General features: G+C 36.8%; 2 protein-coding genes and 1 long non-coding RNA gene across 3 annotated transcripts; 2 read left to right on the forward strand and 1 right to left on the reverse strand.

The window, feature by feature from the left end:
* Positions 1-750: 750 nt before the first annotated feature.
* On the reverse strand, positions 751-26028 carry LOC140157554 (transmembrane protein 39A-A-like). Its single transcript, XM_072180784.1, has 8 exons — positions 25724-26028; positions 19479-19695; positions 16671-16754; positions 15081-15235; positions 7053-7350; positions 5874-6058; positions 3829-3949; positions 751-1048 (listed from the first exon to the last, which is right to left on the reverse strand). The coding sequence occupies exons 1-8, from the start codon at positions 25852-25854 to the stop codon at positions 890-892; spliced, it is 1350 nt and encodes a 449-aa protein (XP_072036885.1). The 5' UTR covers positions 25855-26028; the 3' UTR covers positions 751-889.
* A 470-nt stretch (positions 26029-26498) lies between these two features.
* LOC140157555 (protein D2-like) lies at positions 26499-44673 on the forward strand. Its single transcript, XM_072180785.1, has 4 exons — positions 26499-26580; positions 38052-38196; positions 39095-39299; positions 43618-44673. Exons 2-4 carry the CDS (start codon positions 38080-38082, stop codon positions 43839-43841), a joined length of 546 nt encoding a protein of 181 aa, XP_072036886.1. The 5' UTR covers positions 26499-26580; positions 38052-38079; the 3' UTR covers positions 43842-44673.
* Positions 44674-51025: 6352 nt separating this feature from the next.
* LOC140157556 (uncharacterized) lies at positions 51026-52417 on the forward strand. The gene is made up of 3 exons (XR_011859702.1): positions 51026-51054; positions 51252-51553; positions 51959-52417. It is a non-coding gene; the product is annotated as an uncharacterized lncRNA (long non-coding RNA).
* The last annotated feature ends 19672 nt before the right edge of the window (positions 52418-72089 follow it).

Genomic DNA, 72089 nt, shown 5'->3' on the forward strand with positions numbered 1-72089 from the left:
CCCCTAAGTACTGCTGAAGTAAACATGATGAGGAGGTATTATCACCTGGCAAAGATGAATACAATCCCAACTTATGTAATATAAAGGTGTGGACGACTACATGTAGGACTCGCAACCTGGAGTGACATCAATCAGATGAAACTGACTGGTCTGTGAAGGAGGCTAACATGACTATTTGGTTGTTACGTGAGGCAGCAGGTACAAGAGAAATGCATGACACTGTCTGGCAAGTAAGAATGTCAATGTATGTTGCCTACATGTCTTTCCTGAATTGCAAGAATATAGTGTCCATACCGATATTTGACATTTTGGATCAGAAATTCGTGAGAGATTATTTTTCTGAGTGTGTTTGCCAGAATCTAGATATCACAGACGAGAAAGAAACAGACCGCGTACAACCAGTCCCTGTGTATTGTATGATGCGAGTTCTCGCATATTCATGAGAGCCGATTGTTTGATTGTGCCGTGTCTAACAATCATGCCAGCCCTGCGTGTATACACAATAGAGCGTTGCGTGCTTTCGCGATTACGTGATAGACCTTTCTGTTTCTATCTCGTCTGTGCTAGATATTCTTGCCAATAAATTAGGTTACAAAAATAACATAGAACTCCTACCAAATTAGTTTCTCATAGAGTTTCTTTACAGCGACAATTGGCCTGAATTTTCACTACTTTGCACCAAAAAAAGAAAAGAAGACAACACATCTTGGCTTTTTAGGAAACAAACAGGGTTTTTGACCTGATGTTTATTTACTAGTTAACAAGAGAAGAAACCAGGAAGGTGCAATGTTTTTGGTCAATTTTATTACGCTCTAAATCTATCCTGATTCTTCTTCCTCTTCTTTGTGGAAATAAGCTTTGCCTAAAATAAAAGCGATCTCGTAGCAGCTTAAATAAAAGCGTAATAGTTGCAGAAGAGTAGCAGAGACAGAGAGATGACGTAGTTCCATTGTGAGTGTGCTATGAGCAGGTACAACTGCACCACGATCACACTGATTTCTAGACCTACCAGAAGATTCAGAACTCGCATCGGTTGATGAAACACAAACTGAAATACAGACAAATAGAGAAATTTTAAATGAAAATGAGATGAATTACCACCAATGACTTTGATTGGAGAAGGCAGATTGACTCATCCATGTGTGCATGATATTCATGCATTAGAAAATGATGTACTCTATCGTGCATTACAGTAAGCCAAAAAATTAAGGTACCATGCAGTTATGTTCACCTCCTGTATATCCTAAACAAAGACAGATATGTCATAATTGGAACCAGCAGCCAATAGCCGCATTTTTAGCTCGAATTTAAGACCTCATTTGTTGAAATTGTTGCACCCCCCGCACCCCCCTGCGTATGGGCCTGGTGACAAGGTCGCGGTCATGATGGAGTGCACTTAAGTATTCATCCCACTAGGCTATATTCAGTTGAAATACACACACCCCCTATGGAATACATGACCTTAATCTTCCATGCAGGGAGTCTAAATTCAGGGGTGTGAAATGGCTTTAAAAAAAAGCGGAAAATTTACCAACCAGTGGGTTTCGAAAAAAATCGGAAAATTTACCTACCAAACTACAGTACAAATTCAATGCTATTCTGCGCGTATTTCACCAGCAATAAATTGAAGATTATAAGCTTCCATTTCATGGCCTAAATGTGAGTGTCGCTCGACAAAATTGCATTTTATGGTAGCCATGATGTATCTTCTCTTAATTCCATATGATTTTTATGAAATCAAATGTGAAACTTCCGATGGATGGTTTGGATTGAAAATCGTTTACGAACAATCACGTATTTCCCCACAGGTACCACGACGACATTTTTAACTCATTCCGATGGGCGCAGTTCCCAAACAAACATATTACACAATGAGTAAGAACGAGGAATCAAAGAATATCGCGATGATGTTATATATGACCTGCGTTTCATGACCCGGGTATGGGCCGGGTTCATGACCTTTCAAGCATCGTTAATCTCATTTCCCAGTCGTTTTTATTGCGACACACATGTAATGCTATCAGAAGTACACAGACACACTTTTGATTTTTGAAAAGCGGAAATTGAAATCGGTCAGAAAAATGAAAAAAGTGGATTTCCGCTCTGCTAGCGGAGATTTCACAGGCCTGTAAATTTCAAATGGGGTTAGTTACTTGAATGGGTGACTCCATTTAAAATATACACATCCTACATGGAAGATTAGGTCATGTTTTCCGTAGGGGGTGTATGGATTTCAACTGTAATAGCCCGGCCTTAGTGCATATCACACCATATCTGTGTCCCAATCAAATTGCTTGTTAGATGGCACATACACATGGAGGTGTAATGATATCCATTCATAACCTCATATGCTACTACAACCCCATGAGAACTACCTGCCGATTGGCCAAAAAGAAATGTTAGTTATCAATTGGCCCAATCAGCAACATTGTTAGAATAATTTCACCACACAAAGAAAATTGGGGTGAATTATTTGCAAAGCTCCATTCTGATTGGTGATTAAAGTGAAAATATCATGTAATTGACAAATCAGAGACAATGTTAAATCGGCAGGTAGTGCTCAGGGCGTTTAAATATGTGGACACAAATGTAGGGTACTGGAAAAGTAAAATGACCACGTCTTGTGACATTGTAAAGAAGCACACTGTACAATAACCGTGTTGTCCGACATGGTATGCGTTCAAACAAAAAAATGTACTATTATCATTATTATTCCCTTAAAATCTATGTTAGGTTAAACTTGTGGTTTTCATATGATAATTTGTTGACATTCATATGTAAGGGGAATAATGCTTTCCATCATATGTGATGCGATCAAGCAAAATCAGTCGGAACTCGGAAATATTGACTTTGAGATATAGCCATACAACAGAAATATTTTCTTTTGCTTCCTGTTGTTTTGGAAACTCTTTAATTGCTCATATCTTTAGAACTAGTTATTCAATTTCAATGGGGTTTTCCGCAAAATCCAGCTTTGTAAAATGCTTTTTACTATCCTAGAAGAAACTGAAAATTTAATATTTCCAAGTTCGGACTGATTTTGCTTGATCGCATCACATATGTTAATATTGAGATTGTCCATACATGTACAGGTGATGATGGGATGTCTCTACCATGGGAGAGACTTCCCATCATTGAATAGGGTTCAATAAGTTTGCTTAAATGGGCCTAAAATATACTGCGCCAATAAAGTATCCTTACACTTGGAAAAATAATCACAATTTCAAAACTGAACAATATTGGGGTAAATTTGTATTTTTAATAGATGCACTATTTCATCCTGCACATTATGACACCACATTGAATCCGATGTGACTTCAAGAAGTAAAGTTACAAGTAATTGAATAGATAAAGGTCCAGTTTTAAAAGGGACAAGCTGGCCTATACAAGGCGCAAAAGATTCCAACAAGCGAAACAAAGAGACAACACAGTTTCTTAAATGAAGCATTATTTAAAGCAGTTTTTATTTCAGTTTTTGCTTCTCTGTACTTTTCACAACTTTCATTTTATTTGTCAGTTCTTTAGTTTCAGTTTTCTTTTGTTCCTTTTGTTTTTAGTCTGTGGAGTTTTGAATAGGCCAGTTTGTCACTTTTAAAACTGGACCTTCGTCTAATCAAATGCTTGTAACTTTGCTTCTTGAAGTCACATTGGATTCAATGTGGTGTCATAATGTGCAGGATTAGATAGTGCATCTATTAAAAAACAAATTTACCCCAATATTGTTCAGTTTGGAAATTGTGATTATTTTTCAAAGTGTAAGGATACTTTATTGGCACAGTATATTAATTAGTACATTTGAATAATTCAATTTGCCCCTGGTTTACTTACATGAAATCTTGCATATGATCCATCAGATGGGAGTGCTACATTCTGTTGACCCATGGCTTTGTACAGTCCTTTCTGATAACGAACTAAAACACCCTGTGGCCATACCGTTGACTCGGACCAACTGTAAAGAAACCATACACGCATGACTAGTAGCGACAGACATTAATTGATAACTAAGCATATCAAGTATGAACCTAATCTGCCTTTGCTATATATATAGCAACACATCATTACACAAGTCAGCACCAAAAGTCTGAACTAAAGTTTGACAGATTCACAGATTGACACACAGATCTTACCAATTAAAATCACACAACCTACATTAAAATTACCTTGCTTAAATCATCAGCTTACAGTCCTATATCCGATAATGCGCTCAGTAGTAATTTTCAGATATATTGTTGGACATGGATGTAGAATTTTGCACCCCTATGACAGTGTCAAAGCTAAAACATATTTGGCAAGCATTGTTATTACAACAATGTGTCAGTAGTCACAAGGTCAAGTTTGGATTTGGAAGTAAGGTTCAAGTTTCAATCTTCTATCCGATCATAATCCCAAACCCAAATTCCGTCCATATATCAGATTAAAAAGGGGTGGGCCTAAAATCGGATAATTATGGCACTTTCTAACAGCATAATGGAATCTTAATTGCTTTACAGAAAATATCAATTTGGACTCTCTATCCTCCGATATGTGTTTATTTTAAAGTACTATAGTTTTCAGCACAAATCTTCAGCGGTCTGCCAATTTGGCGCAGTTTATGGCATATGCAAGTGGGGTTCTGATTGGCTAATTGAATCACGTTATCATCACATCGGCACCTCATTCGCTGGTCAAACTGCGTAGCATTGTGTGACCTATTCCCGCGGTAATTAAATGAGACCGAGCAGATGGACACCGCTGAAGGAATTTCCTGAATAGTGTAGTTTTAAAGGGTATGAGTAAAATGAATATATTATGTACACTTCATACTTACACATGTTGAGGCGTGTTGCTGTACCCACATGAATATAAACTGAACCCAGAAAGTATCGAAACAGTTATAGATGGTCAGATATATCGGGAACTGAAATATATAGCAAAAACTTATTTGATGTATATAAAGCGCAGCTTTCTCCTGCGCATTTTGATACCTCTTTTGTTGCTCTACGATATCATTCAAGTCGGATTTTGAAAGTTGCACTTGGCTCCTATTCAAGCCAAATGCGTTGTACTGTGACCAATAAATGACCATTGCTTTTGTCCGCTAAATTCAAATGAGTATGTGTGTCGCGTGTTGCAAAGAGCCCTGACCTTAATCCATTAGAACACTTGTGGGACTCTCTTAAGCTAACAAGGCAATCAAGCCTGACACCGCCTTAGAAGTCCTTTGGCGCATCCTGCTCAGGATATGGCGAGACATTGACCAAGGAAAGATAAGACGTCTTGTTCAGAGCATGCGACGACGAATCCAGGCAGTGATAGACAGTGATGGTAGGCACACCAAGTATTGAGATGTCTCAGCAGAAAGAGTTCATGAGATAAGTCAGAGATAAGTAAAGGGTAGCAAGTATTTGAAGTTGGAAGTCGAAGGAGTAAAATAAAGTAAAATTCATGGTTAAAAGTAAACAGAGCACATCGGTGTCCTTTGTCTTGATTTTGTGTGTGTGGAGGGGTGTGGGGGTGTGTGTGTGTACACAACGAACGCATTTGGCTTGAATAGGAGCTAAGTACAACTTTCAGAATCCGACTTGAAGCCACTCAAGCGCCCATAACTCGACCAAATGATATCATAGAGCAACAAAAGAGGTATCAAAATGCGCAGGAGAAAGCTGCGCTTTATATACATTAAATAAGTTTTTGCTATATATTTCAGTTCCCGATATATCTTACCATAATCGTTTTGATACTTTCTGGGTTGAGTTTATTATGTACACTTCATACTTACACATGTTGAGGCGTGTTGCTGTACCATATGAATATATTATGTACACTTCATACTTACACATGTTGAGGCGTGTTGCTGTACCCATATGAATATATTATGTACACTTCATACTTACACATGTTGAGGCGTGTTGCTATAGCCATGTTCTACTTTCTGCCATCGTCCCAAATGCAGTGAACACCGGTGTAGAGTGTCACAGTATCGTGGAGGCAGGAAATGTGAACCAAACATTACAAAGGAACTAATCCATACAAAGCCAATCATGAGACATGCCCACCATAGGTCTAGATACATTGAAGACTGAAAAGAAATATGCGACACGATCAAGGGGAATGAATCGAATGTCGCTAACATTGATTTTGAGATATTGGCAAAGAAAGTGTTAAAATTCTTTTGTTTTCTATTGTTTTCAGCGATTGATAAAGTGATGTAACTTTGCAAAGAAAAGTCGTATCGACTTGGGGTTTTCAGTTTCTGAAAGCTCTAAATGTCTTCTTTAGAAACATATGTAAAACTCATTTTCGACCAGGTCGACATGTGACTCATTCCCCTTGATCATGTCATATGTCATGCAATCAATCAAAATTATCACTCGCAATTCGGCAAAATTGAAAAAACATACTTCTTTCACATGAAAACATATTTTGATGAAATTCTGAAGGGAAAATGTTAAAAAAGTGACTTTTTTGACCCAAATTTGACTTATCCAACTTTCATAATTGTCAAAAATCGTGACATTTTTCAAAAAGAGGCTTGGATTTAGCGTTTTTTAATGGCAAATTTCGTAGCCATATCTTAAGATACCGTTGTTAAGTTGACAATGAATTTTACATTAGGTGTGCTAAAATGACTAAATTAAAGTACTTGATATTCTCTGTTTCTTTCGTTTTAATGTACCGATGTTCAAATTGTAAATATGTAACCAAAGATCGTATTGACATTGGGTTTTTACTAATGTGGCACTTTTAATATGCTGAAAATGAAAATGTGAGAATTCCGAAATTCAATGTAATCATTGTACATGTAGTACCGTACTCCAGTGTGGTATTTGTAAAAATCATTTTATTGGGGATGGGTGTCCAAGTATTTTACTTGTATCAGAGTCAGAGTCAGAGAGGCCAAAGACAAAAAATCCAGGAGGCATAATTTTGGTCCTGTGCTACTGCGATAATTGTGCAAGTGCAAAGAATTTTCAATAAATACTCTTTAGCCAAAAATTAAGATACAATTCTGTGTTTACTGGGCCAATTTTTGATTGTACACTATTTGGGATTAGGGGGTGAAATATACTCACATGAAGAAAACATATGGGAACAAAGCCAACATAGTAAGCACACACCATGGAATTAAACAGCACATTTTTCATCCGAGAATTGAAATCGTACTTCAAGACGTCAGCTTCGCAGCGAACTTCGTGTGGGATGTGTGTACATTTGTGTCGTGTTATCCGTTGAACATCTGTGGTGATCTTTGGGGTCAGTTTTTCGTTTGCGAGTATTTCTTCTTTTGGCCATAAGGTATTGGTAATAGTTGTTATGACGGTGTTGTTTAAATCAATGGTTAGTCCATAGAGAAGGAAGTAAGAAACTGCCCTGCAATGAGAAGACAAATACATAATATTCATTTATTCATTCATTTATTTCCATAAAAATATACAACTACATCAACAAGAGCACCACTGGTGCTGTAGCTCATTTGTTATGGGTTATGGTCAGGAATACCATGCGTAGCTATGTATAGCCATGCATAGATATGTATAGCCATGCATAGCTATGTATAGCCATGCATAGTTATGTATAGCCATGCATAGCTATGTATAGTCATGCATAGTATAGCCATGCATAGTTATGTATAGCCATACATAGCTATGTATAGCCATGCATAGCTATGTATAGCCATGCATAGCTATGTATAGCCATGGATAGCTATGTATAGCCATGGATAGCTATGTATGGCCATGTATAGCCATATGTAACCATGTCATGGCCATGTATAGCCATGTATAGCTATGTATACAGGGCTGCCAACTTTGAAAAACACATTTCAGTATTCTCAAAATCACCATAGTGCTGTGATCAAGCACAAATCAGCATTTTGAAAATATACTTACGGTTCTCAAGATATTTATTTATTCAAGGCATTTCTTTATTTGTACCTTTTGCTTGTCGAGTATCCTTTGATTTTATTTTGTTTAATACAGTTTTGTTTGTATATTTAATGTCTTGGATGCACCATCGGATAGATGAGTGCCACTGATGTAAAAGCAATTTCCAAATAAAAACTTGAAACTTAAAAATTACAACACTTTCATGGTAAATGGCATGCATAGCTATGTATAGCCATGCATAGTTATGTATAGTCATGCATAGCTATGTATCATGCATAGCTATGTATAGCCATGCATAGCTATGTATAGCCATGCATAGCTATATATAGCCATGCATAGCTATGTATAGCCATGCATAGCTATGTATAGCCATGCATAGCTATGTATAGCCATGGATAGCTATGTATGGCCATGTATAGCCATGCATAGCTATGTATAGCCATATTTAACCATGTCATAGCCATGTATAGCCATGTATAACTATGTATACAGGGCTACCAACTTTGAAAAAACACATTTCAGTATTCTCAAACCTCAAAATCACCATAGTGCTGTGATCAAGCACAAATCAGCATTTTGAAAATATACTTGCGGTTCTCAAGATATTTATTTATTCAAGGCATTTATTTATTTGTACCTTTTGCTTGTCGAGTATAGCCATGCATAGCTATGTATAGTCATGCATAGCTATGTATAGCCATGCATAGCTATGTATAGCCATGCATAGCTATGTATAGCCATGGGTAGCTATGTATGGCCATGTATAGCCATGCATAGCTATATATAGCCATACCATGTCATAGCCATGTATAGCCATATATAGCTATGTATAGCCATGTATAGCCATGCATAACTATGTATACAGGGCTACCAACTTTGAAAAAACACATTTCAGTATTCTCAAACCTCAAAATCACCATAGTGCTGTGATCAAGCACAAATCAGCATTTTGAAAATATACTTGCGGTTCTCAAGATATTTATTTATTCAAGGCATTTATTTATTTGTACCTTTTGCTTGTCGAGTATCCTTTGATTTTATTTTGTTTAATACAGTTTTGTTTGTATATTAATATATTTAATGTCTTGGATGCACCATCGGATAGATGAGTGCCACTGATGTAAAATTAATTTCCAAATAAAAACTTGAAACTTAAAAACTACAACACTTTCATGGTAAATGAAATAAATAAATAAATAAAATTTTGCACACACATCTAATTTTCCTGACTTCATATTTCAAACAAGTGCTCCCTTCAATCTTCAGAACAGGGAAAGGCCACTAGCCTAGTGTTTACCCCCAGCACTTCCCTGTTCAGACTTTCTGTTTGTCTGTTTTGTAATGTCAGAGAGGGGTTGTCATGGTCCCATATACTGATATACTAGGCCAGTGCCAGTCAAAAGGACATTTCACCTTGATTAAATGTTTACATAACTAATTGGGTCAAGATGTGTGATATAAAGTGTAAATGAGTGAGATGTTTGTTCATAGACAGGGTTGCCAACCAACAATTTGGTAGCCCAATTAGTTCAGATTTGGGAGAATTTGAGACACTATTTGCTCATGGCTCGTGCACAGAAGTAAGGGCCTATAGACAGCACAAGCCCAATTGGTGCTAAAAGCAACAATGAAAAGCAGACATTGTAGCCGCACTGAAACAGTAAAGTTCAACAATCTCTTTTACAAATTAGCATACGATCAAGGAGTTTGTACAGTGTTTGTAATATGAAAAGCACCACAAACAGTCTACATAGGAGACTATTCCATGAAATTAGGTAAACTTTTTGTAAGAAAATGCTCCAAAAATGATACTTTCCGTCCGAATTTTTTAGCTAAATAAGTAACAATCATGAACCATCAGGCAAAGATCGCCGCCTAAAAATACCAGATCCATTGCTCAAACGATGTAGCAAGAGAAAGAAAAAAACATACAGAAATATGGACTATGCCTATAGTGCATTGCGTTTACGCAATGAGCTAAAAATAAAGAAACACAATATGGCGGAAAAGGCAGGAAGGCCAATAAGGCCTGAGAATTGCCTTTCCCTGACGAAAAAACAACACAAAGATTATGAAATCAACAAAAATAAATAAAAATGACTAACAGACATGACAAATTACAGTGCTCGAGAATGGCCTAATTGTACTTAGAGATAAGTTTTTGTTTAAGGTGTTTATGGAAATGTTTTATGGACTTTGAGTCTTTAATTTTTTTATCTAGAGAGTTCCAAAGTATGGGCCCGCTTCGTTCGAATGGAATGGTCGGAAAAAACTCTTTTATTTTTTGTTAACTGGAGATCATTATTTCGTCTTGTCTGGTAGTCATGGATGTCAGAACGTTTTGTAAAATACTCATTAAATGAATTGGATAACTCATGTATGGAATTCTTGTACATAAATACACCAAGTTCAAGAGAATACATATCTTCTATATTTAAAATGTTGTATTTGGCAAATAAAGGTCTGGTATGACTTCTATAATGACTATTAGAAATTGTTCTTATTGTCTAAATAAAGTTTACATGTATTCCCCCAGATTAGAATTCCATAATTGAGGTACGGCAAAATAAAAGTACAATATAAGGTATATAATATTCGATCAGGAATAAAGTGTTTTAATTTGTTCATGATACCAATATTTCTTGACAAAGTTTTGTAAACTCAGTCAATATGACATTTTCTGGTGAGGTTTTCATCTATTAAGACACCTAAAAATTTGGTATGTTTCACTCGGTCCAATAGTGTGTTGTTTAGGACGATGTTTAAATCTTGCTGCACTTTGACTGATGTCATATGAGGCGTTCCTAATAACATATAATTTGTTTTGCTTGCATTTACTGATAACTTGTTTGCTCTAAACCAATTGCTTACTTCTTTCAATTCAGCATTCACGACATTTGTTTGATTCTCAATATTTTCAATAGTGGTATCATCAGCAAATAGTATAAAATCCAGAATATTAGAGGTACTAGTGATATCATTAACATATAATATAAATAAATAGTGGACCTAATATTGATCCTTGCGGAACACCACATACAATATCTTTAAGTTGTGAGTCACACGTGTTGTAGGATACATATTGCTTTCTATTACTTAGATAATTTGTAAACCATTCCAATACCACACCACGAAATCCATAATGCTCTAATTTATGAAGAAGTATTTTGTGGTCAATTGTATCAAACGCTTTTGATAAGTCTAAGAAAATTCCAATAGTTGCTTTATTTTTGTCCACTGCTGTATTCATTTTATCCACCAATATGATAGGTGCCCAAGCTAGTGGAGCCCACAGTACACTCACAGGGAAAGTTATAGGTTTGGTATGCGAGATCCCAAGGCTCATTGTGATGGCTTTTCACTCATGTGCAATATTTTTCATGTGAGTGGGGAAATAACAAAAACTTTTTGTTTTGACGAAATTTCTGACCAGTGGCTCCCTTGACTCATTTCCAATAAGATCAATGTTATTACTATGCAGAAATAAACTATATTATTTACGTAAGTATAACCAAAACTAGCAAAATAACCCAAACTGGTAAAATATGACCTGAAGCCTCCATTCATTCATTTACTTGATTTCATTTTATTAACAAAGCTTCATGGCCCTTGGGTCAAATGATGCATTATCTTACAACTTTATAAAAACATTTAAATACAAAAGTCAAAATTAACATCGGATTTTATAAACAAGACAAAACATTTTACATACATGCACCCACCTGCGCCCCCCACACACATGTATCACTTACACACCCATCCCATCCCTGCTGGAGTGCCTAATCACAGCAGTGTATTCAAGAATTGGTCTGAGGTAACTTTTGAAAACAATAGTGAGCACAACATGAGTAAAGTCAAATTTCTTTAAAGTGTGAATCATAAAAAGATGCCTAGCTCTGGCCCGGTCCCCGCACTCTGTGCATCCGCGGGTATTCATGCTCGTCGAAAATTTTGCGAAATAAGGGGTGTTTTCAGATGAAGAAACGCGATTCGCGAAACACACAAAAAAGGGGTGTTTTTCAAACCACATGTTCGCGAAATTGTAAAAAAAGGGTATTTTCATCGAGCAGCCTACGCATTTCTGCCAGAAAAGGGTATATTAGAAATATTGTTCGCGTTTTAGCGAAAATAGGGGTATTGTCGAAGGGCAATAATTCGCGAAAAAAAAAAAAAAAGGGGTGTTTTCCTCTAAAAACTTCTCGAAATGAGATGCAAAAGGGGTGTTTTTAAAGTTCACCGACAAGCATGAATACCCGCGGATGCACGGAGTGCGGGGACCGGGAGCTCTGGTTAGCATGTCCCATAAAATAAGATCTTATTGTAACCAGACACCAAGCACTTTGGCTTGTCAACATAAGAAAGAGGCTCATCAGTGGCACTCATTTACCAAAATTGACCAAGAGGGCTAGGCATTTGGATAAAGGGATTGAAGACCGAATTAAAAAGACTAGTTTGCTTATGACGTCCTGTCAACCAGACCAAAAATGCTGTACTGCGCAGATCAGCAACCAATCACATCGCGCCTTTACCCTGACGTTAGACTAGTCTTTTTAATCGGTCTTCAATTATAGTAATAACATTTCATCTGACCCCTAGCTCTTAAATGTCATTGTAATTTGACACCCTAGCTCTTAATGTCATTGGCATTTGTACAACAGACCTACAGAAAAACAACTTAGGTTGATGTATGTTTATTCTTAACCATGATGGGATACCAATCACTCTGAGGAAGTATGTCGTCCAAAACATACGAAACTGTCAGGTCAGTGTCAAAAATTTGTTTTTGTAATAAGAAAACTCCAAATTATGTATAAAGTTCTTAAGGGTTGGGGTATGAACCTTTGGATAGTGTTTATTGTGGAACATTAGAGCACATCAGACATATCGAATTGCATTCTGAATACGAAGAATGTCCTTCTGATATCAAATAATTGTCATTTTTGAAATTGCAATGTAATACACATTTTATGGCAAATGATTAAAATTGATATTTTGATATTTAACAGTACTCGAAGTAAACTTTATAAATCTGATGATTTATACTTAAAGTGTATGTAGGTGGGATGAAAAGCCGACGATCACTTTAAAATTTTGACCTTTCGTATTGAAGATATGGGATTTTTTCCCCAAAACACCAAAAGAAATTAGGTCTTTTGGGAAAAAAATCCATATCTTCAATATGAAAAGTCAAAATTTTCAATTGATCGTCGGCTTTTCCTCCCAGCTACATACACTTTAAGAATATATCATTAGATTTATCAAGTTTACTTCGCGGACTGTTATATATCAAAAATGTGAAAAATATCAAATTTTTATAATTTGTCATAAAAATTGTATTATATCGTGAATTTCAAAAAATGAAAATTATTTGATATTAGAAAGACATTCTTCGTATTCAGAATGCAATTCGATATGTCTGATGTGCTCTCATGTCCCACAAAAAATACTGTAGAAACGCTCAAAACGCTCATTCCAGATCCCTTAATGTAACTTACAAATCCTTAGTTTATAAGCCCTAAATTTCATTGGATCCTGTCATTGCAGAACACGATATTCAAGGCATGTGTGTATATAGCATGCTGTAGAGCATAATATGTCATAACAGTACATGCAAATAAACTTGTAAACAAGTTTTGTTTTTATAATAAGGGGAGTTTTCAGAACGGTAACTCAATATTTGCTAAATAAATAAAATAGTGTTTCATTATTTAAATAATATTAATTTAATTGACTACTAATGAAAATAAACAATGAGAATCTTTATTTTTTACTATCCTCTATCATGTGATGGAGGATAAGCATGATTGTGCAATATTTGATCTTAGTGGATACAGGCATCCACTAATCTTAGTGGATACAGGTATCCACTACTCAAAATATTGCACTTGCTGGGGTTCAAATTCACAATCAATTGCAGGAACCTGTTTAGGTTCTCGCAAAGGGATTTTGCGAGAACCTTTGGTTCGTGTGACCATTGTAGTGCAGAGCAATATATTCAAAAATTGTATTCATCTATTGCCATGATAGTTAATCATGTTACATCATCACTTCTATGCTTATGGCAAATACAACCAAAGGAGAAGCTTTCATTACTACGTTAGTGAGGTCACATCTATTATTATGGGATGGGTGAGTAATATAAACATTGGAAGTACATGCATGCATGGGACATGGATTCCTGTTAGTGATCATACAATAAATTGACAGCTAAAATGAAGAAAACTTCTCAACATTTCAGAATTATATTTTTGGATTATTGAAATTATTAAATCATATTCTGTTGCAGAAAGGTAAAATATATCAAACATGCGTACTGAGACTTGGACCACGAGTCTCGCCTGCTTTCGCAACCGCCTGCTTTCGCGATTACTTTAGGTAGAAGTTAATGAACCTGCAACAACCCATGGTGACCCCGAAATGACCTTCCAAAAATTTGGCTCTAAATGTGACTGTACCCACAAACTTTCATGTCCATACGATAGCTTTTAGTAATTTGACCTCATCAGACCCCTGGATGACCTCAGATGACCCCGAAATGACATTCCAAACATTTGGCTCTAAATGTTGACTGTACCCACCAAGTTTCATGTCCATACAACAGTTTTTAGTGATTTGACCTCAGATAACCCCCGGGTGACCATGGATGACCTTCCAAAATTTTGGCTCTAAATGTTGACTGTACCCACCAATATAAAGGTATATTCTGAAAAAATATTGTACATTAAGGCTTTAACATGTTTTTCCTAGAATTAGGCCTCCTTAACCCTAACCCAACCAAGTCTCACTAAAGCTCACTATTAAAAACACTGTGTGTGCATGCATTCCACAAGATGTGATAATGCAATCAGCCTAAGTCATATATATACCCAGGGAATCGCTGCCCGGGGCAGCGTAACCTCCGTGGCTATAGGTCGGTGATCTTCAGCGTGGCATGCGAAGGGTCCGAGGTTCGAATCCCGGGGGTACCAAGTAACTTCTTTGTTCATCTTCTCTCCTTTTTAGTTTCTTCTTTCCCTTCCTATAGCAAATAAACCACGGGTTGGGTTAGGGTTAAATCACACTATGTTCATGGTGAAAGAATAAAGGCTGGTGCCTTTATACCAAACGAATTTGTCCTCGGCAGTAAAAACATTTAAATATTCATTTTGACTGCCCAGGACAGATTATTTGGGTGTAAAGGATACAGCATTACCCTTTAATTCTTTGTCAACTTACGGATAAGTGAGGAAGAGAAGATTGAGAGGTGAATTGTGTTGAAATAACATCCAGATGGACCATACAGATAACACAATCACCATGACGATGAGAGCAAATTTGAAGAGCTGGATAAGACAATAGATGACGGTCACTGATGTAGCATCACGATACACCTGCATGGAGAAGCAAATAATGATTGACATCTGCATTTTGAAAACATGGCTCTCATAACTGGAGCAGATATTAACAAATTTTTATTAATTAACCTAGTCAACCAAAAATCATGTTTTTGTTTAAAGATGGATCCACCATGACCAAAAAACTTAAGGTGTTTTGGGAAAAATGTACATCTTCAATACGAAAGATCACAATTTTCTGAAACATGCCAAAAGGAAGAAGCACATCGCAGACTTTGACCAATTCTGTTCATCGGCTGTCGGTACACATGGTCCTGGGATCGTTGTGTACCGACGACTTGTGATGATGACATGATGTACCGATATACCATCATGACTAGGGAACTATAGGCTAAAGCCAAGAATTCTCCGCGTTACGGAAATTCCGCGAAATTCGGAGGTAACGCGGAAAACGCATTTCTGAGAAAAAAATTTAAAAAATAAGCAAAAATTACCTAGAAAAAGAAAAAAAAACAATTGAAAAGAAATAAATAAAATACTAAATGAAATGGGTCTTCAAAATTCATCAAAATATAGTAAAATCCGTCATAGATTTACCGTACAACGCTCGAGTATCCCACAATCCTTTGCGCGCCTGACTAAAAAGTAAGATTCTTGTGAAATTTTATTATGTCAGAAATGTGCTATATACTACAAAGCGGAGAAAAGCGGAATTTAGCATTTGTAAAGCAGAAAATTCTTGGCTTTACTATAGGCCCCCTGGCTATGCAACTGCAGCATTCCCCCTAATTAGCGACCCTCCTTTAATAAGCGCCCATGACAAGTACGGTCTATAATTAAAAGACAGAAATAAAAAATAAGAAATAATAAAGTTCGCGTCTGATGTTCCTGTCAATCAAACTCAGTGCTATCTGTGATTGGTTAAGCACCTCCCTATAAGGGAGGTACCTCCATAATTACGCCCAGGGGTCGATTTAGAAAATAAAATCTACATTGCACATGCACAAATGAGCTTTTTTCCTAAAAACAAGCTGAAAAGTACATGCACAGCAGCAAAGTTACATGCACATCTAGAAACCCACATAAACCCCTCTAAATCAAGCCCTGATTACACTACGGTATATATAGTTTTTTCTTTGTTTTAATAAGCAGAAATTACAGACTTAATCACCTGGGCTCTAATTAGGTCCAATATGTTTTAAAACTACATTAGGCCCCCCAAAAAAAGGTTTGTCTCAAAGCTCACGAGAAATTTAAAAACAAATGCGAAATGTGATTTTTTAAAATTTTTTATTCCCGACTTTTTTTTCATGGTATTTTGAGAAAAAAGTCTGATTTTCGCCGATTTTTCTGGAAAAACTAAAAAAGGTTTTTTTAAATAAAAAAATTTCGCATTTGTTTTTTGTCAAATCGTGGGATTTTACAAACGCGCGCGCAAGCTTTGAGACAAACCTTTTTTTTTTTGCCTTACCTCTTTGACAAAACTCCAAACCAATCGGCGTGTTAGTACCAATGTTATAAACACTACCAAGTATGGATCAATCAAGTAGAAGTTCTGAAACAACACATGGGAAAGAAAACAATAAAAGATTGAATACAAATGACATTTTATAATATAATTAATTTATAGAGCTGCAATGGAAAGGTCACATTTGAAAGTTTGTCTATCAGTGAGGTAGTGTCATAAGGCCACTGGGGTGACATGTCCCCCCAATCAAAGAAAAGAATACCGTCTATCAGTGAGGAAGTGTCATAGGGCCACTGGGGTGACATGTCCCCTAATCAAAGAAAAGAATACTGTCTATCAGTGAGGTAGTGTCATGTCATAGGGCCACTGGGGTGACATGTCCCCCAATCAAAGAAAAGAATACTGTCTATCAGTGAGGTAGTGTCATAGGGCCACTGGGGTGACATGTCCCCTAATCAAAGAAAAGAATACCGTCTATCAGTGAGGTAGTGTCGAGGGCCACTGGGGTGACATGTCCCTAATCAAAGAAAAGAATACCGTCTATCAGTGAGGTAGTGTCGAGGGCCACTGGGGTGACATGTCCCTAATCAAAGAAAAGAATACTGTCTATCAGTGAGGTAGTGTCATGTCATAGGGCCACTGGGGTGACATGTCCCCCAATCAAAGAAAAGAATACTGTCTATCAGTGAGGTAGTGTCATAGGGCCACTGGGGTGACATGTCCCCTAATCAAAGAAAAGAATACTGTCTATCAGTGAGGTAGTGTCGTAGGGCCACTGGGGTGACATGTCCCCTAATCAAAGAAAAGAATACTGTCTATCAGTGAGGTAGTGTCATAGGGCCACTGGGGTGACATGTCCCCTAATCAAAGAAAAGAATACTGTCTATCAGTGAGGTAGTGTCGTAGGGCCACTGGGGTGACATGCCCCTAATCAAAGAAAAGAATACTGTCTATCAGTGAGGTAGTGTCATAGGGCCACTGGGGTGACATGTTCCCTAATCAAAGAAAAGAATACTGTCTATCAGTGAGGTAGTGTCGTAGGGCCACTGGGGTGACATGTCCCCTAATCAAAGAAAAGAATACTGTCTATCAGTGAGGTAGTGTCATGTCATAGGGCCACTGGGGTGACATGTCCCCTAATCAAAGAAAAGAATACTGTCTATCAGTGAGGTAGTGTCATGTCATAGGGCCACTGGGGTGACATGTCCCCCAATCAAAGAAAAGAATACTGTCTATCAGTGAGGTAGTGTCATAGGGCCACTGGGGTGACATGTTCCCTAATCAAAGAAAAGAATACTGTCTATCAGTGAGGTAGTGTCGAGGGCCACTGGGGTGACATGTCCCTAATCAAAGAAAAGAATACTGTCTATCAGTGAGGTAGTGTCATAGGGCCACTGGGGTGACATGTCCCCTAATCAAAGAAAAGAATACTGTCTATCAGTGAGGTAGTGTCATGTCATAGGGCCACTGGGGTGACATGTCCCCCAATCAAAGAAAAGAATACTGTCTATCAGTGAGGTAGTGTCATAGGGCCACTGGGGTGACATGTTCCCTAATCAAAGAAAAGAATACTGTCTATCAGTGAGGTAGTGTCGTAGGGCCACTGGGGTGACATGTCCCTAATCAAAGAAAAGAATACTGTCTATCAGTGAGGTAGTGTCATAGGGCCACTGGGGTGACATGTCCCCTAATCAAAGAAAAGAATACTGTCTATCAGTGAGGTAGTGTCATAGGGCCACTGGGTGACATGTCCCCCAATCAACACAAAGAATACTGTCTATCAGTGAGGTAGTGTCGTAGGGCCACTGGGGTGACATGTCCCCCAATCAAAGAAAAGAATACTGTGTATCAGTGAGGTAGTGTCATAGGGCCACTGGGGTGACATGTCCCCCAATCAAAGAAAAGAATACTGTCTATCAGTGAGGTAGTGTCATAGGGCCACTGGGGTGACATGTCCCCCAATCAAAGAAAAGAATACTGTATATCAGTGAGGTAGTGTCATAGGGCCACTGGGGTGACATGTCACCCAATCAAAGAAAAGAATACTGTCTATCAGTGAGGTAGTGTCATAGGGCCACTGGGGTGACATGTCCCCCAATCAAAGAAAAGAATACTGTCTATCAGTGAGGTAGTGTCATAGGGCCACTGGGGTGACATGTCCCCAATCAAAGAAAAGAATACTGTCTATCAGTGAGGTAGTGTCATAGGGCCACTGGGGTGACATGTCCCCTAATCAACACAAAGAATACTGTCTATCAGTGAGGTAGTGTTGTAGGGCCACTGGGGTGACATGTCCCCCAATCAAAGAAAAGAATACTGTCTATCAGTGAGGTAGTGTCATAGGGCCACTGGGGTGACATGTCCCCTAATCAAAGAAAAGAATACTGTCTATCAGTGAGGTAGTGTTGTAGGGCCACTGGGGTGACATGTCCCCCAATCAAAGAAAAGAATACTGTCTATCAGTGAGGTAGTGTCATAGGGCCACTGGGGTGACATGTCCCCCAATCAACACAAAGAATTAGCACAATTCCCTTGCATACTGCCAAAATACGGCCATTGCCCTCTCAATCAGGTTTGATTCTTGAAAATTTGGATTGGACTCTTAGAAAATTAGATTTGATTCTTGGGCATTTGACCCCAAGAGTCAAAAAGTGATTCCTGCTTGTATTCTATAGACTGACCCCGTAACTGGCTGGCACATAAAGACAACTGGGAGACATAAATGATGCAAAAAGCTATGTAAATAACTTTCCTGTGTGAAAACAAGTATACCAATGAAGTAAACTGCTTACCAATTGTACAATATCTTACCATTGCCGTATTGGATGGTGATAGTGGTAACCACCATACAGTCTTGTAGATGTTAACATACTGCAAGAATAACGCTGTTATCAGATAAAACACAACAGATGCCTCAAAAGCCAAATTGCCATCTATAGGTAGCAGTGGAATTTCAGGATGCTGCACTGGTGTTATAGTAATCAGAGTAGTTACAGGAACTCCACTAGAAACTGCCGTGGGACCATTCCTACAAAAAGACAACATTTGTAAACATTGTACAACTAATTTATTTAGATTTAATTTGCTGAAGAGCCCAGATTTCTACTGTGAATTTTGTTCATTTTGAACAATTCCTACTAACATGTTAGTGACGTTTTACCACTTTTGTTTCCTTTTATGGGTAAGAGGAATTTATGGTAACCCTTAAAAGGAAACTGGCTGATGTGATGAGTTGCCAGTCTGATGAAGTGATGAAGCCACTAGTGTACATGTAGTAGTGAAACATCACTAAAATTTGAGTAAATCACCTTTGTTTTTAGTAGGAATTGTTCAAAATGAACAAAACACGTAGACCGCCTAACGTGTCGGACGCTATTTTGTGCGGTTTGTATTGCAAGGAGATCACTGGCTTGTGCAACGTTATTTTGTGTGGTTTGCATAATTCATTGACCTACAATTTACTCATAGACTAATTTGCAGTCGTTTATAATTTTCTCCAGCCAGGGTCAACAGGATTTTTACCGTTTTGTTGTTGTTTTTTAAGGGGGTACTACACCCCTGTGGTAAATTTGTGACCATTTTGCATTTTTCTCAAAAATAATAACACACTGGTAACAAAAGTTATGTATATTATTGGGGCAAGGAATCCAATTACTACACTGAAATTTAATTGACTCAAGACAAGCGGTTCAGTATATATGATCGGATCGAGAGGTACATCCTAGCGGTACCTCATTTCTTATCCTAAATAACGAACCGCTTGTCTTGTGTCACTGAAATTCCAGTGTAGGAACTGGATTCATTGCCCCTATATTATACATAACTTTTTTTACCAGTGTGTTATAAGTTTTTGAGAAAAAGCAAAAATAGTCACAAATTTACCACAGGGGTGTAGTACCCCCTTAAAGGAATTTTTATTCTATAATGATAACGACACTAAATGCCATAATATAAAGGATACTAAATTGATTGAAAAATGATACCCCCCTCCCCCCCCCCCCCCCAATTTAACATTGCATGTAGCATATATAACGTTGTGTGAGAGCATGGTTTTTGGCATTCAGGGAGACCAAAATGTACAGAATATGGGGTCATTGGTTGAGAGAGTAGATCCGTTTGGATCTAAATTATGGGGGGGGGCATTGGGTGAGAATGACTTTTTAATGGGGTCTTTGTGCAGTGGCGTACCATGGCCGCTCCTACCCCGGGGGGCATGTTGTGTGAGAGCCTAAAGAAGCCTCGAAAATTGAATTTCAAGTTCTAAATGACTTCAAATGGCTTTGTTATTTCAAAGTCTTTGGGTGATAGATCTAAAGGAAAAATATGGGGTCTTTGGTTTACACAGCATGTACTGGTAATGGGGTCTTTTGGTGACAGTGATGGTGAAAAAGGGGGTCTTAAGGTGGTACGAAAGGCAAAATCAAGTTGCTCTGATTGAGATTAAAATAGACTTGTTGCAGAGAGATATGCAAAATAATCTTAATTCTAAAATTTGAGCCAAATCGGACAAACGGTTTTTGAGATATTGCTATTGAAAGATTCTTTGTATTCTATTGTTTTTGCCAATATATTGATGAAGTTAATGAAAAAAATTGGCAAAATGTGCTCCTTAATATTAATTTTTGCCAATATTTTGCCAATATTTTATGAATAAACCTTCATTCTACTTTTACCTTTAAGAATTTTGACCTGAAACTTTGCCAATGTGTCTCTATGACCTAAACCTTTAACATGTGATTTTCCATAAATCTAATTTGCATATTTGCATAATTAATTAGCCTTAAGTATAATGCTAATTAATTATGCAAATATGCAAATTAGATGGGCGGAAAATCACATGGTAATGTTTTAGGCCATAGAAACACATTGGCAAAGTTTCATGTCAAAATCATATAAAATAAAAGTAGTATGAAGGTTTATTCATAAGATATTGGTATAATATTGGCAAACATGAATATTCATGAGCACATTTTGCCAATTTTCTCATTAACTTCATCAATATATTGGCAAAAACATGCATATCTTGACAACCGTATGTCCGATTTCCTTCAAACAAAAACTATTTTGCTCAGTGTATTTAGCTTAACTTATTCAATCTATTCAAATGGTTCTAAATTCAGTTTCTGTTTTCCAGAAACATCGTTTGAACCCCTTAACAGCCCCACACACGCATCACCTCCACAGTGGGAGTGCCTTCCCCCCCCCCCTCGGATTTCAGCATCTCACATGAAAGCTTCATACAGGTCAACTTTTTTCAGTAAGCTGGGGGCGGGGTCTTTTTAGAGCAGAGCCAAAGGCACGTTAAAGAAGATATGGCCAAAGGCATGGGGCATAGCAAAATCTTTGGTGCCAATTAGATAATAATAACTACGCACCATCTATTTTGAGGTCATTGTGTGAAATCGGAGGGTTTTGTTTTGGGCTGAGGTATTTTTCCGAGGGAGCGGTAGAGGCCCAAAACAAAACCCGACAATTTCACACAATAACCTCAAAATAGATGGTGCAAAGTTATTAATGTCATTCATTACCGTCGTATCTAATATTTTGAACAAATCAAAATGGCATTTTATGTTATTTTATGCCATAACACGCTGTTAAATATAACCACTTTTAATCATTGTTGTAACCTACCCTACAAAAAATCAACCAGGCGAATATAACATTTGCATCGTTATATTCGCGTCGACAACAAGAGCTACCAATCACAGAAGCGCGACGGCATCACGTAGGCGTGTGCGTTGCCATAACGCGTAGCTTATACACGCGCACGCGCAGAAGTCATTGTTGCGCGTCCGGAGTCATTGTCACTGTGAGTTATTAATGACCTCGCAATTAGTGCGCGGTCAAGCAATCAATTTCTTTTGATTGGATTACAGGCTTAGCGTATATTAAAGGGGCATTTCGTGATCCACAGCCTCATCCCCCACTTTTCAAAAAAAGTTGAGATTTTTATATCACTTGAATCCTCTGGCTACATAATGTTTATGTACAAAATATTTCTTGCAGATTAATTCGTTTTGCAAAGATATCGTGAAATTTGAATTTCGTTCTGGTGCACCAGAACGAAATTACAACGCATGCATTGTCTATGGAGCAGTGTAATACACATATAGGCCAATGGAACTTGATTATTAGTTTCCGATTGGATGTTTGAAAAAAAGGATGAGGTCGCTATTTCATTATTCATTATTCGGTCTCTTTTCATTATCCATTATGTCAACAAATCAATGATTTTATGAAGAGCTTTCTCCAAATTTTAGTACCAAAGTATATATTGTTGATGAAAGACCATCTCAAAACCGGTATTAATGCTTAGATCATCTTTAGGGGCCTACAGACATTTTGCAACAGATTGAGAAAAGATTTGAATTTGTTTTCATTAAAATGAAAAGAAATTTGCAATTTTGTAATCACTAGAAACATGATGAGGTAATCCTTAAATTTCCATTATTTACTACATCCTCTACCCCTACAACTAAGAAAAACTGCTGATTATGATCAGCAGGGGATGTCAGACATTTTGAGCGTTTCAATTTTGATTATTTCCATTTCAATTTTCAGATTATTGACTTTTTATGAAAATAATGAAAGTTTTGGTCAAATTGAAAAAGTGATGCTTGAGCGGTCAATAGGAAACTAACAATCGAGTTCCATTAGCCTAATCATGCATAACTCGCATAACGCATAAAATCGGAATCAACTGAAATTTTGGGAATAGGCTTTTTTCGTGGATATGTACTGAAAAATGTCATAAAAAGAGGATGCTAGGATCACGAAACACTCCTTTAATGAGGTTATGAATGGTGCCTATCAGTCTGGTTCACTTTTTTTCCCTAGCCTGCCTGGAAGTTTGAACATGTTGTTGAAAGTATAATGCTAATTAATTATGCAAATATGCAAATTAGATGGGCGGGAAAATCACATGGTAATGTTTTAGGCCATAGAAACACATTGGCAAAGTTTCATGTCAAAATCATATAAAATAAAAGTAGTATGAAGGTTTATTCATAAGATATTGGTATAATATTGGCAAACATGAATATTCATGAGCACATTTTGCCAATTTTCCTCATTAACTTCATCAATATATTGGCAAAAACATGCATATCTTGACAACCGTATGTCCGATTTCCTTCAAACAAAAACTATTTTGCTCAGTGTATTTAGCTTAACTTATTCAATCTATTCAAATGGTTCTAAATTCAGTTTCTGTTTTCCAGAAACATCGTTTCGAACCCCCTTAACAGCCCTACACATACGCATCACCTCCACAGTGGGAGTGCCTTCCCCCCCCCCCTCGGATTTCAGCATCTCACATGAAAGCTTCATACAGGTCAACTTTTTTCAGTAAGCTGGGGGCGGGGTCTTTTTAGAGCAGAGCCAAAGCCAGGCACATTAAAGAAGATATGGCCAAAGGCATGGGGCATAGCAAAATCTTTGGTGCCAATTAGATAATAATAACTGCGCACCATCTATTTTGAGGTCATTGTGTGAAATCGGAGGGTTTTGTTTTGGGCTGAGGTATTTTTCCGAGGGAGCGGTAGAGGCCCAAAACAAAACCCGACAATTTCACACAATAACCTCAAAATAGATGGTGCAAAGTTATTAATGTCATTCATTACCGTCGTATCTAATATTTTGAACAAATCAAAATGGCATTTTATGTTATTTTATGCCATAAAACGCTGTTAAATATAACCACTTTTAATCATTGTTGTAACCTACCCTACAAAAAATCAACCAGGCGAATATAACATTTGCATCGTTATATTAGCGTCGACAACAAACTACCAATCACAGAAGCGCTGACGGCATCACGTAGGCGTAATGCGTTGCCATAACGCAGTAGCTTATACGCAGCGCACGCAGAAGTCATTGTTGCTTGGCGTCCGGAGTCATTGTCACTGTGAGTTATTAATGACCTCGCAATTAGTGCGCGGTCAAGCAATCAATTTCTTTTGATTGGATTACAGGCTTCAGCGTATATTAAAGGGGCATTTCGTGATCCACAGCCTCATCCCCCACTTTTCTCAAAAAAAGTTGAGATTTTTATATCACTGGAAACCTCTGGCTACATAATGTTTATGTACAAAATATTTCTTGCAGATTAATTCGTTTTGCAAAGATATCGTGAAATTTGAATTTCGTTCTGGTGCACCAGAACGAAATTACAAACTTGTCATGCATTGTCTATGGAGCAGTGTAATACACATATAGGCCAATGGAACTTGATTATTAGTTTCCGATTGGATGTTTGAAAAAAAGGATGAGGTCGCTATTTCATTATTCATTATTCGGTCTCTTTTCATTATCCATTATGTCAACAAATCAATGATTTTATGAAGAGCTTTCTCCAAATTTTAGTACCAAAGTATATATTGTTGATGAAAGACCATCTCAAAACCGGTATTAATGCTTAGATCATCTTTAGGGGCCTACAGACATTTTGCAACAGATTGAGAAAAGATTTGACTCTGTTTTCATTAAAATGAAAAGAAATTTGCAATTTTGTAATCACTAGAAACATGATGAGGTAATCCTTAAATTTCCATTATTTACTACATCCTCTACCCCTACAACTAAGAAAAACTGCTGATTATGATCAGCAGGGGATGTCAGACATTTTGAGCGTTTCAATTTTGATTATTTCCATTTCAATTTTCAGATTATTGACTTTTTTATGAAAATAATGAAAGTTTTGGTCAAATTGAAAAAGTGATGCGGGCGGTCAATAGGAAACTAACAATCGAGTTCCATTAGCCTAATCATGCATAACTCGCAAACGCAAAATCGGAATCAACTGAAATTTTGGGAATAGGCTTTTTTCGTGGATATGTACTGAAAAATGTCATAAAAAAGAGGATGCTAGGATCACGAAACACTCCTTTAATGAGGTTATGAATGGTGCCTATCAGTCTGGTTCACTTTTTTTCCCTAGCCTGCCTGGAAGTTTGAACATGTTGTTGAAAGTATGTTGTGCATGCAAAAAAAAGGCTACGGTACACATTCAAAATAGTTAATAATGAAGTTCATAGTTGATACAACAATCAGTGTACCTGTTTCTGATGGAGGCACTCTGCATAGCAGAGCCGCCAGCGCCAGTCATCACATTGGTGGCATGAATGGGTGGCGGTGGAGCCGATCGACTCAATTGCGGCCTGCCCGGGCCTCGTCTTCCCCCTGGCATCGCCCAAGAAATCACGATCTTAAAGTGCAAACATTTAACGTCAATTGTACAGCTCTCAATTAATCGGCCTGTCTTTCTACCACTGCTAGTATACACTATAATATAACACTACACTGCACTGCTGATGTTCTGTTTTGATGACCAAATCAAATGTTGACAACACGCCGGAAGTGTACTTCCTGAGTTCACGAAATAATGAAAAGATCAAGAAACACCTACCCAGATCCTCTTTTCCTAAAACCTTGGGTATGAATTTCAATTTCTTGATAGGCTTTTGTGTATTGTATATTAGGTTTGGTCTATTTCAATTCGAGGCTAGTTTACCTATTTTACCATGTTTATCATGAAATATAGTAATAAACACATTAAAGTATTTCATATTTCATATTTTTTCTTTCAAAAATAAAACACCAAACACCATTCTAAAGTTAACAGAAAGTTTTAATAAATTCATACATCAAATGATAATTTCTTATGGCAAAAACACATTAATATGACATTTTGAAGCTTTTACTGAAATGCAAGCACCATTACTTATTTCATTGCTTCAAATATATAATTATGGGAAAATATTTCAGATAAAATGGAATTTCTAATCAAAGTAGGAATAGAAGCACTGGCAATCACTTATCGGGGTCAAAGATCAAAGTTGAATTTCCCAGGGCCTGCGTCTGCCATTTTTTGAGAAGGAGAGTGGAAATTTGCGGAGAACTCTGTTGAATTGTGGTGAGTTTGGTAGCTAATTGCTACATTTTTATATAATTTGCAATATACTCTCTTTCATAGCAATGCTCAGTCCGATTTATTACGATCCCTTAGCTCGGTAAAGATGTGTGTTTTGAGAAATCTGATGTTCTGTTTTCAGCAGGGCAACACCCCAAATTTTTTGATCATGTGATACGTCAATCATGTACGTTGCTGTGTAAAGTTATTTTTTTATTTCTTCCGTGGTCGGTGCTGTGCCTATCGCGTACACGAGTGTAAACACACAGGTGAAAAACAATCAAGCTGATCAACAGTCTTGGCAACAAGTCGGTTTTACTAGGCCTAGTCATGTGAATTGTGCTGAGCATTTTCAGGCAGAATGTGATGATGTGACTGTGAGGAGACCTCGGCACTAAGTTCTAGGTGATCGCCGATCACCAGCGCGTGCCCTGACCCCGACCATGAACTCATGTTCATACATACACGCTATGTAACAGCGCGCGTGATTGGTCGAGAGCCGGGCATAAACAGCGTTTATGCCCGGTGTCCCGGATGTGAGTCAAAAATCATGTTTTTAATAATGTTACTTATAATATTTTATTATTATTTCGATGAAATAAGAATCACAAATTGTTCTGGTATGTATGAACGGGGTTCATTCATATATTTTCATGACTAAACGGTTGTTTATGCCCTTGCAAGCGGCCATCAGTACAGGTGCACAGACTTTTACATTTTTGCCAGACTTTCTAAATACATTCTTTAGGGATAACACCCCAATTTGCTCGAGAAGTCTAGCCAAGAATTTGCTCACCAATAGCTACACATCAGGCCCTCGAAATCCGCGGTAACGCGGCCGCGCCGTTCCCAGAAAAAAAAAAATGGAGGTCACAGAAAAAAAAAAAATTTCCCCAAGTTTTTTTGAAAGGTTTTCCTACCCACCCACAAACCTTACTGCATGTATTCAAACCACCCAAGCCCAACTTACCTTTAACATAACCCAAAACCCTTGCCCTTACCCCCAAAAGGGAATTAGGGTAGAAATTGATTTCACCTGAAAATGACAGAAAATCTGACCTATGTACATGTAGTTAATGTTTTTAAATGCATTGCATGAATGTGTTTATAACGTTTTAATTACATTTGCCTCATTTCAATTTTCATGGAAATTGTTATTTTTATTGCTAACAAAATAAAAGAGAAACCTTTCACATAATTTTGGAAATTTGAAAAAATTTCTAAAATTCTGGAAATATAAAAAAGAAACATTTAAGTGCAAAAGCTTTTTCTTCTGGGTAAGAACTTTTTTCTTACATGCAACAGCTTTTTATTGCAGGGTAGAAATTTGATAAATAGGTCATCATATAATGCATGCATGGACCTATTTATCAAATTTCTAACCTGCAAGCAAAAGACTCTTGCATGCAAGAAAAAATTCTTAAAAAAAAGAAAAAAGCTTATATGCACTGAAATGTACTTTTTTTGTATTTTCTGAATTTTAGATTTTATTTTTAATTTCCAAAATTATGTGAAAGGTTTCTCCTTCCTATATTAAATAAGCCATAAAAATAGCTATTTTGATGAGATGAGGCTAAATAAAGTAAGAAACTTTATATATTCATGCATTTAATATATGGCCATGTGTTTTGAACTCGCCACCCAAAAAGGGTGGCGGCGTTGCATTTTTCCAGATCCTTCCGCCAAAAATGTTTATAACTTGACAACCACATGTACTACAGACATAAGTTTGGTGTCAATTTAAAGCTGAAACTCCATACTACATGCTGTGCGAAATTCATGAATGTGTGTTTTAGGGTGTTGGAGATATGTCCATTTGTTTTTGGACTATTCAGGGTGGCGGTGGCTGAGGAAGCGGTGGCTGAGGAAGCGGGCTGTACAAATCCTATGGAAGACACAGCATCATGAGCATTGCCGTTATATTTTTTTAATTGCTCCCATTTACAAATTAAAAGGCCCACCTCCATGTAACTTGGACCCAAGTGTCCATAAGTAAAGAGGTATTAGATAAGCTATGTTTTAGGTCAAAGGCGGGGTCAAAGGTCACAGGACAAAGGTCATTAAAGGTCATTTTCCAAAAAACGTAAGAAAATAGGTATATATGCCCTACCCCTATATAAGTATACATTTTCTGAAGGGGAATTTCATGGGGAGTTCAAATATGATGAGCAATTAAAGATAGGGGCAGAGGTTAAAAAAATATGGCTTGAAAGATAACAAATGAAAAAGTAAAATTTTAGCTGACAATTTCAGTCGGGACAACTTAACAATACCCCCTACAATTTTTTAAGTGGCATATTTGGATTCCTCATGCAATTTCCTTTCAGGAAATGTATAGTTTATATGGGGTGGAGTGCATATTTAACATTTTATGTCAACTTAAACCTCGGAAGGCGTAAATAAGCTCAAAAAGGCTGCGCAACGCAAAATGGGGCGAGTTCAAGACACATGGCCATATGGTCATTTTCACGGTAAAGGGTGTAACTTTGGATTTTTAACATTTTGATCCGTAGTTTTCTAATAAAGCCACAGAATTCCATGATTTTTGGCCACATAAGTCATCTAGTTAGCAGCTACCTTGGGTAGCATAATCATCTTTGGGAGTTACTGCGTTCAGTTTTAGCAGGCTTAAATGTAGGCCTACCTAATATTGCCATTTTGAAAAACTATATTAAAAAACAGTAACATTTTTGTAAAACCCTGTGTTTTCTTCAGTTAGTTCATGGATAATTTTTCTTATCCTGAAAGTACGGTCATATGTTCAGTAAACACTGCCACATTAGATTTAATTGTGAACAGCCCTGTATTTTTGAGAACTGGACTTCGAGATTTGTCGTTTCGGAGGCTTCATTTTCCGTTAACAAACTTTGTGGGTATAGCTTTGGTTCATAATTCTTGGTTATTTCTTCACTTCTTCTTGATTCATAACAGTTGATATCTTAACTTGAAATGGGTAACAAAAATTAGTCGATTTGCAAGCTTTCAAAATTTTTATAAAATCTTGACTTCAAAGAGCCGTTTTTCCGTTAACTTTTTTGAAGCCTCCGAAACAAACTGTTCAGCAAGCTTGGGCAAATATAAATAAAAGAGCTCATCCAATCTTTTTATCAAAATGTAGCAAAGTAGATCTTCAAGTCACTTGTTTTTAAATCGTGGAGATATATATCACCGTTTGAAAATGGGACCCAATACAAACTTTCCGTTAACAATTGAAGCCTCCGAAACAAATGAAGCCTCCGAAACAACAATAAGGTTAATTATCATCTATGCATATCTAAATTGGTGTGTTCCATATTGATATCTGCATTGTAATTGTTGCATGATATGTGCAGAATGTCATAAATTAAAAAAAAAAAATTATATTATGGTTAATGTTTGAAAAATATACTGATACCCAAGAAAGCCCGTTTCGGAGGCTTCACATGCAAATAACACCATACTTAAAAAAAAAAAAAAAAAATTACCATGTTATAAATCTACAATATCTGCCGCATAGAATCATTGATTCAATACACACAAGAAAATAACAGCTTAGATGATCCCAACAGTGTTGTTTTCAAAAAACTACTTCTGCAATGTTTAACCATTGTTAACATGAAGCCTCGAAACAAAAAAATGACTTGCTGTGATAATTTAATTTTGTCACAACTGAAATTCAATACTTAGAAGCAAAGCATGAAAATTGGTAATTGTGATATTTTTTACCTATTTTTTCATGTCAACTTGTAGTAGTTAGCCAAATATTTTACTTTTATGATCACCTGTGTTGTTAACTGAAGCCTCCGAAACACAAATCGCTTGAATTGCCAATTCTAAAAAATAACTCCAATTTCTGTGAAACTTGGCTGGGAGGTTCCTTTCATCAAGTAGTATTTGTACATGAAGTTAGACATTCAAATTATTTTAGGAACCCAATTAAAACTTAAAAAAATATGTTTAAGGTTGGGAAATTTCCATTGCAAATGACCCTTGATGTTAAAAATTTTCAAAATTGCAATTATAAACATAGCAAAACATGGTATAAAATTTAACTTATATCTGTTGACTTACTTTGGAATGGGATTTCACATGTATTCCAGCTGTCATGTCATAATTTTCTGAGCTTATGCAAAATACATTTTTTCTTAGATTTTAACCAAAATGTTATGGAAATGACAATTTTTTATCAGAAATCAAAAGGTTTAAGCCTTGAAACATTATTTTACTGGAATTTAAGTTGCTTCTATGCATGATTACAGTAAACAGAAACATATTTAAGTGGTTTGAAATTTTGACCCTAAAAATCAAAAGTTACACCCTTTACTGTGAAAATGACCATATACTAAACATGCTATACATGTAGGTCCGATTTTGGGGTGAAATCAATTTCACCCCTACTTCTCTTTTGGGGGTTGGGCAAGGGTGTTACTGTTTATAATAGGCTTGGTTGGGTTTGTATATTTATAGTAAGGTTTGTGAGATGGGCTAGAGTTTGTGTAAGGCCAGGAAAAACATCTTATTAAAATTTATGCTATAATTACTTGACCATGTCGGAAATGAATCCCACAAGATAAGATAATTATGAAGATGAGGATCGAAGTCCAACACTCAACTCTTGTTCATTGTTGTATTGGAGAGCATAAAATGTAGCGTATTTTACACATTACTCTTATCATACAATGCATTCTTCATGCACATTTATTACCCCCCCCCCCTGCATGGGGGCCCCTCCCACATACCCAAAGAGGGGGGTGTCAAAAATTTTATGAATCATCATTTTTATATTGTGCATTTAAATATATGTATCAATTTCAGCCATGTAAGCCATGTTATTAGACAAAGAAAAAAAAAATGTGTCTCATGTACAAAAGTATAGTAAACTGAATAATTAAAACCACTTTTTTAGGATGAAGGAAGCATTTTTTTTTTTTCAAAAACGTCTGAAACATGCCAACAATTACTTAGAATAGAAACAGGTAATTTGAAAAAAAATTGAAAAAAAAATTACGAAAAAATTACAGTTTGTTAACCTTGCTATGCAAACCACTAACTAATATTTACCTCTTCATATATTACATATTATAAATGCATGGAAAACCAATGCATTTATAAGTGATACATGAAGAGGTAAACATAAGTTTGTGGTTTACATATTAAGAATAACAAACTAATTTTTTCGTAATTTTTTTTATTTTTTAAAAAAAATTAACTGTGAATAATCCTAATGATCTTACCATTTCAGAATAGGTCCAGTGGTTCTTTTATTTCCGATTTTTTGGTGGGTACAGTCAACATTTAGCGTCAGATTTTCAAAGGTCATTTCGGGGTCATCAGAGGTCACCGCATAGTTGGCAGTGGTGATACAAACCCACCCTTTTTATTTCAAACCCACCCTTTTTATTTTATACCCTTAAATACCAAAACTCCGAAACCCACCCTTTCTAAGCGTGGTTACTAATCATAGATAAGTGGTTATGTTGGTCCAGGAGGTGCAGATTTGCATCCACAGAGAATTACATATTGAAGTTTTAGATGACCAAACACTACTGAATGGGATTTCAATATTTTATTGTGTTTCATTTAGTGTCATTCTTGTCGGAAATTATAGTAAGCTTTAAGATTGCAATTGTTGACTTCTAAACCCACCCTTTTTATCAGTGACCACCCTTTATATTTGGATACACATTTTAACCAGAAATTTTTTAGCATTTTGTGGACACTTCAAACACACCCTTTCTAAAGCGTGGGTTACCAACAGTGTCACCGAGGGGTCATCTGAGGTCAAATTACTAAAAATTGTTGTATGTGCATTAAACGTGGTGGTAAAGTCAACATTTAGAGCCAAATTTTTGGAAGGTCATTTCGGGGTCATCCAAGGTCACCCAGGGGTCATCTGAGGTCAAATTACTAAAAACTGTCGTATACATGTAGGCATGAAACTTGGTGGGTCAAGTCAACATTTATATTCAAATTTTTGGCAGGTCATTTCGGGGTCATCCGAGGTCACCCAGGGGTCATCTGAGGTCAAATTACTAAAAACTGTTGTATGGGCATGAAACTTGGTGGGTCAAGTCAACATTTAGAGCCAAATGTTTGGAAGGTCATTTTGGGGTTATCCAGGGTCACCCAGGCGTCATCTGAGGTTAAATTACTAAAAACTCGTCTGGACATGAAACTCGGGTGTAGTCAAGCTCAAATTGAACAGGCAAATCACCATGGGTTGTTGCAGGTTCATTTACTTCTACCAAAAGTAATCGCGAAAGCAGGCGGTCGTAAAAGCAGGTGAGACTTGTGGTCCGAGAACCAACCGCCTTGTTACGTTTAAACAGCCAAATATTTTTACATTTTGAAACATCTAGCTCATTAAACAGAAATCTGCAGCCTTGCTTTTATGTATGTCACAATCAAAAGATTTGAAGATCATTTTGAAGACCTGAGGATTTTATACTAAACAACATAGCATTGAATGAAGGCATTTGTGTGTGTGTGTTTTCTGTCATTGTTATGTTGTTTGTTCCCATCTCCAGACTCTTATCGTTCAGAATTTGGAAGTCAGTCGGTCGCAGGCAGTCACCCATGGCACTAAGCACCAGGGTGGTCTCGAGATTGTTAGTTGCACAGGTTGGTGTAGTGGTCGCTGTCGCCTTGCAGTATTGCACAGGGCTTTTCCTCCTGTACAATTAGGCTGCTATCAGTAAGCACAAAACTACATGTAGGTGTGTATGGTGCTAAGTTCTGGTAAATAGATAAATACCGTATTGTTTGTAATAAACGCTCCCCCTCTAATAAACGCCCCCCTCCAATTTTTCTGTGAAAAATTGACAAAAATGCGAACATTTCCATGACATATCGTGTAGGTAAGCTTAAAACTTGCATCAGTCATGTCAGTCACAATCGCTAAATTGAATGGACAAAACCTATTATGACTCAACTCCCATCCATTTCATTACCTAATTATGGTAGAATTTCACTAATTCCATGCACTTACAGGTGTAATTTTGTTGTATTCCCCACGAAAATATAATTTTCCGTGGCGCCGCCATCTTGTATAGTGTGATCCCTCCTTTTAATAGGAGCACCATAGGGAAATTGAACATGATTTTTAAGCTTTTTTCACTGACAATTACAATTCATTTCCAATAAACGCCCCCCTTTTGGAAAAATGCAACGCCCCCGGGGCGTTTATTACAAACAATACGGTAGATAAATAATTGAGCTCACACACATGCCACGGTTGAGGTAAAATAACCAGATTTGCTGGTAGCTCATCAGGGTTGTCACTACACTAGTTGGCAATAGCCACCAAGTGCTACATGTAGCAGTTGCTGACTAGCATTCAATCAAAATAAGCTTCCATCCGGAGCGGTAAAGAAATGTTATTTTTTAGGTATTTTTTCATTGGAATCACCCTGTATCTTTTTGGCACACCCTGTATATCCATTCATACTTTACAGATTAGCAATCCTGACAATTGATTTAAAGCTTTCTAAAAATGTATACTTTTGCATAGTTTGGGGAAAACTTTTTGAAATATAATCAGAAATACAAAAAAGGAGCTGATTTTTGACAGATTGCAAGATGTGATACAATTGGGTCCCACCTCAAAAAACATGACCATCATGTCCATAGCAAAAAAAAATGCATTGTTGAATGTTGAAGCATTATTCATATTGGATTTATTGCATATTTTTATTATTTTATGTGTAATTGCTTTTAAAAATTACTCCAGATTGAATGTCAATGTTTAGAAATAAGTTCCTATTTTAAAGAGTGATTTATTTTTTGCCTTAGAAATTTGTATTTTGACACCTATGTCATTATAACCTCACATATGACAAAACATGAGTGTGTGGTAAAATTTCATATTATTTCATGGAACTAGATGCTTTTACCTTCAACATGACATAAAACTTAAAAGCTATTTTAACCAGTTTTAAATTTTGACCATTTGGTTGACATAATTTATTACGGAACTGCCGAAATGGAATCTGGCTTTATTGGTTGGTGCACAGTCAGACCCCAGCTGACATTATAACTATTATCATGCTGTTATAATGTACAAAAATGTAAGCTGACACTAATGATGCTTAACCATTAACACTCATTAATGGCACTTCCATGATTAAGGGGGTACTACACCCCTGCCCAATTTTGTGCCTATTTTTGCATTTTTCTCAAAAATTATAGCGCATTGGTGACAAGTAAGATACAATGTACATGTATGTATATTATAGGGGCAAAGACTACAACTACTGCACTGGAAATTTTATTTCAAAACAGACAACAGTTGTGGAGTTACACTCAAAAATGAGGGAAAACCTATATTTGATCAATAAATCAATAACTACATGTACTTGTCTTTCAAGAGTCACTGAAATTCCAGTGTAGTAACTGGATTCCTTGCCCCTATAATATACATGAGTTTTGGTACCAGTGTTTTAATAGTTTTTGAGAAAAATGCAAAAATAGTCACAAATTTATCAAAGGGTGTAGTACCACCTTGAAGCAATGCAATGGTTGACAGATTGCACATGGCTGTCACATACTGTGAATGTGATCTAATGAGGCATTAGCTCAGTCAGGACTGTGGTTAAATCTCCCTTTGACCTGCCTGCCTGCCTGGAGAAGATATCTTACAATGCATTTCTTCCATTTCAAATTTCTATACTGAGTTCAACATGGGTAGATAGGGACAAAAAGTAGGCTACCACGAATTGGCCCATGTTTAGTCCTGGAGTCTATATTTTGTTAACATGAAAGCAAAGGGAAGTTACAGGTAATGGCATGTTGAGTTAATAAAATCATGCTGTAATAACATAATTACTTGTGTACTTTATTACATTACATCGTATACAATGTAGTATCAAGCACTATTTCAGCTGTTTTGATTTTAACTATACATTATAACAAAATATTATTTAAAATATGATTAAAACACAAGTGCGAGTGAATGGGTGAGAGCGTTATAAGCGACACGCAAGCATCGGGGCAGAGTGTATAAAAATCAAGCGCGTTAAACATGTTAAAGGAGAAAAACACTGCGTACAAAACGGAAAATACAGGGTGTCCCAATAAAAACAGAACCCTCGTTGCGCCCTCTTTTTCTTCTATTTTTGAATGTATTTTGGTATATAAAGAAGCCTTAAATCAATCGGCTCACAATTTTTGAAGGTATGCCGTCTTTAAGAAATGTACCCATTTTTCACAGTTAATGACATGGCTAGATAATAGCATTAGGCTTTGCAACACATTCGCTATGAGCAAGGATCATCAGCTAGCCTCTAACATCTTTGCAACTGTTTTAACTGCTGCATTCGCAAGTACATGTATACCGCGCACAAGGAGGGTACACAATGCAATTGATGCAATGAGGACCAGGGCTGAAACCTGTATTCATCAAGGAGGCAACCAGGTAGAGGGCAAAGCAGCATAGTAAACTCACTTCAGAAGAACCAAGGACATACCAAACAGTCCTTTTCAGGCTACCTTTTATCCCCTAAGGAGAAAATGACATGTTGCAAATAAAAAGAAAACAACAAAGTAAGAAACATAATAAAACAAAAAGCATAAAATAACCAAGACAAAATAAGTTGCAAGTATAGCAAGAGAAGTCCCATCACACATCCATTTTGCCGACAAATTCATGACACTTAACACAATCCATAGCCCATAGGCCCACCGGTAAAGCCCATTCCCTAAATAAAGTTCGTTATTTTTATAAAGTTAACATTGTGGACTGCTTGATATTCATGAATGGCACCTTTACTATTCAATCTTTGAAGTAGCCAAACCTCCTCTGTGGACAGAGTGAAAACTGGTACATTTCTTTAAAAGAGCGTATCTTCAAAAGTTTTGAGCCAATTGATATATTTCTTTTGGTGTATTAAAGCTAACGAATAGAGGTTTCTTTACATACCAAAATATATTTGAATAACATTTCAGAAATAGGAGAAAACAAGGGCGCATTTTGAATAACGTTTCAGAAATAAGAGAAAAAGAGGGCGCAATGAGGGTTCTGTTGTTGTTTTTTGGACATCCTGTATGTTATAAAAACAAAATACATAAACACGTACATGTACGTAAATTAAGGCTGGCATTTTCGGGCGGGGTAGCGGGTACCCGCCCGAAATTACATTACCCGGGCAGGAAATACCCTGCCCGGGTACCCGAAATTAAAAAATTGACATAAAAAAAATTTAAAAAATTTCAAGATGTTTTGTATTTTTAATATGAAAATAGATAATTTGTATTCATGTCATAGTCTATTAATGATTTCAAAATACATTGAATTTGAATGCATTTTGAAATCATTAATAGAGTATGACATGAATACAAAGTATCAATTTTCAAATTAAAAATACAAAACATCTTGAATTTTTTATATTTTTTTTAGGTCAACCATGAATGATCCTAGCATTTAGGTCTAGGTCCAGGGACACTACAAAACCGAAAAAATAAAAAACTTAAAAAGCAAAAAAAAGGTACCGGGTAAAAAATTACCCGAAAATGCCAGGCCTAACGTAAATACAAAAAAATTTGAGTTGCGTAAATAACCGGGAAACTGTGTGATAAAATATATATTAAAGGAGCGCTGAAGAAAATTATAATTAACATTTTTACCTGTTGAAGCTAGTCCATTAGGTTGAAGGGTGCCGAGTCTGAAGATACGTTTCTGTTCCAGTGTTCAACAACTCATACATGTATTTCAACTTGCCATTGATGTGTAAATGTTAAACGCACACATCACTGATGCATCAAATGTTTAAGACAATAAACGGAATAACACATACATGTATGCCAAATATAATGATTGTGCGCAACTGGAAGATAATTAGTGATCATCCTACCACGGTACCATCGCTAACATCATCACAGAACTGCCCATTGTACGTGTCCTACCGTCATGTTAAAGATCACCTTGTTCACTCTTCTCTCCCACAAACAGATGAAGAGACGGTAGCGAGCAATGACACGGTAACCTGCATCTGATGGAGATACAACACTTGCTGCCACTTGCTGGCATATACCGTAACCACTCGGGTATAAGCCCACCCCCCCTAGATGGCAGATTTCACTTAAAAAATTGGGGTGGGCTTATAACCGGGGAGGGACTAGTACTTGAATTTTAGAAATAAGAAAAATCATCCCCATTTGTATATGCCCAAATGTACCAATAATTTCTATCATCTATGTCAATTTCTTAAAATTCTAAGTGTGGAATATTAATTATCAACTGATATTTTTTTATATTTGTTCTTGAATGTGAGAGAAAAGCATTGATTTGATTTAAGAACTTGGCCAAAATTTAGTACTGGGCTTATAGCCGAGTGCACCCTTGTTCCCAAAATGTTTTGAAAAATAGGGGGTGGGCTTATACCTGCAGGTGGGCTTATACCCGGGTGGTTACGGTATTAGAGGGGGACGTTTGATACAAACAATACGGTAATCGCAACCTTGGACTCTTAATAATGTTATACTGTTTGTTTTTCTCACAGCTTATTGTCCAAGACACTTGTGTCCAATATGGAAGAACATGGCGTAGTACCTGATGTCATTGACAGTGTACCTAAAGATGTGTGTGAAGTCAGCTGGGACAGTGGCGTCAAAGCCCAAATGGGAAACATACTCACTCCAACCCAGGTATTATATACTGCGCCAATAAAGTACCCTTACTTCTTGAGGTCACATTGGATTCAATGTGGTGTCATAATGTGCAGGATTAGATACATTTCTGGAGCGAATAGCGTGCAACTCTACTAGTCTTATTACAAGACTGCCCTACCCCAACCCTAAACCCTAACCCTAAACTCCGTAAACGAGGACTGGACTCAAGTATAGGAAGTTGCACCCTATTCGGTAATTGTACCAAAAAATACAAATTTACCCCAATATTGTTCAGTTTGGAAATTGTGATTTTTTTCTAAGTGTAAGGATACTTTATTGGCGCAGTATACATGTTAAGACAGTGACCAAAGGCCAGGTACCTGGGTCCCGACCAGTCCTGCCGGAGCCCGATTTCATTTAACATGCTACCCGAGGTTCATTATATTATGTTTAATTCTTAAACACTTGAAAATGTTCCTGCAATCCTATTGGTTCTTACCCGTGTGATATGACGCGATATCACACAGATCAGCATGTGTGCATCAACATTATACGCATACTCGTTATTTGAACCAATCGGAGGTGCATAGCAACAACAGGACTGATCTATTTTAAGCCATATCTTTGCGCGAATCGATTCACGTATTCGTGTCGGATTTCTGAGCCTGCTTGAGCTCAAGTTAATAACCCCAATATCAGTACAAAATAGTGTGCCTCTAGATTATGTCCCTCTATGCTTGGCAAACTTTGGTTCAAACTGTGTGGGTGCTTGCAGTTTGCATACATACATGTATAAATGCCTTGAGCCACCATATCAGGCTTTAACCGAAAAACGCAGGAGGTACACTATATCGTAACACACGGAGTTGGGGTTAAGTTTTAGGGTTATGATTATGATATTAAGGTGAGGATTATATATATTTGTATGTAACAGGTGCAAAGGCCTCCCACTGTGACGTATCCAGCAGAGGCAGGTGCTTTCTATACCGTGGTCATGACAGATCCAGATGCACCAAGCCGTAAGGATCCCAAATTCCGGGAATGGCATCACTGGATGGTCATCAATGTGCCTGGCAATGATATAAGCAAAGGAACAGTCAACTCAGAGTATGTAGGGTCCGGACCACCACCAAATACTGGTAAGCAGCAGCAATGAAGGCAGGACCAAGGGGGTGACACTGAATTCACGGTTGTTCTATTAGCAACGCAAAATCTATGAAAAATTCAGCTGGTTTACTAGCTAGAAAGTGAGGCCAGTTATCGATCCGTTATAGCTTGTTATGAATAATTCATGTTCGACCCCTTGGATCATGTTAATTGAGTTGGCAAACAACGTTGTTAGTTTTGCGAACGTTGCCTGTTCAATGAGAGTATAGTGCGCCCCTATACATCTGGGCACAAACCAACTAATTTGATATGAAATGACATTTTGCAATAGCAAAGTCAAAATTAGGACTTGCTGTCAATAATATGAAGGAAATTTGTGACAGAGGCAAGGTGGGAAATACAAGTAGTATCTTAAGTTATAATAACCTTTGATACCCGACCTGACCTTCCATCATGGCGCCTTATTCGTCTTATGTATTTCTATTATGCTCTCAAGTAAAATAAAATACCAATCTGCACTGAGCAGACAATGTTACTTGGCTCCCAGCATGAATTATTGATTTTATACGGAGGTAAAGAAATGCACAGTGTATGTGCAATTGTGCATGATGTGCAAGCATACTCCAAATATTTACGGTAAATCTGAATAGTGGTCACATGTTGACATATCATGTGTTCGGGAAATCATGTGGCAACATTTTAAGATTTCAGGCTTGTTTACTAGTTAATTGCCATTTGTACTCTTTATTATTTATCTTTGTTAATTAACATATATGGTCATTTTCACGGTAAAGGGTGTAACTTTGGATTTTTAACATTTTAATCCGTAGTGTTCTAATAAAGCCACAGAATTCCATCATTTTTGGCCACATAAGTCATCTAGTTAGCAGCTACCTTGGGTAGCATAATCAGCTTTGGGAGTTACTGCGTTCAGTTTTAGCAGGCTTAAATGTACTTAATATTGCCATTTTGAAAAACTATAAAAAACAGTAACATTTTGTAAAACCCTGTGTTTTCTTCAGTTAGTTCATGGATAATTTTTCTTATCCTGAAAGTACAGTCATATGTTCAGTAAACACTGCCACATTAGATTTAATTGTGAACAGCCCTGTATTTTTGAGAACCGGACTTGATATTTGTCGTTTCGAGGCTTCATTTTCCGTTAACAATTGTTAACAAACTTTGTGGGTGTAGCTTTGGTTCATAATTCTTGGTTATTTCTTCACTTCTTCTTGATTCATAACAGTTGTTATCTTAACTTGAAATGGGTAACAAAAATTAGTCGATTTGCAAGCTTTTAAAATTTTTATAAAATCTTGACTTCAAAGAGCCGTTTTTCCGTTAACTTTTTTGAAGCCTCCGAAACAAACTGTTCAGCAAGCTTGTGCAAATATAAATAAAAGAGCTCATCAAATCTATTTATCAAAATGTAGCAAAGTAGATCCTCAAGTCACATGTTTTTAAATCGTGGAGATATATATCACCGTTTGAAAATGGGACCCAATACAAACTTTCCGTTAACAATTGAAGCCTCCGAAACAAATGAAGCCTCCGAAACAACAATAAGATTAATTATCATCTATGCATATCTAAATTGGTGTTTCATACTGATATCTGCATTGTAATTGTTACTTGATATGTGCAGAATGTCATAAATTAAAAAAATTTGACATTATGGTTAATGTTTGAAAAATATACTGATACACAAAAAAGCCTGTTTCGGAGGCCTCACATGCAAAAAAAACACCATACTAAACAAATGGGTGAAAAAGTTAACATGCTATAAATCTACAATATCTGCCGATAGAATCATTGATTCAATACACACAAGAAAATAACAGCTTAGATGATCCCAACAGTGTTGTTTTCAAAAAAACTACTTCTGCAGTGTTTAGCCATTGTTAACATGAAGCCTCAAACTAAAAAAAATGACTTGCTGTGATAATTTAATTTTTGTCACAACTAAAATTCAATACTTAGAAGCAAAGCATGAAAATTGGTAATTGTGATATTTTTTACCTATTTTTTCATGTCAACTTGCAGTAGTTAGCCAAATATTTTACTTTTATGATCACCTGTGTTGTTAACTGAAGCCTCCAAACACAAATCGCTTTAATTGCCAATTCTAAAATATAACTCCAATTTCTGTGAAACTTGGCTGGGAGGTTCCTTTTATCAAGTAGTATTTGTACATGAAGTTAGACATTCAAATTATTTTAGGAACCCAATTAAAACTTAAAAAATATGTTTAAGGTTGGGAAATTTCCATTGTAAATGACACTTTATGTTAAAAATTTTCAAAACTGCAATTACAAACATAGCAAAACATGGTATAAAATGTAACTTATATCTGTTGACTTACTTTGGAATGGGATTTCACATGTATTCCAGCTTTCATGTCATAATTTTCTGAGCTTATGTAAAATACATTTTTCTTAGATTTTAACCAAAATGTTATGGAAATGTCAAATTTTTTATTAGAAATCAAAAGGTTTAAGCCTTGAAACATTATTTTACTGGAATTTAAGTTGCTTCTATGCATGATTTCAGTAAACAGAAACATATTTAAGTGGTTTGAAATTTTGACCCAAAAATCAAAAGTTACACCCTTTACTGTGAAAATGACCATATTTTAAATGCTGATAAATCGTGGTTGGCTGCCCATGATATATGTTAAATTCAATGTTTTATGAATATAATTCTACCACGCAGAGGGGGTCACGCAGCAGAATTTCACATCACCTGACTTAGCTAGATTTCAAGCTCTGCTCTTCAAATTCATGTAAATTTCAAAGTTTATACATTTAATATATTTAATATGATACTAATTTTTTATTATAACAAACTGGTACACGAAATATACTAGCTTATTAACTATACAGAAAGGTGATTATAAAGCCTTCACTCAGCAAATTGACATGCCCGCATATGCAGCCATTCTCCGCCTGGATAACATGACTGTCGCCTCAATACGTCTGGGCACAAATTTAAATAACAATACGCTATTTACATATCAATGCGGCCTCATGCTAATTAAAGCTGCCCCCTCCAGGAGTTCATCTATGGCAGGACACACAAATATGTTTGTAGTTCCTGGACGGTGTTACTACATTGAAAATAGCATAAAAATACATTACATTTAAAGACAGGGTTGCCAGTCTCAGTCTGAAGAAAATGATAGATAACCATAGAAACATCACTGAAAATGTGAGTCAAATATCATCACCTGGGAATTATGGGAGGACAGTACCAGTGCATTGATTGGTCACCACAGGTTAAACAAACAAATTAATAATAAATAATTAACTACTTGATTTGATATAATGAACTTTCCAAATAAGTTCAAACATAATGTACTTTTGGATCCAAATTATACATTTACAGTCAATGCATTTTAAGGCGTGCGAGTGCGATCGCGCACATAGAGCCCACCTTAAATCACTTTACTGAGTGCGATTTATAGCCCACCTTGTCACCTCAAGGAGTTTCCAAAGTTACAGCGGTTCCCGAAAGTGATTTGCATAAAATAAATCGACGTCATGGCCTTTACAAAGGTGACGACCCAAACAATATCTTTTCTACTCGCTGATTGGCCGTTTTCGACAATTTAATATGACCTTTCTTGTGAGGTCACGCTACCGAAATATGATAACGTGCTGTTCATGTCACAACAAAGCCATGACATGCCATTGACCACCGTAGTAAATGTGGTAATGTTTATGCATTCAACTGAACAGTATAATTATTTAGAAGCTGAACAAGGCTGATTTAATATTTGGACATGACCTACACATGTGTGATCTGTCAGCGGTGAGTGTAGCGCTATGATAAAATTGTACCGAGGTTTGCCGATAGAAATATCAGTTTATACTACTCATCATGGCGGACAAAAAGAACAAATGGGTCCAGTACAAGACGTGGAAAACCTACAAGCTTAATAATGTAATGGGGTTTGAAAAAACCGAGGCAGACGGGACGATATTCGTGTCGAAAGTTTATTCTCACAAAGTTATTAAGCCCACCTGGACATTGTAGTCCGACGTTCAACACTATAATAATGCTTATCTGAATATCAAGTGCAATAATTCAAATAGCCCACCTAAACTCTTACCGAGTGCAAATGATAGCACACTTTAAATCCTTACCGAGTGCAATTAACAGCACACCTGTAGCTCGCCTGACTATTTCCAGAAGTGCGATTTGTAGCACACCTGCTGTTTTTCAAAATTCATTGACTGCATTTAATCAAAGGTTTGATACAGACATGGATGTGGAATCTGACTGTACCTTCATAGTACATAATAATGATTTTCAAAATAATCCAGTCAGTCATTTTGTTTGCCTTTGCAGGTTTGCACCGTTATGTCATTCTCGTTTACAAGCAGCCCAGCGGTAAAATGACAAATTGTTCAGATGCCTACAGAAAGAAAACCGGTGCCGGCAGAGGAGGGTGGAACGCGCGGAAATTTGCTGCAGACAACAATCTGGGTGAACCGGTGGCGGGTAATTTGTACCAGGCAGAATTTGATGACTATGTGCCCAAGCTATATGAAGAGATGGATAGAAATAAGTGAGAACAGATGGCACCACTGTTGTCTTGTCTCCCTCCCTCACTGGTGGGTAAAGAGGGAGACAAAACCCCAGGCTGGCTTATTTTGTGTGTCTGTATGTCATGTGCCGGGTGGGAGGAGACGCAATGCAACGAAAGAAGGAAGACCAACCACCTGCGTACAGAGATCACTTTGTTTTATGGCTGTTCCTATTGTGTACATACTCCCTCTGTTATTTATAGGGAAACCCACCCACCGTCAGCGCTCACTGTAGTAGAGGTATATACAGCATATCGGTTTTCTAAACAAGATCATGATGAAGGATTTTATTGGAAATTTTCCCCTGCAGCATGTGAAGAGGTGAAATGAACAGGTGTTTGAGGATTTTGTAGCCATCACTCACTCAGTGATTGGTATCTCTGACCATAGGGCATTGGTAATGGGTGTGCATACATTACAATAAAACCCTCAGTAACACTAGGTTTATTATATGTATATTGACAGTATCAACATTATATGCCCTCCCTGCCATCCGCCCAGTATCTTCATTGTTACAGCGGATATACACCATGTTGATATGCCTCCCAAATAAGGCTATTCATATTCAACATTTGGGAGCCATTTAAACATTTTGAAAATTTGCTAAATATGCCAATGTTTAATTTTACCATACCCAACATAATAATGGTTGATAACAAAGGCTGGACCATTTTAAAGCAATTTTTTAATCATTAAAGAAACGTGGAAACACAATTTTCACCAAACCATCTGTATTTTTTATAGTTCAAACATTTTTGTGAATGGACACATTAATATCCTATAGTAAATGAAATTCAATGCACATTGAACGCCTCCATTCACTAACAGTTTTGTTTTTACCCCCCAAAAAAACCGGTTAATTCAAAAGATATTTTATATTTAATTAAAAGGCCAATTATTTTTGAAAATCAATCCCAAATCATAGCATTTTTCTCTGATGTGTTGTTTATAATGTTGTTTAGATACTGCGTGTTTGGGAGGCAATAGATTCCATACATGGGTTGGCTGAGACCATTGTGTTGCAGTACAATGTAATCGCTGAGACTATTCAATGTACTCACTTTTGAGTAATATCTAGGGTTAGCTTAGTGGCCATCAGGAAAGTCTTACACTGAGGGGTTGTGCTACAAACAGGTGTTTTACATAAAGCCATATTGTAACATTTGTAGCGGAGGACGTCCTCAATGTTTTTCAAAATTCTGATTTTTACACAATAATGTAATTTAGTAAACTAACATACCCTAAAAGATCAAGTCTTTGGGTGCTGTAGTTGTGACAAAATTTAAGATGTTGAATAAAACAATGAAATATGTTGTTTAATTATTAAGATCAAAATATTAGTTGAACACACAGACAATCTGACAGTAAAAACTAACATTTTACGGAAATTTTTTTTTCTGGAAATGTTACAACATGGCTTAAAGTAGCTACATGTACTGTAAAAGTCAATATTTTCGCGAGAAGATATTTTCGCGATTTTGAAGATTTTGTCAATTGCGGGAGAATTAAATTTCGCGGTTTTGATATTGATACAATAGAAACCTAATGCAAAAGGTTATCTTCGCGAGTTTTTATTTTCACGATTTTATGTCAACTCGCGAAATTCGTGAAAATAAAAACCTCGCGAAAAATTCTACTTTTACAGTATTACATTGTACTGAACTCATAGTCTTACACTGTGCCCACACGTAAAAAGGCTGTATCCATTGGATATTTATTGACAGATACTGCCTGTTTGCGTGGGATGGATGGTGCACTTGAACTGGTATCTCTAACATTTAGTTTTTGTCCAACTAGCAGAATCAGTACAAACAATAAGCCAAAGCATTATGAAAAGTTTGGAGAAAACCTTGATATAATTAAAATATTTAATCCTCGATCATGAGAATATGTACACTGCACACTTTTTGCGCACGATCGCAACCTATAGAGGCCGTCAGCCTTTCGCCATCTTGTGGGTACAAATGATACGCGTGTTTATGCGTCGGACGCTACGCGCAGGGCGCAGCTTACCACGCAGCTGTCATCACGCATCGACACAGTGATTTTGCTCGTCATGCATGGAGATCGAACGACCATCGCAGCATGTACCCACAAGATGGCGGCATATGACGTCACGCTGACGGCCTCTATGTAGGTTAGCGATTGCCCAATGGCTGTCTCAAATTGTCATGACAGTTCACGCTTACTCCACAGTGTATGGTTATGGCATTGTACGCTAGACGCAAATATCTACACATACAAGTTGAGGGCGAGATGGCAATTAGGTGACAATTCTCTTCCCTCCCAAAAAAGTTTCTATATGGTCAGGAATCCTTCAATTAAGTCCAGTTACATCACAGAATTTAATTTTAGAATTTCTTCTCACCCCCATCCCTATACACTACTTTGCACATGCAGATATAGGTAGTGTGTGTGCGCGACGTCCCATGGTTTGGAAATCACGTAAAGCCGTTGGTCCCGTGTACATGAGGCTTCATCCCTGTGCACGTTAAGTGTCAGAGCTATTCGAAAAGAGAAAGGGGGATCATCCCCGGTTCTGATATCTGCACTCAATCCTAGGTTCCAGGATCAGTGCATAGGTAACTGTGCACAGCTCTAGTGTGATGCAGAAGAATCTGCTTAATTGGAGTATAAATTGATCCAAATCCTGATCCAGAAGTGGCCTGAGATGATCGAGAATTAGGTATTTTGATTTTAGCAATAGGTGATTGGAATTTGACCAAGGGCAGGATCTTTTATTTTTGTCTTGGAGAAAAAAAAATCAAGAATGTTGATTGGTCAAAACATCACCGGACTGTGGTGTCAATTAAGTTCCCTAATGTTACACAAATTGTAATTGGATTGATATGTAAAACTGACCTATGATGTTCTTGCAGTTTATGAAAAAAATATATAAATACTTCATTAAATGCAGTCAAATGTACGGTACTTGATTTTACTACCCAGTAGGGGTTTGGGATATGCCATTCAAAATGACATACTGACAGTATTATTTACATATGGATAGCTAAACCAAATGCAAAAACTATGTACTTTTATTGGAACATTTATAAACAAAAACATATTCCGATTCAGTTGTAGTATTCAGATAACTGAGATATATTTATTGTAAGCGTTGAGTTAAGGGATCTAAAATGAGCGTTTATTGCGTTTCGACAGTATTTTTGTGGGACATGAGAGCACCTCAGACCTATCGAATTGCATTCTAAATCTGAAGCATGTCTTTCTGATATCAAATAATGTTCATTTTTTGAAAATCACAATATAATACAAATTTTATGACAAATTATAAAAATTTGATATTTTTCAAATTTTTGATATATAACAGTCCTCGAAGTAAATTTGACAATTCTAATTATATATTCTTAAAGCGTATGTAGCTGGGAGGAAAAGCCGACGATCAATTGAATTTTGACCTTTCATATTGAAGATATGGATTTTTTTCCCAAAAAGACCTAATTGTTTTTGGTGTTTTGGGGAAAAAAATCCATATCTTCAATACGAAAGGTCAAAATTGTCAATATCAAAAATATCAATTTTTAATCGTTTGCCATAAAATGTGTATTAGATTGTGAATTTCAAAAAATTATTTGATATCAGAAGGACATTCTTCGTATTCAGAATGCAATTCGATATGTGTGATGTGCTCTAATGTCCCACAATAAATACTGTCCAAACGTTCATACCCCAGCCCTTAAGGTTGGTTGAAATTCACACCTGTTACAAAAAGACGGAAAAAATTGCAAGAATATTGAAAGTGTCTTTGTATTTATTTGTGACTTACAACATTCTTGCAGTCAGCCAATCAGGTGTGTGCAAAGAGCTTAGACTTGGAGAGTCAATACTCCACCATATTAGTATGTCGCTTGTGTACCTCCAGATTATTTTGTCATGCATCTGGTTCTTATAGCGTATACTTGTTTGTTATCTGAGTTAAATTCATGTTGTGGTGATAGCACATACTGAACCTGCCCACTGAAGGTATTTTGTCCCTCATGGTAAGAATCCAATATAGCTGGATTCCCATGTAGTGTTATTCACAGGGTTACACAGAGAGACCAGACTCTCATAGTCAAACCTCTTTGGCATAAGTCCAATGATTGATGGTGTATGCAATAACTGCCTGAAGCTACTTATCCCAAATTAGCGATAAAGTGTCAAGGGCAACAAACTTTATGTTCTTCTATCATTACAGCGCACAGCAGAGCGCACAGCACACCTGCTTATGTAGGGGAGAATGGAATGTCAGGGTTGTGTTATTGTATGTGCATACCTGCTTATAGGGGAGAATTGAATGTTAGGTTGTGTTATTGGAATGTGCATACGCTTTGGCTACGCGTATGCGCTCCACCTTGAGGTAAACAACTTGAAATATTTGGGCAAAAAATTTGATATTTTCTCTTTAAATCACACTATTTTCTGGTAATAGAATAGAAATAAAGGGTGCAGCATTATCTTTACGCAAATAATGTGTCCTCGGCAGTAAAACGTTTAAATAATGGGTTCGGCTGCGCCTCACCCATTATTTATGTTTTTACTGCCTCGGACACATTATTTTCGTGTAAAGGATCATGCATTACCCTTTATTTCCTAAATAAAGCAAACGTCTAACATGTTCACGGACTTTGTTTTTTTTCTGTATCTACTACCATTGGGGAGTTGGTGGAAGAGATGAGGTGTTATATGCGTGGGCTAGTGTTTGTCTTTAAGATATCCCAAGGCAGTTATTGCAGATACTTATTTGAGTTGCTAATTGTTTTGCCAGTATTACTTGCTTCATTGACAAGGTTGGCATAGTGTAAAGTCTGATTCTTACTCTACATCGCAGCGCGATGCGATGCTATACAAATTGAAATCTGAGCCAGGTTTTTACGAGCTCTGGCGGTGAAAATTCTCATCGCAGCGGTGAAAATTTAGGTCCGTGATGGAGTTGGATTTTGTTAAACTTTATAGCATCGCATGCACGCTTGTGACTGGCTGCTGGAAAATGAAGGCCGGTAGAATGACCATAAAAGGAGATGCAGACCCCACATGCTTTTAAAATATCAAAGCATGGCGTGATCGCGCGATGCTGCAATGTTTTAAAAGTATCGCATCATGCTGCGATGTGGAGTAAGAATCAGACTTTAGGCTATTCCAAACTACCAGTGCTGTGGAATTTAGTTGGAATCATTGTGTTTCATCTTGCAAATTATCTACTGCGTAGTCTTTTGAAAATTTACCAAGATTCAACTTTGATTCTTGCAAATAATTTTGACAAGAATCGGTGCTAATTCTCACTGAAATTCTAACCCTGATTGGAAGTATATAGCAAGAATGTAATGTTGAATTCAAACATTCATATTCGGCAATAATTCTCCTAAAACAAACAGAATTGCCGGAATAAAAAAAGTTCATGCCAAAAAAGTTTGCATGGATCAATTTGATGAAAATTATATGATCGTGAGCTTGTTTTCATTGTTGAAAGGGATTCAGTCACGTTTCACTGTTGTTCATCACCGTCTAATAACGCACGCCTGCATGGTTTACTTGGCTCGGGCAGCTATAGCTGTCCTCACAAAGTGAACCATGCGGACGCAGCATTGTTAAAAGGTGGTGAACAACAGTGAAACATGACTGAATTCCTAATACTGCCACATGGGACAATATTGAGCTACTAAAATTATCTATTGTGCATTAACTTGACAGAATAACAATAGCTAAATTCTCTCCTAAATTCTTAGCCTGATAGGGAGAGATTATATGACAACAATGCAGCATCCTTGAGAATAATAGTTAATAATTATCTTTTGTAGATAACTTGAACATAAATCAAATGATTTACAGGATGTTTGTGTAAGCACCAGAGGAAAAAGAAGTTATAGACGCTATTAATTACTTGTTCAAAGCTGCTTAAAGTTGTACATTTTAAGTACTTTTGCTTCTATTGAACAGCTAGCAATGAATACTGTCTAATTTATTATATCCCTGGCTGTTCAATAGAAGCAACAGTACCAGTAATTAAAACATAAAACTTCATCCAGGTTTGAAAAAAAAAATAGTAAATAACTCTGGTTTCCAACCTTGAATAACAAGTAATTTATGATTAAATGCAGCTGTGAGTATTGCGATCACATTTTCTGCTGGTGCTTAGTTTTGTGTGAGAATCTTGTGAATTGTAGCATCACACCATCCTGATTCGATTAGATGTTGAACTTGACTAGACAGTAGGACAGTGACAGCCACCTGCCTGTATAAACAATGATATGAGCGTGATTTCTACAGCTCACAAGTCAGCCTGGGTGAGGTGCTTTGAACTGATGTAGTATAATGTGCAGCTTCTTCCTACCAAATGTAATTGTTATGATGAGGATGATTGACAGATGATGTAATGATGATGATGACATTATAACTGTATATATATGCCTATGTATAATCAACAACAACAAAACCTTCATGTATTTGCAATTTTGTGCTGAAACTCTTTGCATTAAAACAAAAACATATCTGCCTAGCCCTACATATAAATTGTGTCACGCCCTCTTTCCAAAAACAAAAACAAACAAAATTTGTGCAGGCTTTTTGTAGTGTGTTTCTACTGATAGACACCATGTGAAACCTGTGTTTGCTGCCATCACTGTGTTTGCTGCCACATCACACCTTTTTCTGCTATCATACATTTTGTAGCCAGGCCAATATGCAGGGGGACCAGACTTTTCACAAATATGGACCGTTCCCTCTAATAATCACTTGGAAGTGGTCCCTTTGTTATTTTTATCCCCCTGGCTACAAAGTGAAGGGGGAACTTGCGATGGTGTATTCCTTCTGTAGGACTGTAGGGTATGGATCCAGCAAACACAATTTTTTTTAATGTTTAAATGTCGGATTACATAATGTTATGAAGTGTTGACAACATATTTTGCCAAAATGTTTGCCGAGAAATATTTTCTAAAATGTTGACAACATGTTGCAGCTCAAAATATGCTAATTAATTAATTAGCTGATTTGCACAAAAAATTGCAATTGACCTGCAGGGGGATTTGCAAGTTTTACTTGCTGTCTTTTTGTCTGTCTAGTTGGATCTTGGACATGTTTATCCTTTTTTATCTAGGGACATGGGAGGGGCCACCTGTCCTTGCTTATGACCATAGCTCTATATATCAAGATACTGCAGTACAGCAAATAACCAAATACCTACATCTGTCAGAGTAGGTATGTCAATTCACCTTTTCGGTAAATCCCATAAGCCTTTACGAGTACACCTGAGACCTCATCATTTGACGTCATGCTGATCTGCGCTGATGCGCATATCGTTTATCGACATCGTTTAATACTGCGCATTGCAAGTCGGCGTGACATCAAATGACGAATTCTCAGGTGTACTCGCAAAGGCTTATGGGATTTACCGAAAAGGCGAATTGGGTCGCTTCTACTAAACTGGATAACAGGTTGACATTTTTCCAACACAGCAACCATACTCAGTAGAAACACTCTGCAGTGGGATGGTTGATTGATTGATTGATTCACCAATTCTCACAATATGATGCGCCACGTACGGATGCTGGTCCATTTGTTACCTTCCTGAGTCAACATTGATGTTCTATTGGGTTAACATGTCAAGTAGACTGAGAGAATACAGGCTGTATCAAAATGATTGGTACCCATTCATTTCCAATGATTATCAACAAACCTGCAACACCAAAATGCAACATAAGGCCAAAAAAAAAATTGTTTGTCCATAGAGGCTTATGAAACAGTTGGGTCGGTAGGTCGGATTTTTTTTTTTTTTTTTTTTTAGATATTGCACTTGAAACTGACAATTTGAAGACTGGTAAATAAGTCAAAACACACAGCACTTTACTGGTTTAACTCTTGAGATGGTTCTGCATGTTATACTGTTCATTTTCTTTACATTTTCTTTCTTTAAATTTATACTAACCCCTGTTTTATACGGTGTCCCATCGATGCCAAAAAAATAAAATTAAAAAATTAAAAATTAAAAAAATTTCAAAAAAAAAAAAAATCCAAAAAAAAAAAAAAAAAAAAAAGACACAGTCAGGACCAGGGTACACGGTCGGTCGGACATATGGACAAACAAACAATTTTTTTTTTGGCCTAAGGGTCATCTAATTTGTCGATTAAGTTATAACAGGTCATAAAACTATAAATTCTGGTCATTTCAAGAGGATCCAATGTTACATTTGGAAGAAGCACTGGTTTCAATGAACATCATAACAGATGGGTACCAATACAGCCTGTAAACAGCGCCACCAAGGATCCTGTGTCATCAATAGAAAGAAAAAGGATTTAGTATGATTGAATTGTTATTTTAGTGTGCCAGCAAACGACACAGACAGTGGCATATGTTCCTATTAATATTGGTTATTTTGCATTATGTATTATACCCAGGCTTTGAATGTCAACTTACTCCATGGCATGGGTAAACAGCTAGTGGTGCATCATGTGATGTGATCAAACAAAATCAAACAGAAAGTCGTGACTTTTTAAACATTTTCCCTCCAGAATTTCATTCCAAACTATTTTCATGTGAAGGAAAAATGTTTTTCCCTTCTATTTTTTGTTGCAAAAAAGTAAATTTTGATTTGCCCACCTCTACACATTATTTGATCCATATCTTAAACTAGGAGTTGCTGCGACTGATTTTGCTTGATTGCATCACATTATTGTGACTTGCAAGAACTAGTTGATCAATTCCAATGGATATATGCATTTTTAGATGTACCATATTCATTCCACTAAGGGAAGGTATATGAAAGTTTGGACAGTATTTATTGTGGGAGATTAGAGCACATCAGACATATAGAATTGCATTCTGAATACAAAGAATGTCATTCTGATATCAAATAATTTTGATTTTTTGAAATTCGCAATGTAATACACATTTTATGGCAAATCATTAAAAATTGATATTTTTGATATTTAACAGTACTCAAAGTAAATTTTATAAATCTGATGATTTCTACTTAAAGTGTATGTAGGTGGGATGAAAAGCCGACGATCAATTGAAAAATTTGACCTTTCGTATTGAAGATATGGATTTTTTCCCAAAACACAAAAAAAAAATTAGGTCTTTTTGGGAAAAAATCCATATCTTCAATATGAAAGGTCAAAATTTTCAATTGATCGTCGGCTTTTCCTCCCAGCTACATACACTTTAAGACTATATCATTAAATTTATAAAATTTACTTGAGGACTGTTATATCTCTAAAATGTGAAAAATATCAAATTTTAATAATTTGTCATAAAATTTGTATTTTATCGTGAATTTCATAAAATGAAAATTATTTGATATCAGAAAGACATTCTTCGTATTCAGAATGCAATTCGACAGGTCTGATGTGCTCTCATGTCCCACAAAAATGCTGTCGAAACGCTCATTCCAGTTCCCTTAACCGCCCTGGACATGTTGTTTTTAGTAGATTCTTACCATTAGTATTACTAATAACTGCCTGAAAGGGTTTAAGCTGAAACAAGGTAAAGTGAAAGAAATCCCACTGGTTATTATGGCCATTTCTAACATGAGACATAAAGTCATAATAAAAAAAATATGACTTTATGTCTAATTTTGCTCTGTTGACTGCAAACAACAAATTTGGCTGATTCCATTTTTAGTTGGAACATGTGTAAACGTTACATATCATGCAAAAAAAATCAAAAAAATTAACAATTTCATGTTTAAGATCGTACATTATGGCTTTAAAAATTGATAAAGATACTCTCATGCATGAAATCACCACTGTAAAATAGCATTATCAGGAATTGTTAGCAGAATGACCATAACTTGACTCGAAAGGTAAAGCTTAATGAAATGATTTGAGTGGGGGAGTAAGCAAGATAATGAGTGCCTATATGCACTTACAGGGGGTATGGGTGTTTAATGGAATGAATATGGTACAAATGTATATGTGATATTTTATTTTGGTACCTTGTTAGTGTATTTATTCTTCTACCCTACCACAACAAAAGGGCACAAGTATCATTTTTGCATAATTTGAGAGTTTTCACCGTAATAGATGACCTCATGCAGTTTGTATACATGTAAACAAAATGTCAACATGCTAATTTCACACCGTTAACCCTTCTAAATTTTGACACATCCCACAATGCATTTCTTTCATGTACTGATTTGCTATTCAGTGTAACATACCGTAAAAACTCAATAGTTTTCAATATCATGTTTTCAAAAGTGCTTGATAGTAAGCACATATGCTAACTATAGAGTTACTGTAGGTCAATAGTGACAAGAAATTGTGGACAAGATCAGGATGAGCTCAGTTATTGTGGTATTTGCAATGGTTAGCAAATTAGTACAGGGAAGAAATGCATTGTGGGAAGTGTGCATAACTTCTCTGAGGTAGGGGAGAGCGGGGAGTGTTCGCCCTATTTTTTTCTGACCAGCCTAGCGATGTCAATTTTAAGGTTTGGGATGACCTGATTAGCCCATGTGAAAGCCCTATGTCTTAGCTATATACGGCCACAATGCCAGACCTATAGGCCTTACAATAGCAACAGGATAGAGCAAACAAAAAAGTTTTGCAAAGTGGCGAACGAACTTGCCCCATATTGGGGCAGGTTCGCCCATATGGTGGGGTAAGTCCACCCTAATCACATTGCATAACAATAACATTTTCAATGCAAACATTTAGCAAGAGTATACAGTGCATTCATTCTCATCTGGGGAGTCACTAAATTTGTTGCAGGGGTCGGTTCAGGGTAAAATGTAGGGGTCCAAAGTGAGCTTAAACGTATCATGTTTACAACTTCGGGGAGAAATGGATTAGGACATAAACTGTGGTATGAGTAATACCGATATCACATAACTTTTAAAAAAAAACATGTTTTCAGTAGTTTTACCTTGTTTAATGGTTTAATTATCAATATTTTGCATACTACGCTGATGGGGCAGGTTCGCCCTCCAGTTTGGGGTAAGTCCGCCCGTGGAAGATATAGGGCGAACATGCCCCATCCTCAAAAGGGCGAACGAGCCCCTTGTGCACATTTTTGTATTTTCTTCAGGGTATGCAAAACACAAATCGAATAAGGAGATTATAACTGCATTAAATCTTTGACAAATCCCATATGTTCCCAATACAGATTTCCATTAAAACCATCTGTATTTATGTATCAATGATAATACAACATTATGAATGCAAAAAAAAAAATTACGTTTTGGTGTAATTTTTTTTGTTTTGGCTGCAGTTCGATGAACACGTCCCTATATGTCGCGTAGCTAATATGAGAAGTTTATAATGACTTATGTCACCTAATTTTGCCATCACCAAATTCCCTGATAGTGCTGAGAAACAAGGGGTGGGCGAACCTGCCCCTAGGGCGAACACTCCCGCTCTCCCCTAGTTACGAAGATTTTGCTTCTTTTTTTTTTGCATTTCTTCACCATTTCCCCTCATGCTCTTTTTCCCCTATTTCTTTTCTTTTGTTTTCCCCATTTTCATTTTATTCTCGGACTCTGAACTTTCCAGTACAAGTATATTTAGATACAAATGCCCATTATCTTGGAATAAGTAATTGTGTTAACTTGTACCCATTAGGCATATGATAGAATAAGGCTCTGATTAAATCCATTTGTTGTGGTAGGGCAGTCAGTATTTTTGATTGAAGTCTGCTGTAAGTGACACAATTTCATGAAGATATTTTTATGCTTTTGATTTTATTTTTACGTATGTAAGCTTTAAGTAAAACATGAATAAAATCCCATCGAAAGTACTTGTGTTTACTTGAAGTAAAACTGTTCATGTTTTATTTACTGGATGTGTTGATTGAACAATATAATTGAATTTGCATACATGATGCAAATCTAAATTTTAATCCTTAAATGTATTTTTAGATGATAGCTGTGTATAATTATCATCTGGTCCCCAGGGTGGACATATTTCTCAGCATGTCAACCTCCCATGCCAAAATTGCTTGCCCCTCTCACAGCCTTCCACAAAATACCCCCTTTGCACATTGTACATTTTTTGGAACCCAATTTGCAAACCTTAAAATGGTCTATAATGCGTGCGTGGCCGGCAAGCAGGAAATTATGGATATTAGAATGTTTCTGTTTTCCTAAGTCACCTTGAGAGTGTTTTATGGGGGTAGGCCATGAATATGCGCCAAGACATGCATGTTGCTTCCCCTTTTGACTTGCCAAAAATTGCTTGCCCCCTTTTGTCCTGCCGAAATACTTTCCTCCTCTTTTTGCCTGGGGAGGGGAGATAATTATTGCAGAGCCTGTTAGGCCTATATGTGGCAAACCTGCCCCTATGGCGAACACTCCCCGCTCTCCCCTACATATACAAGCTTTAGAATTCAATCACCCAAACCGGGGGGATTCCACCTTAAGTAACAACACAACCAGGGGTATGTAGATTCAGAATTAGCTGGGAGCCAAAATGGCATCCTAGAGCAAATTGAGTTATACACAAGGGGATAAAATGTTTAAATGCTTAAATCAATATACCCTTTGACCTATGTTGATCTATATCTCATTAATTAGGCATTCTAGAGATATGACCATTGACTTTTTGTGGCGCCCTCTATTGTGGCGCCCTCTACGGAGGCGCGCCACAATATAGGCATGGCTTTGTGAAAAGCTTCTAATTTCACTCTTGCTAGATTGACTTCGCAATTGTTTTGCTAAAATTATGCCCAGCTCAGAAATAAAACCACAATTTGCTTGGATTTTATTTTATAATTGTTTTCTGATATGCACGGGATAAAATGGGATAAAATGGTGAGCGTATATTCTTTGTTTAAAATACAAAATTAGGATTTATAAAAACACCAAATAAATCCTGACCTTTGTATGCGTTCAACCAGTTTACCGTGTGCCTTAGAACCCGATAGACGGTGACATTTGACCATACACTAGGATCCACAACATGCTCATCTATCATGGGAACAGTTCTTAAACCCTAATACATTTGTACATTCATCCTTTGAAAATTTGGATACACAAACTCATACTCTGCAACTTGAGGTCAAATTTTGCACTATGATTATGTAATTGAGGTTATTGGACTGTGCCATTGGGATGAGACTCTTGTGGTCCATAGTGATAAGATCAATTAACGAGGCCTCTTAAACTGATGGCTTTTGTTTGCTAATTATACCATAGAATCTATATAGCGATTATTGCCAAAGTTGCAATATGGTGGCACAATTGGGCGGCAAACTGTATGCAAACAACACGGCATATTAATTATACATGTTCTACATTGTTGTATTTTAAAACACTGAAGACCAAAATTGACTAGCTACTACCTCCATGATTGGATTAAGTAAATAACTAAATCCTGTTATCTACCCAGCAATGTTTGCTTATCTTAATAATTGTAACAAACTGTAGTGTACTAAATGGTATAAGACAGAAAAGGCAAACAGACAGAAATTTAGAGTTTTAAATTAGAGAGTTGACAGGAAGTTGTAAGAGTTAAATTGTTATGGATATGACTGGTGTAAGCGCGAAAATGTTGAATGTCAGATCAAAGTCATCCGAGGTGAATTAAGTAATGTCAATCACAAATTGTTACAGGTCATTTGAGGTGGACTAAGTTTATATTTGGATTGTCAGAACACCTTCCCCAATCAAACACATTTCTCTTGCATTTGATCATCTTCTACTCTTCCCTGGAAAAATCATTATAATACCAAATCTACACACCATGGAATTCACCATATCACGTCCAAGTTCACATTGGGCGCCACATTCCTTTTTTAAAGGAATTTTTATTTACTCCTTAGGACACAAAGAAAAATGTCTGCTATCTAATACTTTGATTTAAGCATTTTAAAGTTTTATCCTCTTGTGTAACCTTTGAACTCAATTTGCTCTAGGGTGCCATTTTGGCTCACCGCTTAAGTTTTAAATTTTAAAAAATTGTGTTTTTTACCGAAAATTACATTTTGTTCCAAAAAAATAACATTTTTGACCAAGAAAATATTCTGAAGACATAATAATGATAAAATTTGATGTTTTTTTTCACCCAATCAAAATGCATTGGTCTCGCCATGATCGAGTTTAAAATATTTTGACGAGACGTACTCGTCCAATATTTTTTAACTCGTAGCTCGTCCAATATTTTAAAACTCGTAGCTCGACCAATAAATTTATGTATTAGGTTCAAACCGGGGTTCAAACCATCCAAGTTTATATCAAACTTGGGTCATACCTGCACTACGGGAACTCTCGTCTATTGGTGGTGTTCAAAGTCATATACTAAGGTCAAAGATCATTTGAGGTCAATTTGTAAAAAGGCTGAAAATACAAAATCTGGTCTCACATGAACAGTTCACATCCAGATGCAACCAAGCTTGGGCCAAAGCTGCATTATGGGAGCTTTCGTGTAATGGTACTGTTCAAGGTCACATACTGAGGTCAAAGGTCATCCGAGGTCAACTTGTAAATAGATTGAAAATACAAATCTGTTCTCACACAAATAGATCACATCGATTGTAACCAAACTTGAGTCAAAGCTGCATTATATCATATGAGCTTCCATGCTTAGTGTTCAAACTGAGTTACTGGGTTCGATCCATTGACCCTTCGGACTATCGACCTGTCACCAATTAATATTATCCTATATGAAATCATCAAAGTAGGATTTGAACTTTAAAAATAGATTGGACTTTGTTGTCACCGATATTTGCATAATGCTGCATCAAAATTAAATATATACCGCGCCAATAAAGTATCCTTACCGGGATCCTTACACTTGGAAAAATAATCACAATTACAAAACTGAACAATATTGGGGTAAATTTGTTGTTTTAATAGCTGCACTATCTAATCCTGCCAGTGGCGTAACTAGGGTCGGTAGCGCTCGGGGCAAGAAACAAAATTGGCGCCCCTACCACCCCCCCCCCCAGAATTTCAGTTAATTCTTGAAGGAATTTTGGACAAATAAGGCCTACCACTAATTAATTTTGGTTACTAGAAGTTGAATATCGGTCTTAAAATGTTCTTTCAATTGCGAAAATTTTGACTTTCGTCACTTGGAGGGGCGCAGAATCGATGCTGGCCCTGGCTGAATTGGTCAATTTGGCGCCCCCTAACGGTAGCGCCGGGGCATGTTGCCCCCCCTGCCCCCCCCTAGTTACGCCACTGAATCCTGCACATTATGACACCAAATTGAATCCAATGTGACCTCAAGAAGTAAAGTTACAAGCAGTTGAGTAGACGAAGGTCCAGTTTTAAAAGTGACACACAATATACACAATACACAGTGCTCTCACCATTGACGCGTGACCTCTACAAATGATGTACGTTGGAAGAATGGGCACTTGCCTAGTTAACATCACTGTGTGAAAAATAACCAGCCAATATTTTAGCTATTCTCCAAACTTCTAGCAAATATATTTCTCTAACATGACCTAAAATTACAGCTAGGTTAGATGTTCAGAAATAGTCGCACTTTTGTAAAATATGAGTGAGGGCAAGGCATAGCTAGCCAACTCCCCGCACGCGTGTTAATTGAATGGAGATTTGACCGAAAATATTGGTATCGGACCGCTCACTTCTGAAGGATGCCACAAAAAAACGGTACAAGCTACATTTTAACTATTCTAAATAGGTTCTAGAAAATATAGTTTTGTAACATGTCCTAAATTTTTAGCTAATTTAGATGTTTGGAGAGGGTCGCACTTTTGTGTTTTAGGAAGGATATGTAAACGACAGATAACACCAAAAATATGAAGAAATTATTTCCAAACCGTGTTAAGTCAACAATCATTATGTTGCTCATTTTGAAGAATGCTGGTTAACAAAAAGCAGGTCTTTGTCTCATTTCGTGAACAAAGGTACACATACCATTGTTTCCTTTCGTTTCCTTTATAATCGGTTACCCAACTGAAGCTATAATACCAGCTTTATTGCGATGTCACATTGAAAACAGACACTTGTGCACAACCAGAGAATATCTGATTTAATCAGTTGAGCTGCTTCAATGAGTGTTATCTTGGTTGAATAGCTTTTAATGGGGTTTAAGTCCTGCAAAGGTCGAGATGAATTCTACTGTAGACATGACTGCATCATGTTGTATTGATATATTAATGCTTGCTTCGAATTAATTAAGCTTTTATAAAAAACACCATGCTTGTAGACGGGGTTTTACGGTAGACAGGTATACTCCAAAAATTAAACTGGATACTAAACAGCTACAGTTCAACAGAGCATTAATGCCCAAAATTTAAAAGATATATAATTTATGAACAACATAAAGTTGTGTTTCTTCTTTCATTAAATAGAGTGCTCGATCCTGTGAAGGAGAGCGTGTACATAACATTAAAAGAAACAAATTTACTCCATTTTCACTACGATTCGTTTCGCCCGAAGGCTCCTCAGGTGAATGAGAGAAATGTAGAACAAACTTAGAGTCATGCGTTTATCGCGTAGCTTAAACATGTTTAACGCGCATGATTTTTATACGCTCGCTTGCGTTTTTCCTTAAACATGTTTAACGCTCTGGTCGCTTTCTTGCGTGTCGCTTACGGTGTCGCTTACATATATATTTTAATTCTCCTTAAACATGTTTAACGTTTTTAATATAAACATAAAATTTAAATTTAAAATTAAAATTATAATTAGGAAACATTGTTCAAGAGAAACTTGTTGGCATGTCTACATTTGCTGATGAGTTCCGATTTAGAATTTAATGCAGTGGATTTGTAAAGTGGTCAATACAAAAGAAAACCAACTCATACACCAATGTTTCTAAAAGGTGCCATCTCTGCTTATGGGAAAAGTATTTTATCATCACTGCGGACAAATCCACTGCATTAAATTCTAAATCGGAACTCATCAGCAAATGTAGACATGCCAACAAGTTTCTCTTGAACAATGTTTCCTAATTATAATTTTAATTTTAAATTTAAATTTTATGTTTATATTAAAAACGTTAAACATGTTTAAGGAGAATTAAAATATATATGTAAGCGACACCGTAAGCGACACGCAAGAAAGCGACCAGAGCGTTAAACATGTTTAAGGAAAAACGCAAGCGAGCGTATAAAAATCATGCGCGTTAAACATGTTTAAGCTACGCGATAAACGCATGACTCTAAGTTTGTTCTACATTTCTCTCATTCACCTGAGGAGCCTTCGGGCGAAACGAATCGTAGTGAAAATGGAGTAAATTTGTTTCTTTTAATGTTATATAATTTATGAACAATATACACTACACATAAAAAATACCACTACAAGGGATTTTCAACATATAAGAATCCTAACAATCAAGTACCAACATGTACAGTTTTGCCCTTATACCACTTCTGGGTTTTAACAAAATCACGGTTATCAAACCTCTACTGTGCATGTGATTGGCAGCTGCACAGGGCATCTCTTTGATAGCTGATACTACCCAGCCATTCAGCAAGTTGCTACTAACTGACCTTGGTAGGCTTGAATGAGCACTGTCATCTGCTACAAAACCATCACACTAAAGGACCTGGTCACTCCATAATGCTACAGGGAGCACAGTAGTTTGACAATAGAATGAAAGACTCATTATTGATTAGGCGCGGATTTTAAAAGAACAGCTCCTGTGCGTGTATAGCAAAAAATTGGAATAGAATGTTTGGAATTTTGCAACTAAAATACTAAATGCATTCTGCAAAATGTGCTCTGACAAATCTATAAAGCATTTCATTAGCTTTAATTTGACATATTGCTTGACATGTTTGGAATTATGAATTCAAGTTGAATACGGTGTAAAAGGTCGTTGACCTTTGATCTATTTGACGTCATAATCCCTGAAGTGTGCATCCTAAAGAATTATGACAATTGACTTTTTGGGGCGCCCTCTACGGAGGGTGCACCATATAGGCATGTCTTTGTGAAAAGCTTCTAATTTCACTCTTGCTAGATTTACTTCGCAATTGTTTTGCTAAAATTATGCCCAGCTCAGAAATAAACCACAATTTGCTTGGATTTTATTTTATGCACGGGATAGAATGTTGTGCGTATATTCTTTGTTTAAAATACAAAATTAATGGACTTATAAAAACACGTTTTCGGTTTTGGTCAAACCGTTTCAATAACATTTAGGCCTAAATATACATATACATATATACAAGTCTGCATAAAAACGTTTTATTTGAAAAAACAGAACGTTTTAAAATGTCAAATTTTTGTGTGACATTTTTTGCAAAATATTTTGTCAGCACCTATATAACATTATGTTAGAATATTTTGCAACAAGTTTTCCGTTTAGAAAACCCGACATAAAACGTTTTCTGTACCAAGTTATGTGTTTGCTGGTGTGTCTCTAGAAGTTTCCAGCCATGTTCTATGCAGGTCGAAGTTGACTTATAATAGTTTTGATACTAGCATGCTTATTTTGTCTGACCTTTTATTATTGTTCTGTAAAACTATTATACGACATCCACTTTTTTGCAACAGTGTTCATGGGTTAATTATTCAAAATACGCTGCAAAGATATTTGCCATGGCAAAAATAGTTTCATTTTCATAGGGTACTGTTACAAAGTTGTCCGTCTCGGTGTCCCACAGACATCGACTCACTGTTTCCATGCCCTGACCGCTTTTCGATCCCAGCACGATCTGGACAATCAACTTATGCCTATTGAAACCAATCTCTTTAACCCTCTCTTTCACGGCTTCTGTTAACCTCGCTGTCAGTTCCCCTCCATACTCCGCGTCGTATACCTCATTTTCAAGGAAACTTGTCATGATGCTTTTCACCTCTTTTCCAACAAAGATGGGTCGAAAACTGACGTCTGAATCGGGTTTCATTTTGAACGTGTTTTCAAGTTGCACTAGTTTAGTGGATTCATCAGATTGGGGGTTCTGTCTCCATGGCGTTGATCTTGCAGCGTGTAAGCCTTTGACTCCACCTTGGCCTACGCGTTTTTTGACAAGTTTCCATGACGACGAAGTGGATTTTGCAATGCTGCTCCTTCTCTGAATGCTTACAGCAGTCACAGAACTTCTCATAGACATACGATCATCTTCTATAGATGACTTACTATCCCCATGAACACTGCCGTCCATTGTCCGTACGTTTGACACTGTTAACATGATGGTCAAGTTTGTGGTTGGCTTTACTCTTAGCGGCTTTCTTAGACTTCTTCGTTGTCGTCTTCTTGACAGTCTTCTTTGTTGCTGATGCCTTCTTTGCCTGCCTCCTTCTTTGCCTTCAGTGATGGAAGGGTTTAAGTTGCTACGGTGACCAAGACCGGACTTGACTGTGAGAATTGGTTTAATCTGAAACGAAAAGAATGGAAAATGTCATTTTTTATTATGGTGGTCGTAGTTCTTTCGAACTTTGTTCTGTTGTGACCATCCTTTCATTTGATTGAATTATTTCTTACTAGCGGGATACCCGCGCTTCGCGCGGGTCCCCGCTAGATGAGTAAATGGAGCGTTCACTATAACAGGAAGAATTATTGGACAGGTAGAATCATCGAAAAGATACATTTTGATTTTCCGTTTCCATGTTATTTATTTATTTAAACCCGTTCCCATTTTTTTCTAAATATGTTATTTGTTACATTTCCCTTTTAGCTTCATTTTTTATTTGCTGCTTGTGATTTCCCGTTTCCATGTTTTTTATTTAATTCTGTTATCATTATTATAGCTTCTTTTCCTGATTAGTTTCTTTCCTTCTTTGTTTCGTTCCCGTTTCATTTAGTTAATTTAACCCGTTGGCCTAATTACTCGTAGGCCTATATACCTCTTTTGTCATTTTAATTTCATTTTTCTTTATAGTAGGCCTATAGGTCTACCGCTTCATTTTGTTTATACAACACACATATTTTTCCCGTATACGTCCTCTCATAGCGTGTATGCGGACGTGTTCATCTTTATCATAATCCCGTGACCCGTCCATGTACCTTTTTGTCCTTTAATTTTTATTTATTTTTCCTTCTTTCTGTATTATCATGTCCACTGGTCTCTGGCTCGCAAGTCGCGTGGCTCTGCGCCGTTTACGCGCGCATTGGCGTAGTGCGCATTACGCTCGCGCGCCGACGCGCTGCCTGCCAGCTGCAGTGACTCGCAGGCTGGTATCTGATTTTCATAACAAAAACCCGTTTTTACCCATATTTTCACTGTTTTTGCAGCCAATTCTTGACCGATTTCAACCAAATAAAGTCGAGGCAATTTCCCGTATATTCCTCGATCTCCCGTATGAATTTGGCGACATTTGGATCGAAACTGACGGAGCCTTTTACATATGCCACATACATACACACAACATTCCCCTATTTATAGTAAGACTAGCGGGATACCCGCGCTTCGCGCGGGTCCCCGCTAGATGAGTACGGTAAATGTGAGCGTTCACTATAACAGGAAGAAATACTGCATGAACAGATAGAATCATTGAAAGGTATATTTTATTTATATAAATCTGTCTCTTTATTACATTTCCCTTTTACCTTCTTTTTTTATTTGCTGCTTTTTTATTTAATTCTGTTCTCATTATTTTAGCTTCTTTTTTTTCTAACCGGTACATTTCCTGATTAGTTTCTTTCCTTCTTTGTTTCGTCCCCTTTCATTTAGTTACTTTAACCCGTTGGCCTATTACTCGTACCTCTTTTGTCATTTTAATTTCATTTTTCTTCATACATGTAGTACCGCTTCATGTTGTTTATACAACACACATCTTTTTCCCGTATTTATTGCGTCCTCTCATAGCGTGTATGCGGAAGTGTTCATCCGTTATCATAATCCCGTGACCAGTCCATGTACCTTTTTGTCCTTAATTTTTTATTTATTTTTCCTTCTTTCCTTCCTGTATTATCATGTCCACTGGTCTCTGGCTCGCAAGTCGCGTGGCTCTGCGCCGTTTACGCGCGCATTGGCGTAGTGCGCATTACGCACGCGGCGCTGACGCGCTGCCTGCCAGCTGCAGTTTTTCATAACAAAACCCCCGTTTTTACCTATATTTTCACTGTTTTTGCAGCCAATTCTTGACCGATTTCAACCAAATAAAGTGCAGGCAATTTCCCGTATATTCCTCGATCTCCCGTATGAATTTGGCGACATTTGGATCGAAACTGACGGAGCCTTTTACATAAACCACATACATACACACACACACACAACATTAGCCTATTTATAGTAAGACTAGCGGGATACCCGCGCTTCGCGCGGGTCCCCGCTAGATGAGTAAATGGGAGCGTTCACTACAACAGGAAGAATTACTGAGCAGGAAGAACCATCTAAAAGATACATTTTCTTTATATAAATCTGTCTCTTCTTACATTTCCTTTCTTTTCAGTTTCTTCTACATGGGGTTATTTTTTTCCAAAAAAATATTTGCTGCTTAGCTTGTGATTTTCCGTTTTCTTGTTATTTATTTATTTAAACCCGTTCCCATTTTGTTTTCTAAATCTGTTATTTGTTACATTTCCTTTTAGCTTCATTTTTATTTGCTGCTTGCGATTTCCCGTTTCCATGTTTTTTTTATTTAATTCTGTTATCATTATTATAGCTTCTTTTTTTTCTTACATTTCCCGATTAGTTTCTTATCTTCTTTGTTTCGTACCCGTTTCATCTAGTTACTTTAACCCGTTGGCCTATTACTCGTACCTCTTTTGTCATTTTAATTTCATTTTTCTTTATAGTAGGTCTACCGCTTCATTTTGTTTATACATCAACACACATATTTTTCCCGTATAGGCCTACGTCCTCTCATAGCGTGTATGCGGACCTTTTTACCCTTTTAATTTTTATTTATTTTCCTTCTTTCTGTATTATCATGTCCACTGGTCTCTGGCTCGCAAGTCGCGTGGCTCTGCGCCGTTTACGCGCGCATTGGCGTAGTGCGCATTACGCTCGCGCGCCGACGCGCTGCCTGGCAGCTGCAGTGACGCGCAGGCTGACAACTGATTTTCATAACAAAAACCCCGTTTTTACCCATATTTTCACTGTTTTTGCAGCCAATTCTTGACCGATTTCAACCAAATAAATTCGAGGCAATTTCCCGTATATTCCTCGATCTCCCGTATGAATTTGGCGACATTTGGATCGAAACTGACGGAGCCTTTTACATAAACCACATACATACACACATACATACATACAACATTTGCCTATTTATAGTAAGATTGTAGGCCCCTACCCGATATTGTCAAGGATTCTCGAGTACTAATATACTATAGGATAAGCCACTCGTTTGCGCAAATGAAGTCAGTCATTCAGCCTATGCGCCTTCATGCATGTGATGGCCTAGCTGGGCCCGGTACGTGTAGGAGTGTATAACCTGTGGAAGAGATGATGCAATGTTTACGTCATCGTTTCCAAAAAAATTAAATGGCGAAAAACGGCGAACATTTGGTCGAATCTTTCCATTACTATCATATCGTGAAAAACCAAATAGCTGAGGAGTTAGCTCAATATGCTAGGAAAATATTATAACCGAGGACCCCATGACGAGACTTGCTAAATAAGCTGTATTTTTGCTGGAAAGGGTCCGAAAAATTGGCAGTCGATGGGCGCCATCTTGGATAAATTCGGTGTACTGAAAATGCCCAGCAACTGTCAATCAAATACGAACTTGTCAATTGAATATAGGATAAGTCTGTTCCACCGTTGCAGAAGTACGCACAACGTTGTTGTGCGAACCGTGCGTAAATTTTAGGCTAAAGTGCCTGAGCGTTACCAGGTGTACTGAAAAAGCCTAGCAACTGTCACTCAAACTGCCGATGTGTCAATTAAGTTGCCGTAAAGTGACTTCAATTTTTATACAGGGTTTGAATACGAGTGTCACAGCCCTGATATTGTGCTTTGATTTCGTTATAGAGTTCGTTACTATGGGGAAACTGAAACTGAAAGTAATTTTGGTTCCAAAAATTGAAATTCCGTTGCCACTTTAGGCCGTGTAAAATTAATATTTTGGTTCTCGTCCCATCCTCCTCAATTTCTGGGATTTGTCAGATTTTTTTTTTTTTTTAGATTTTTCAATTTTTAAGACTTTGGAATGATTTATGAAATCTTCATACATATAAATAAGTTTATTAGAGAACAAGCATCACTTCCAAGTCTTTTTGTGGTACTCTAGGGGTTTATCCTCAGAATCTCACATTTGAAAAAAAAAAGGGCCTCATCGTTTCCTCGAGCACTGTTGGAGAAGACCGAAAACTACTGACAATGCTAATTTTACATTGCAAAAAAAAAAAAAACACCTCCCTCCCTCATCAATTCATGAAAATCCTCTGGACGAGAACCAAAACATTAATTTTATACGGCCTTAGGTTCACACCACCACTGATCATGTGCCGACCTGCCAAGAACTATACCCCGAACACTGCCCCCCCCCCCTTAACTAACAGCTCCGCATCAATCATGTTTTCAATAAACAATTGAATACCTGAGTGGAAGAAGGGCCCAACTCCATCAAAACTGTTTTTGAGATATTAAGAAAAAACTTAATATTTGGAAAAGTTTTATAGGCAGAATGTTTTCACCTCCAGGGGACCTTTAATACATGAACATACAATATCACATACATTCGAAAGTATATATGATGTTTCCATGGCAACGGTACAGGTCTTAATACGATCTGGAGTTGGGCCCTTCTTCCACTAATATACTGCAAGTGCCAGTTCTGTAAGCAGATGTGTTATAAAAAGCTACAGAAATTGGGTAATTATCCATTAATTGTACAAGTAGAAGCATGTAATATGTTAGCAAAGAAAGTTTATTGTAGTGAAAAGCAGATTTCATGGATGAACAAAATTTCTCTTTAACCCACTATTTGTGGAAGAAGGGCCCAACTCCATGGAGTTGGGCCTTTCTTCCATGAAAACCGTGATTTAGTGTTGGTGGAAGACTATTTAGAGAGTGGATTTTGGCTCATCTTTCACACACAAGGAAGAACAGTCTGCTGGCAATAAAATGCTGGGTCTAACTCGTTTTTGGAAAAACTTGGAGTTGGGCCCTTCTTCCACTCAGGTATTCAATTTTATTTGGTTCTGGTGCCAAGGTTTTAAAAAACCTTGGCACCAGAACCAAATAGGCTTATGTTCGATCTTTGGATCGACCCGTCGATATAGGCCGTCGATAAAGTTGTTGTTATTTATATACTAGCTTATACTAGTATCAACCATTATAATAAATTCCGTTTTTCAGTGTAATACGAAAAAAACTACGGTAGGCCTACTCAGATACAAGGATTGGATGTGTATGGTATAACTGACTATATATTTAGGGAACTTTGGCCACTCGGAATTATTGGCATTTGGTTGATAAAACAATAATGGACAATTGTTAATTCAAAAGAAAGTATCATATTTTCGTCAAAATTTAACCAGTTTGAATATGTTGGGTGCCAATCTGGACTGAAAATGAGTCATTCGCCAGATTTCGTTTATACAGCACTTTCACACATAAGGCCGTGTAAAATTAATATTTTGGTTCTCGTCCCCTCCCTCCTCAATTTCTGGGATTTGTCAGATTTTTTTTTTTTATAGATTTTTCAAGACTTTGGAATGATTTATGAAATCTTCATACATATAAATAAGTTTATTAGAGAACAAGCATCACTTCCAAGTCTTTTTGTGGTACTCTAGGGGGTTTATCCCTCAGAATCTCACATTTGAAAAAAAAAAAAAAGGGCCTCATCGTTTCCTCGAGCACTGTTGGAGAAGACCGAAAACTACTGACAATGCTAATTTTACATTGAAAAAAAAAACAAAAAACAAAACACCTCCCTCCCTCATCAATTCATGAAAATCCTCTGGACGAGAACCAAAACATTAATTTTATACGGCCTAAACACAAAAAAACTATCCAGCACATTTCATATCTGTCTAAACTCTTCAAGTAGAATAAACAAACTCATCTTGATCTTGATTTCTTTTTTCTTTCTTTCTTTTCTTTTTTTGAAAATAGACATCACAAGAAAGTCGCGTCTGTGCAAAATAGCTCAAAATTAAGCAAATTTTTGCCAACTTGGTAACATGCATAGGCCTACGGTAGCCCAATCTCGTACATCATAGCACCCAGTTTTGGTTTGTGGTTTCAAAATATTTCAACTAAACATTGAGACGCAAAAACCAAAGGCTTACAAAATAAGCATTATAAAGATATAGGTAGAGATCAAGACAAATCACATGTAAATTAAGTGCAGGGTTAAGGTAGCCGCTATATGGCGGAAAAATACATACCTTTCACTATGATTGCAGATAATCAGTCGGTTGGTTCTGGATGATAGAAGATAATATAACTGAACTTTATTTTCCCTGTTAACATAGCCTATACGGTAACAGTCCAAACTGTCCCCCGTCTGCATGTTATATAGGCCTAACTGTTAAATGTTGACCTTCTCCGCTAGGCTATTCTTGTATTGGAGTGTATGCATCATGGGATAAATCATTATATTGTATTCATTGAATTATTCAAGGAAACTTCAGTTCAAAATAAATCGATTGGTAATGGATGAGCAAAGTTAATCCACGTTCAAAGAAAGAAAACCACCCGGAAAACCATTATTGGTATTTTCAAACTACGTCAATGTTATTGATTAAGTTCTTGGATTTTAGACCTTTTCTAGTTGCACTTTAAATTGTATAGGCCGCCTAGGCATATCTGATATGTCCAAATTGACATTGTGTAATCATGGACGTCCATGGGGTAATCAACGAGATATTTTTATCCCAATCTATATGCCCGTCTATATGCCCGTCATTAGACCGAATAAAACAAGATATTCCTGAAAAAAATTGGTGTCAGTTCAATCGGACACGGTTATTATTATTATTCAATTGCGTGAGATATAAACAAGTAGAATTTTAATAGTGGAAATACATGTATTGCAGAATTTGAAGGGCTGGTTTGCATTCATTTCTTTTTATTTAATTTCTTATTTAACCTTAGGGATTTTCAATTGAAATGTTTATACTTTATCTTGTACTTTATCTGGAAACATTAATTACAATATTAAATGAGTAACAAAAAAAATTTAAATAAAAAGAAAATAAATAAATAAAAAATAAATAAATAAAATTTCTTTTAAAAAAAAGTTTTAAAAAAAAGTTTAAAAAATTCTCTCTTATTCACAGCAAGGATTCTCGATTACTATCATTACTATCATATCGTGAAAAACCAAATAGCTGAGGAGTTAGCTCAATATGCTAGGAAAATATTCTCTTCGATGACCCCATGACGAGACTGGCTAAATAAGCTGTATTTGTGCTGGGAAGGGTCCGAATAATTGACAGTCGATGGGCGCCATCTTGGAAAAATTTAGGGTACCAAACTACCCAAAACTGTCAATCAACATAATTTAGGGTAGGCCTACAAAACTACCCAAAACTGTCAATCAACATTCCGATGGTACCAAACTCCCTAGCAACCGTCACTCAAACTGCCGATGTGTCAGTCAAACTGCCGTGAATTAAGTGACTTCAAATTTTATACAGGGATTGAATACGAGTGTCACGGCCCTGTTCACAGTGCTATGCAATTTGATAGATTGAATTTCACAATATGCAATTTGTTTAGGGGAAATCTATTCCAGATGCAGAGGGAGTATGTAAATTAAATGGAACAGCCATTTCAGACGGAGTATGTAAATTAAATGGAACAGCCAATGGCCAATGGGTATGTAATTTAACTGGAACAGCCTAATTGATATCGATATCAATATTGACGTCACAGATTCGATTTGTCACATGATCGTCAAACCTGAATTTGATAGATTGAAGTTCACAATATGCAATTTGATTAGGGGAAATCTATTCCAGAGAGAGTATGTAAATTAAATGGAACAGCCATTTCAGAGGGAGTATGTAAATTAAATGGAACAGCTATTTTGGGGCCATTATTTCAGAGGGAGTATGTAAATTAAATGGAACAGCCAATGGCCAAGGGGTATGTAATTTAACTGGAACAGTCTAATTGATATCGATATCAATATTGACGTCACAGATTCGATTTGTCACGTGATCGTCAAACCTGTATTAGAAAGTGTCAGTTCTCAGGAACTGACACAAAAATACATGTTTAGCGTCCAGGTTTTTGAAAAATAAGGAAAGAGGAGGGGCTTTTTTTCTGGTAGGCTATAGGCTTACTGATCACAAAGCTTTCCTGAAGTGCTTCTTATACAAGGCTATATCAAACATCTTCATCAAAAAACTATAACTGAAATTTTAGAAAATAAAAAGAAAATTTAAGAATCTTCAAAAAAGGAAGCGGGATATTGCATATTGTTTGACTTACAGAAATTTTACTCACGACTTGGGCTTTCTTCATCTATTTTCTGTACATAACCCCCCCCCCAAAAAAAAACCACCCATTTATTTGATATATTTAATCATACCTTTTAGTCTATATAATTATCATTATTGATAAATCATAATCATAAAAGAATGGGAGGTAAGGGAGGACGGGTTAGGGCAAAGGAAAAGAAAACGGGCAAGGAGCCCCTTTTTCATCAAAACTCACCCCGATCATGGGCCACAATAGTGTCAAATACAAAATTTAGCGCGCTGCCCGCGCACATTGTCACAATAAAGCAATTTTCGTCTCGATCATGGGCAAAAATAGTGTCAAATTCAAAGTTTTTTGCGCGCTACTCGCGCATATCGCCCCAATAAAGCCTTTTTTGGAAGCTCGAAAACATGTACAGTCTCTCTAAAAACAAAAATTTCATGTTGCAACTGCAATTTTTTTCAGCTGTGCCCCTGAAATTTTTTTTTTTTTTGCCCCCCCTGACCAAGAAAGCTGGCTACGCCCTGTTCAATTCCCCGCCGTCGGGGCCACATGCGAGTTTGGTTGCCGATCCATCCTCGCGGACATCTTCCCCTATCCATGTCCCGAATTTACTGTCTGTTCAATTAGCTTAGATTCTTGTATTTTTAAGATCACACCACTCTTCGTCATACATTAATTCTCCCAGCCACATTTCCCTAACATAATTATGAGGGTTTTTTTGCAGAGGTGGGGCTCGAACTCTCGCCGCACCGCTATCGTGAATTCTGAATGAGCCTAGCGCCTTAGACCGCTCGGCCACATAATTTGATGGTATATCCAATCAAATTTTTTTGAACATATATACTCGCTACTTCAACATAGGCTTACCACGTGACAAGCAAAGACAGAAAACGTACCATATTTTGGAATTTTATTTGCTTAAAAACATTAATGTGTATTCGCTCAATTATTGATAACTGAGTGTTCTACATACAGAAATCCGACAATAAAATGGGCCTCTCGTACATGCACAATACATTATATCGATTTTTTCGTGTATACACGGTCTGGAT

The sequence above is a fragment of the Amphiura filiformis genome, chromosome 7, assembly GCF_039555335.1.
Source record: "Amphiura filiformis chromosome 7, Afil_fr2py, whole genome shotgun sequence".
NCBI lineage: Eukaryota > Metazoa > Echinodermata > Ophiuroidea > Amphilepidida > Amphiuridae > Amphiura > Amphiura filiformis.

Excerpts from the sequence above, each read along its gene's own strand:
- LOC140157554 (XM_072180784.1), bottom strand. The coding sequence starts at position 25,854 with ATGCCAGGGGGAAGACGAGGCCCGGGCAGGCCGCAATTGAGTCGATCG. Across the intron at positions 15,236-16,670 it reads TTTGGAGTTTTGTCAAAGAG|GTGTATCGTGATGCTACATC; the intron begins GTAAGGCAAAAA and ends TTCTCCATGCAG. Across the intron at positions 3,950-5,873 it reads AGCAACACGCCTCAACATGT|TTGGTCCGAGTCAACGGTAT; the intron begins GTAAGTATGAAG and ends GTTTCTTTACAG.
- LOC140157555 (XM_072180785.1), top strand. The coding sequence starts at position 38,080 with ATGGAAGAACATGGCGTAGTACCTGATGTCATTGACAGTGTACCTAAA. Across the intron at positions 38,197-39,094 it reads ACATACTCACTCCAACCCAG|GTGCAAAGGCCTCCCACTGT; the intron begins GTATTATATACT and ends TGTATGTAACAG. Across the intron at positions 39,300-43,617 it reads CGGACCACCACCAAATACTG|GTTTGCACCGTTATGTCATT; the intron begins GTAAGCAGCAGC and ends TTGCCTTTGCAG.